A 68,543-nucleotide genomic window follows, 5' to 3' on the forward strand; every position below is an offset into this window, starting at 1 on the left:
ATTTTAAAACTTAATATTAATAAAAGTTTATTTACCTTAGTAATATAATTACTGCTTTAATTAAGTAATATAAATACTGCCCCTTAATAGCTATATTAAGTCCTTTTTTTTATTTTACTTATAAAAATACTATAGCTAGTATATTTATTATACTTAAGTATATTCCTTAACTTAACTTTTTATACTTATTAGTTATAGTTACTAATATTAATTATAATTACTAATATAATACTTACTATTTTTTTAGATTTATAAGTTAGCCTTAAAAGGTATATTTAATTATCTTTAAAGTTTAATATAATTTAAATATTAACAACGATTGCTATAAGCTTTATATAATAGCTTATATCTATATAATTATATTATTTAAGTACTTACCTATAGGTAAGTATTTAGAATAGGTATTTCTAGGTACTTAACTTTATTAAATAGGTACCTATAGATACCTATAGGCTAGGTATTTTAAAGGCTAACTACTACTACTACTACTAACGTGCATAAAGTTTAGTTAAATAACATAAAGAAGTTCCCGTTTAGGCCACCGAGTCAGCCCATACGTATCAAGCATGTCCATTATGCAAGCGACAGTCCAGAGATAGCAACATCGCATCGCCATCGAATAAAGCTTTCTTTCCCACTACCAAGTCCGACAAGTTCTTAGTGCCTTCAAGGTGACCAAACAATGAGAACTGTACTTCCAGAGGCTACTTGGCCAAATAATAACGACGTTTCTATTAATAGCGCCGGCATTCAGCCTGTCACATGATCTCAAGTTAGTAGATCTGGATACTACTATACGCAAGCATTGTCTTTGAACGGCAGACAAAGCACTTTAATCTCGACATGGATAATTTTCCTTAACAAATGATACTCCATCTGCTAGTTAAAGTATGCCCTGGGTGACTTCGCGCTGTGATGGCAGCTCTTTGTGACGGGAATAGCATCAACCCGGTCAGGCAACGTGGCGGAGTGGTTATCGCGACAGCCTCGAATTTACCGTAAGCTGTTTCCTTCGGGAGCGCAGGTTCGAATCCTGCCGTTGTCGATGTCTTTTTTGTCTTTTATCATGTGTTATCTTTGCGTCTCTGACGTTGTAAACAAACGATGCTTTTTGCGAGTGGCCTTGCCTTGACTTGTACGGACTAAAATCGTAGATATGTTAATTACTATATACTTTCTTTAGAAAGGAGGACCTGATATACTGCTAGCGATACGGGTAGAGTTCTATGGATATCCAGGGCAAATGTATTTCAATGTTGAGTGACTAAGTGATTGTAAAACAATTCAGACAACAGCAACCAAGACTACACTCGCCCCGACACGAGTCAACTGATGTTCAGCTCACCAACAAGAGCCACAACAGAAGCAAAGCCGGCATCGGTAGTCGGTCTGATTGAAAGCATACCAGCGCCGAGATCCCACTCAGCAATATGGGCATTCTCCTCAGTGGCCTTATCCGGGCTGCCATCTGGCGTGGCAGGAATACCGAAAACTCTGACAGAGCCGCCAGAAGACTTGGCTTCCTCAAACAAGTTGTCAATCTGTCCCGCAACCTTGTAATCTCGGATGTATACTTTGAAGCCGAGGTTCCTCACGACGACGAGATAGTCTGGGAAGGCAAGGTTACGGGACTCGTCGGAGGCGGTGTCTGATAACTGATAGCGTCGTCCCGGGCTGGGGACATTCCTAGAATAGCATTAGCATGTGCGAATCTTGCTGCATAGGTAGGATTTTACCAATCACCAGCTGGAACACAGATGGTTTGAATTTCATCATACGAGAATTGCACGTCAAGGTTAGTATCGGTGTCCATAGAACCGAAAGACACACCCTTCTCATTGGTACTTCCTTTTCCGGTAGAGAAAGACAGCCACGGTCCATAGGAGAATCCGTCTGTGGATGCATGACCAAAGTCGGATTCGTTGACCTCTCTTCCATCAGCAACGTTGATCTGAGTAGAAGAGTCGCCGTCGCCAACGCCGTTCATCCAGTGTTCAACCTGGGCAGTGTACTGAAGAGACATCCATTCAGGGACATATGTGATGGCGTGCGGTGTTCTGTCTCTCTCCAGGAGTTCACGGGTGATGTCAGCTGAGGCGTGACAAGCAGCCATCGTGATGCTATCAAAGTTAGGAATCGGCGAAACGCTTTTGGAATATGATTTCTCACCCTGAGACTGACTGCCCGCCGATCAGGGCCTTGACGATTCGGTTGAGATCCCTGGCTAGTGAATTGGCAGTTGGTCCACCTATGTTGAGGAGGGTGGCCTGGTAGTCTGCGGCTGCGGCTTCGACCTTTTGCTTGGCTGCCGAGTATGCAGGAGCATGCGATGGCCACCATTGAGAAAAGTCTTGTTCGCCCGTGAGGCCATAGCCTTCTTCTTTTTCAAACGTCTCCAGGGCACGATCTCTCTCGCGCAAGGCCTGGTCAAGCGCACTCGCCAATGTTCGGCCTATCATTGTTACACGGACTTGATCACCCTCGCCCTGTGACTTGTTAGAGAAAGTAATTTATTACACGTGCAATTCACGTACAATCTTGACAGTCATCAGATATCTAGTCTCGGTCAGTTACATGCGTGCGTGCGGCAAGGTGACGATGTGCTTACTCGAGTAAACATTGAGTGTAAGTTTTGTGATGAGCCGGATCGTAGAAGAGGTCATTAGTCTGTAAGAAATTGTTGATGATGTTGTTGATTCCGTAGTTCGTATAGGCCGAGTCGATATCTTGTGACGCGACTGGTGCCTTTTGCGCATGCTTTGTGAAGAACAGAGCAGGCTTATGTCCAGGCAGACCACCGACAGCATTCTGCACAGCCTTGCAGTATGCCAGCCACAGATACTTGTCGAGTTCGTTGATAGCCATTTTTTCGCGCAGTACGTATGTAGATATTCGAAAGGGAAGACACGTGGAGCGCAAAGCAAAATAAGATGGAGAGTCGCAGAGCGAGCGAGCGAGCGAGCGAGCGCGGGATGGAGACGGAGATGGAGACGGAGACGCGGCTTTAAGAGGAATCTGAGCAAGGCTCAAGCCCATGTCTCTCAATCACACATTGGCTTTGACTAACTAGTTCTAGGCCCAAAGTGATCTGAGGTCTGCAGATGCATACGCGCTAGTCTCGTAGCCCCAAACTCTATCAGGCACCATCAAGTTTGTGCCTCGCTTCGTATCAATAGATCTGGTTTCTGGGGACTCGGCTATAGATCCGCTTCAGATAGTCCAATCCGCTTTACTGAGAACTCTCTAGTCGCCTTCCGCGAATATGGTTTTAATTTGCCATCGTCTCTAACCGAACTGTCTCAGAAGGGTCCGAGCCTCGTGGGAGAGGGGATCATGCACAGCTGACAGCCTCCCTTGCCTCGTCGCAAATTAGCACAAGTGATAATGTCTGGGGTCCGATTAACAGATGCTACAGTACGTACTGACTGTACTGTACCCCAAAGGCCAAGAAGCCACCATTCCATAGTTCGGCGTTTTTTTTTGGGGGGTCGTTCCCCGCGTAACCGGCAACATAATTGGTGGCTTGCGATAAGGTAAGTTACTCGGAGACATTGTGAACGCAAAAATTAGGGCTGTGCGACCAGAATAGTTCTTCTGGAATGCTTCGGCTGGTCAGTGGGACATTCAATAATATATACAATCAGCGGGGTTCAGGCTGTTGGTTGGTAACAAGGTTGTTGGTGATGGTGATACACAAAGGATGGTGTTCCCGTTCGTATCGCTACCCCTGCATCGTAGCATCCAATCGACGATCAGTGAATCCTGCAAGAACACGCTTGGACTTGCAGCATAAAATGCACAAAGACACCACCCTAATCGTATGTACCAAATGTGATGGCGGACCCGGCACGCTGGGTCAACTCAAGCGCCACAACACGTTCTCGGCCGGACCATGGATGGCTACACGAGCCAACTGCTCGGATAAGGCCCAACAAGCGGGCGATGGCAGACTAGAATGCGGCTCATTCGTGGTTTTGGACTAGAACTGAAGCGGTGCAAGATGCAAGAATTGTCCGCAGGAAACTGCCCAAGATGCCGCATCTGGAAAGTTCCAGTCAGTGAATGATATTGGGTTTTGGCGCTGTTCTAACGGGATATTGCACGAGAGGACTTTTCTAGAATCCAGATGATTGAAATCTCATAAGCATAAAAAGTCATGTAGAGCCACGTTTACTCTGTCCTGGACCATTCCACGCATGTATGTGGCCCCAGTGAAGTTGAGTGAATTACGTTTGTAGCAGCCCTAGTTATCTGCCATCTTACAATTTTGGGCCATCCTTATGTCGCATTGTTGCGGGGTCAGTAATAGGGGGGAGGATTAACGTAGGAATATGGATCAACAGCACACCTCAGTTCAAAGCTACCCTGAAGGAATCACTTCGCGAGGGGCTCGATAGCTTCAGAGTTCTGAGGCATTGATCACATTGCCTACAACTATTTCGTTTGGGATTGGTATAATATGTTGTGCTTTTGAAAAGCCATTGATCCAATATAAAGCTGCGGGCAGGTGTTTATCAATCCTTTCGCATCCGGGGCTTTCGACCATTTAAGCTTGCTTTTATTTGCGAAGCCACCAAAACTAAGCCGGAAGTCTGGAACACTATGTCCAAAGGAAATTAATGGCTCCTGTGAGATGTCACGGATATGTCTTTGATTATGCTCTTGGCTACCATGGTGAAGTGACGACGGGGCATAGATCCAGAAAAATAAAGCTGTTGAAACCTGTTGCGGTTCTACCGCCATCTACCCATCTGTTTGTAGTACCTACTAATCACGAAACGTGCAGCATCGGTCTAGAAAACCACCAACAACATACGTCAACTCTAGTATAAGCTTGAAAATACTCTTCAAGCTTTTAACCAATGAGAAACCCCAATTTCAAATACGAAACATGCACACGCATTTCCCTACTCTATTTTCAAACGACATCGTGAAGATCTCTCGCGATGTGGGCTCCCACCTCCCGACCAAAACCCCCACAACCCGTGAGTCTCCTTTGACCTGCGCGTTTGTGAGCCAATCGTCGTCACCTCTTTTGCCTGACTCGTTTTACATTCTCCGCTATAGGCTGGCCCTAAGCTAGACCTCGGCAGTGCTTTTTAGGTGCCGTCTATGCTTCATTCTTAGCTTGGCAGCTTTAGTCGGAAAAATTAACCCTTTGGTTGTTTTCCGTAACATTAACGCGTCACAGCGTGTCCATGCGCCTCTCGACAATGCGAATATGCAGCCTCAGTGCCACTCGGTATGTGGGTTGTTGTTGAGGTTGAGAGGCGGTGGAATTGGAGCTTCACGATAGATATAAAGAATGAGTTTCTGCAATTGAATCACAATCTCGATACCCTCATCACTCGCACCAGTCTCTTCCAGATCGTTCTCCAACCAATACCAACTATCCTTGAAATCATCACTATGCCTTCTTTCAAGACCCTTCTCACCACCTTCGCCCTCGCGGCCAGTATCGCCTCGGCCCATCCAGGACATGATATTGCTCACGAAGCCGCCGAACGTCGCGAGTTCCTCAGTTCTGTCAAGCGATCTTCCCTCGCCCACTGCGCCTCAAAGCTTCGAGCTCGTGGTATTGAGGCTCGCAACATCGCCCGCCGTTCGGCCCAGGTCAACAAGGCTCGCCAGAAGCGAAGCTTGAAGAAGCGCGATGCTGATACCGTCTTGAACACTTCTCACAACAAGACTTCTCAAGGCTTCAGCCCATGCACTGCCCCTTCGGTCCTGTTTGCCAGCATCAACTCTTGCGTTTTGACCCCCGAAGTCACTCAGGGTCCTTACTGTAAGTAATGTCCGTTTTTGGATTCAGGGACTTTTGGCTAAAATAATCCAGACGTGGCCGGCGAATACGTTCGTGAGAACATCATTGAAGATCAAGAGGGTCTTAGCATCGTCCTTGACTACCAGGTTATCGACGTCGAAACCTGCGACCCTGTCCCCGATGTCTACCTGGAGATGTGGCACTGTAACTCCACTGGCGTGTACTCTGGTATCGTTGCCAATGGCAATGGCGATAGTTCTGATGATACCAACATTGACAACACTTGGCTTCGAGGCATTCAGAAGACCGACTCTGATGGTGTTGCTCAGTTCGAGTCTATCTTCCCTGGTCACTACACCAGCCGTGCTACTCATATCCACGTCATGGTTCATGCCAACGCGACTCTCCTCGCCAACCAGACCCTGGGACGAGATAACTACGCCAGCCACGTTGGACAAGCCTTCTTCGACCAAGACCTCATCTCCCAAGTCGAAACCCTCGAGCCTTATGCTTCCAACACCCAGGAACTCACCCTCAACGAGGATGATGGCATTATGAGCGAAGAGACAAAGACCGATGGTGTCGACCCCGTCATGGAGTACACTCTTCTCGGCGATAGCATCAATGATGGTCTTTTCGCTTGGCTCGCTTTCGGCATCAACTCCACCCAGTCCAGCTCCGTGTCTCCTGCTGCCTACTACTACAAGGAGGGAGGTGTTGCCAACGAGAACTCCGGCGGCGGTATGGGCGGATCTGCTCCCTCTGGCGCTGCTCCTGGAGGTACACCTCCGGCCAAGATTGACGAGTAAGGCAATCACTCCTACGGTGAATTAAATCCGGGATACGACCGGTTGGATCTACGGGTGTAGATACTGCTAGAATACCGTGTAGCCGATCTACCCGATTTTACCGACGACGCTGGGAAGTCAGGAGATGTTGTGATGAGTCTGAGTAAGCGATATGCGATCTGTTGGAGAAGTACCTGCTTGGTCTGGAACTAAGTTCATTGTCTATATAAAACTTTGTATAACTGTTTATAGCTTCACTATAAAAAGAAAACGTTTTTGTTGATCAAGCTTCACGCCACTTAAACCACAAGAGGGATGGGCAAAGGGAATGGGAATAGTTCTATAATGCAATTTGGCAATGGAAATATCTAAGCATCTAGGTCCAGAAGGCCAAGACAAGACCACCAAGAATACTCAGTATCCACGTAGCTGCCTCTGACTTCTTAAACTGAGCCTTCCTGTATCCAAACCCCAGATCAAACACCAAGTGTCGAATACCATTGATAAAATGATATGTAAACGGAAACCCCAGCAGTCCAAACTTGATCGCGGCCTTGGCAGCGAAAGGCAGCGCGCCAAAAGCCGACACCAAAGCAGCAGAGTCAAATCCCACTCCCAGATAAGGACCGACGGCATGGGCGCATAGAGTTAGGTAAGCTGTACCACCTACAGCAAGACCTGTTATTCGAGTCCATGCTGATGCACTGAACCAGACTTGTTCGACTTTATAGATTGTGAGGTTTGGAGTGACGGGGCGGTTGAGACGTTGTTTAACGAGAATGTCGTGGCCCTCTTGCTGATTCATGTGAACAATCGCCGGGCGTTCTCTGGAGGAAGATCAATAGGGAGTTAGAGAGAAACCACGAGGGTGTTGAAAATGGGAACTCACCTTGCTTGCTGGGACAACAGACGGGCCAAAGCCAACTTCGGGACGCTCTGGTTGAAGAAGACACCCGGTCGTCCGGTGCCTATTGACAAGAATCAGTAAGATTATCGCAATTATATCTGAGTTCGAGTAGTATTTTACCTCTCATGGCACCAAGGCCAAATCGTTGTAAGCTCATCGTAACTAACCAGTGACAATAAGTGACAATCCCTGAGTACTTTAGACAAAGTCAGATAAACAAGATCTGATCTATAAAAGCACGAGTCCCTTGTGTGTTCACACGTGATTCTCGCTTTTCGTCTTCAACTTCTTCCGACATCACTCTGCCGACAACATCGGTGTTCGTTGTGCGACCTGCCGGATGTAAGATGCCGGACACAGGACACCGACTATACCGGACAAACTCAGAACATAGTTAAAGAGGGAACCATTTAGGCTATTGCAGGTAAGCGAATTGAATCTCTCCGCTAATATACTGAGACAAACCTGCAGTATGTAGTGGTGATATGCTCTTGAGGAACCAAAACACTAAAAGAAGCAAAAAACAAAAAGACATCGACAACGGCAGGATTCGAACCTGCGCTCCCGAAGGAAACAGCTTACGGTAATTCGAGGCTGTCGCGATAACCACTCCGCCACGTTGCCAGGCGTAATTCGATGCATCTCACGATCAAACTCCGGTGTAACAGCCCCAGCCCTTCAATTTTGCAAAACTGCAAATGGCAGGCCAGGACTAGTGTCATTCATCTTCAGCAAACAGATGGTTCATCACCACAGTGAATCTCTTCGGAAACGCAAGTCAAGGAGCCCATTGCCTGGTTCGCTGTTGGTGTATAGGCCCAGTCGCCATTGAGCCAACTTACACTCGATATAAGGTTGACGATAAGGTTATTAGTCACGTACCGTGATTCACGATCCAGGAAGGCGCACCTTCTATTTTTTGCACCTCAATTAAACGGCCACGTTTTCCTGACTAATCGCATGTGACGAACTAACTTTAGGAACGATTGGTAAATATTACCCTTCGCAATTAAAACCGAGACGTCCGACTTGTTTCATGGTTTTCAGCTGATCCCTAAATCGTGCTGGTTTGAATGCAATGAACAAGGATGGATCCATGCTCAAGAAGGGCTGACTAGGTCATTTTATGGCTCACGATCCCACAAGAAGCTTAAGTACCTGCTTATCTCCCCAGTCGATAGTAGAAGTGGCTGTTCATTCATTCAAGCTTATTCTTTCTATTGATCCGGCGACGTTGAGATGCGTGCCTTTCCGCCAATATTTATCAGCCTATGCCTCTCAGTCTTGGCAGCTGCCTCCGACGAAGATGTTGTTTCGTTCCCCGCCATCGGCGAAGTCGACATCGTGTTTCCTCGGGAAGATACATACGCTGTCGAAGCACCATTCCCTGTCATCTTCGGCCTTCAAAACGCCCCAGTCTTGACGACCTTCAGCGGCACGCTCAACTGGGAACTTAACTGTGCATATACACTATTCGGCGTCGGTCGACTATACTTAGACTTTCTACCAGACTCAGAACCATATTACTTTCTCAACACGAGCAAAGCAATCACCGATGCTGACGAGGGTGATCAGTTTCAGTACTGGCGTGGCGAAGAAGACTCTTGTATCCTCAAGTGGGATCTGCGCTGGACCACTGTCTGCAAGCCACGTAAAGATGGCAGTCTTCTCTTGAAGAACAATCAGTTTGAAAGAGCTGGGAACGTATCCTTTACTCTTCGCCCTGGCGCAAAGACGGCACGTAAGGCTATCGCCGAGTACGACGGCTGCGCTATTGGTGGCACTGCGGTCAAGGTGGAACGCAATCATACAGTTGGTTGTCCCATTCTTGCCGAAGACGCCTCGCCGAAACCGAAGCCTTGTGGTTTGGATGTTAAAAAGGCCCGCAGTAGTCTTGCTGAGGCTGTTGTGAAACCTACCACGAGTTTGACCTCGATACCCAGCAAAACAACCGATGCAGGTGTGGATGCAACAGGTATGGGACAGATGGTACCTCAGTGCCATCTAGTACTGGAGAGGCCTCTGGTCAAAGCAACGGAAGTGGAAAGGATGATAATGGTGCACAAGCATTGGGTAGTAGCAAAAGCGGGCTCTTGAATTTGTTTACTGCTTTGTTCACTAGTATCCTTCTCGAGCTAGCCATGTAGATTCAGTAGCACAGATACGTAGATAGAGGAGTTAAAGCAGTTGCCCCATCCTGACCTCAGCCTCGAGATGCATGTCAACAAAAAAAGCATGGCTGCATGAGATTTCACCGCCATCATCACAAGTCGTTTTAGCACTTGGCTAGTACACCCTTCTGTTGATAAAAGAACCCAAATTTTCATATATCATTTTACAGCCTATACTTGTGGTGGTAACCAGCTTCATCTTGACCCGAGCTTTGGAGTCTTAAGCACCCCTGGACCGGTTTCAAGCATAGGCTTAGAAAGACACTAAATATAAGCGACCAATTTCTCTCTCAAAATTACCATTTCTGTCGATGGATACTGCTTTTTGGGATGGAGTCGCCGACACGGCATGCACGGTTATCCCAGCCGGCCGAGGGCCGAGACCAATAACAAGTCCTCAATCGTACAATTACCGTGTAATGGCTGTATTAACAGCGTCTTAAATTAATAATTCAAGAGGGCTGTACTCATTTCAACGCTATCTGATCTAGATGTATATAAACTTGTGACGGCCTCGTTTGAACAACTTGTATGCATCACACTGCCTTCTTCTCCCAACACCACTCAAGGCATTCTCAGTTGTCTCAATACAAACTTCCCAATCCCCAACATACCTCTATTCTTATCCTTAGAACATGTCCTCAGTAAAATATACCACTCCTCCCGGTTTCACCCAAACCCTCTCTGATGCCGTTCACTACTCCCAAGCCGTAGATCTCGGCAACGGCCACTTCAAAGTCTCAGGCCAAGGCGGCTGGAATTCCATGGGCGAAATACCCACCAACATCAACAAGGAAACTGAACAGACAATTCAAAACGTTGATGATGTTCTCCAAGCAGCTGGTCTTCGTGGATGGGAAGACGTCTACTACATACGCAGCTATCATACCGATATTGACGCCACACTGTCTCCTCTAGCTGAGGCCCTCAAGAAGCGAATTCCTAATAATAGACCTGGAGGTGTTGTATTGGGCGTTGCGAAGTTGGCTCTACCGGGTATGAGGCTGGAAATCGAGGTTGATGCTAGGAGTTCGAACGCAAGGGGGCCGTCAGCGAAGATCTAACCTCGATCAACCCTGTCGAATGATTTGGACCATTGAATAACTACATCAATATACTTCAAGAGCTCTTCTTTGGAATTAAACAGTCATATTCATATCATTATATCCTTCCATAAGTCGCTAAATTCATCAGAATCATCATTCATAACCCATTATGTCTCCAGACATCCTCGAATCGACACTTCCTGCATTTCACTATACAGCTCGAATTCCCTCTTGACCTGACATCCAAGACTCTTCTCGAAAAACTCCTGATCCGCTTCTGCGACATGACTCAACCCACCATCTTCGCCTAGGTTTGAATGAAAAATCCCAGCTGCACTGACAGGCAAGAAATCCTCATATGTAATCGGCTCAGCCTTAACTGCCCCGGAGCTGACAAGACTGTCGATGCTTACATCAGAGTCTTTTGATAGCTTAGGAGTAGGGCTGTATGTAAAGTATGCGAGGTTCTCTCTCCTAATGGTTTCCAAATCATCAGGGAACTTCTGGAAAACCTCTGCAAGAATCTGCTCCTTCGAACCAGACTTGGCATCAGATGTGAGCTCGACTACAGACCCTCGCCACTCGTTGATAAGATCATCGTATAAGCGTCTTCCTTTGGGCGTCAAAGCCATTCCTCGCTGCTCAATTTCTCCAAATCTCGCCTTGTGGCTGCCTCCAGTTTCTTCTCCTTCTGAAAAAGCAATCGCTTCATCAAGGGCTAAGAAACTTGTTTGGCGAAGGAGGATAGGGCAAAGTCTCGGTGGAGGTCCTTCAATGGCGTCTTTGGCTTGGAGGCCATATCGAAGCATTTCAACTTGTGCTGTTTCGATATCGAGGACCCGGGGCGTGAGATGGTTGATGTGAGGTCCTTTGAAACAGACAACGTCTGCAATCAAGGGATGTGCTTCTCGAAGAGCTTTGTATGTTTTCATGTCAACTGTTGATGTTTTGTGCCATCTAAAAGTTTCGAGGGCTTCTTTTATGAATTCTTTTGAAACCTCTGTTGAGAAAGACTTTTGTGACTCGAACATTTCGATCAGTTCCACACATCGATCTGTAAAGATGTTGCGTTTCCGCAAGATATCGGCAGCCTGTGTCCGAAGTGTCTCGTCCTCGATGAGTTCAAGCCGCAATAAAGATGTAAATACCCGAAAAGGGTTGTAAGCCAGGGCTTCTTGTGTGAGAGGTCGAAAGCACGTTGCGTGGACTGGGAGATTGGCGACAGTGAGGTCGTAGTATCCAACAGGATGCATGCCCATTACAGCGAATAATCGCCGCATCATTGCTAGCTCTTCTGGTGTTCCAAGTCTGATGGCTCCATGGCGTTCAACCTCGATACGGGGTTCGATGGGTTGATGTTTTTGGTGGTTGATGTCGGATACAAGCTTGAGGAGTGTGCCGTATTGGGGAACTTCACGTCTATACATGCTCGAAAGGGCAGAGGCAAACATTGCCCTGATGGCATCTGGACTGACAGGGTCGGTGACGGTCATTGTGACTGTAGCAATGGTATGTTGTTGTTGTTGTTGTTGTAGAAAGGGGACTATTTGCGTGGTAAGGAGCAGTATGTTAAATTCGAATGTGTTATTAGGCTTATCGTATCCAGAGTATATCTCAGATAAGCCTGCATACTATCATTTATATAAATCAATATTTCGGCCAAAGACACACGCATGCCGATGTTATCAGGTATCTTTTGGACGCCCTTTTGCTTGTAGTCATTCTCCACTGACAAGCCTCCAACGAATTAAATTACATGCTTTACTGATAAAGCGGAGATCGCTCATCCGATAAGGTGGTCCGAAATCCGGTCATGGGGCTAGGATGCGATAAAGAGGAAACAGAACCCGAGCGTTGGCTCGTCTGGTCCTGTTCCCACGTAGTATGTGCTGACTCCGATCACGGCACGATAGATACTTTCCGAGTCACTGACTTGCCTGTTTTTTAAATTGGGTGGTTGAGATAAGGATGCTGATAACTTAAGGAGTCCAAGGTCTCACTCTTACAAAAATATGTTGGGGATCCATCGGAAGATAACCGAGCTAGAGAACAAGCACTCACTATGCTGATAGGCAATCTCATGCCCGGCGCTAGATAGGACAGTAGCAACATCATCAAATACTCAGCAAAACCTAGCCATCAGTCACGTAATAAATGGTATCATTGTAGCTATCTCATATCAACGTCTCTGCACAGCTTCACCTACAGCTCAAATCCCAGGTTGACATGAATGGCCTTGGACTGAGTGTAGGCATCCAGCGCATACTGTCCCAATTCGCGACCAATTCCAGACGACTTGTATCCGCCGAAGGGAATACCAAAGTGTGAATCGCCAGACGAGTTGATCCAAACCATGCCAGCCTGAAGTTTGCGAGCGACCTTGTGTGCCCGTGAGATTTTCTCGGTGAATAGAGCAGCTGCAAGACCGTAGGATGTATCGTTAGCTTTGGCGATAGCTTCCTCGTCTGTCGAGAACTTGGCAATGGAGACAACAGGACCAAAAATCTCTTCCTTCATAATCTTCATGTCCTCGGTAGTCTGTTACTCGAGTCAGAATACCTTCTGGTATTGTTGAGGGAGAAACTTACGTCTGCAAAGACTGTTGGCTGGAGATAGTAGCCCTTGTCGCCGTATTTGCTGCCACCATATAGGAGTCTAGCACCAGACTTGCGTCCCTCCTCGATATATGAGATAACTCGATCGAATTGGGTCTTGGAGACTTGAGGACCTTGGACTGTTGCTTCTTCAAAGGGAGCGCCGAGCTTGTCATTCTCCTTTGTGACCGCGACGAACTTCTCAAGGAATTTTTCGTAGATGTCCTCGTGCACGTAGATTCTCGAGGTGGATGTGCAAACCTGATATACGCTGTCAGTATCCATATCGCTGTCCACTGGGCTATGGAGCTCACCTCGCCCTTGTTGTCCATGATTCCAAAGTGACACCACTTAACAGCCTGCTCCAGCTCTGCATCCGCAAAGACAATTGAAGGACTCTTACCACCACATTCAAGCGTGATGTTCTTCAGGTTATTCGCGGCATCCTTCATGATAGCCCTACCAGTATTGGTGCTGCCTGTGAACGCAACCTTATCAATGTCCATGTGCCCGGCAATAGCCTTTCCAGTCTGGGGACCAAGACCAGGCAGGACATTGACAACGCCAGCAGGGAGACCAGCCTCCTTGACAAGGTTACCGAAGTACAAGGCAGACAGAGGTGTCTGCTCGGCGGGCTTGAGGATGACGGTATTACCACAGGCCAGCGCGGGCGCGACCTTCCACGCGAGCATCATGAAAGGGAAGTTCCATGGAATAATCTGTCCGCAGACACCAAGAGGCTCTTGGAGGACATATGCGAGCTTGGCGGGAGATGTCTCAATTGTCTTGCCGCTGATCTTGTCGGCGGCACCAGCGTAGTATCGGAAGACATTGTACGACTCGTCGAGATCGCCAGCGAGACAAGCGCTGAAAGGCTAGCGACAGCGTCAGCGATGCACTTGGACTAAGGAGCATTGACACATACCTTGCCATTGTCAAAGGCGTCAATAGCAGCGATGAGCTCACGGTCGCGATCAATGAGATCAGCAAGCTTGTAGAGGAATGCACCGCGGTCTACAGCAGCGAGCTCTGACCATTCGCCTTCAAAAGCTTTGCGCGCAGCTTGAACGGCTTTGTCGACATCTTCTTCGGAAGCTCCCTTTAGCTTGATGACTTCTTCCTCGGTTCTAGGGCGTGTGAGTTCCCGTTCAATTGGAGAGTTGAGGGCTACTGGGAGCTTACACTGGGTTTGTCACTGTGAACTCGTCGCCTGAAGCAGCGACATACTCGTTGTTGATGAAGAGACCTGTGGGCTGGTCGTACTTCTTGCCGTTGGGCAATGTGATTGACGTAGTAGTTGATGCCATTGTGAGATATGCAAGAGACGCAAGCCGGGGAAGACAGAATGATAGGAGTCTGGATGTAGGATATGCAATGACGAAGGATGGGGTATGATCTTTTATTTATAATAAGTGCGACGCATCAAATGACGGCAGCTGTTCTCGGGCTCGGGGCTCATACGCCCAATAAACTACCAACTAAGACACCATCGCGTCCATCCATGTTTGCGGGGTTCACTCAATCATGACAACTCCGCTGCACATTCAGCTGATAACACTTCAATTGGCCCCAAACCTTTCCTCATACATTCTCTCATCATGTCCCTGTTCAAGCCAGGAAAGTATTCAGGCCAGAATGAGGGAACACTAACGATATCTACAACCCCACGATGCGGGGGGAACGCGGGCTATCCTCCTTTGGGTAACTTTTTGGGCCTCTTGCAATCCACAGGTAGGTCTTATCTCATACTGCATCTGGGATGTTTCTAGGCAATTCTGCGGGGAAAGGGAATTACAGCTCTCAAGAATGAGGGAGTCAAACTGGAATAGGAATGTTAGGTGACCACTCGGTCGTTGTGGCATGACGAGGTGGCCGACGTGAAATCTTCATGATAGGCTCTGTGATCACCATGGCCATGCGCCAAGATCTTGGGTGGTGGCATTGTGTATCATGCTATGTAGTACATAAGGGCAACTGTACCTCTAATACGAGCATCAAACACAGCGACTGTTCGAAGATCTGTATCTCTCAATTACAAATCTCAGCTCTGAGTAAGCCTCCAACTTCCCTATCAGTCTTATCTCGGTGCCTTACACAAATAGGCTCTCATCATGTCTCATCTCACCTACTACAACTACGAAGGTGTCGGAAAGACCAACAACAAAGAATACTCCTACTCACAAGCTGTCCGCATCGACAACACCATCAAATGCTCCGGACAAGGCGGATGGGACAGCGAAGGCAACATCGACAAAGAAGATCTCAAGGGTCAAATTGACCTTGCGTTCAAGAACGTTGAGAAGAACCTCAAAGACGCTGGTGCAAGGGGTTGGGCAGACGTTCACTCCGTCAGAAGCTATCACATCTCCCTCTCGGGCTCTTTCGACCTCATGGTTGAGGAGTTTCGCAAGTGGATGCCTGATCATCAGCCAACCTGGACTTGTGTGGGCGTTACAGAGTTGGGTATTCCTGGTATGATTGTCGAGATTGAGGTGGAGGCCATTATCCAGCAGTAATTGTGTAGCAAATTTATTAAGCATCTTGTCTTCTCTACCACGTCTTATATAGATCTTACTTCTCTCCCACTGATTTTAGAACTCTGTAGCATACACAGGCCGACTGAAAGGTTATCCATGGTCTCTATCTCGCCTCCTGAGTACGACAACAGTACGCGCTCTTTATGAGCGCATTGCCACTGGTCCTTCGTCACTGAGTGATTACGGGCGATGCAAGCTCTCTCGATGGCCATCTCAAGAAGTACAATACTCATACAGCCAGCTTAATCTGGCCAGAACTTGTAGCTAAAGCTGTTTAAGGTCCTGGATCCATCTCATACTTTGAATCATCCCTGATCACCACCCGAACCGTGGACCCTAATCTAGGTCTACACGGATACCGAGTGAGTAGAGCCGACCTAGATCTTCAGTATAAAATCGTAAAAGCTGCTTTGATGGGAGGAGAAATTGCTGCTCGTCAAATCAGTTTGGATATGAAGCGCTATCAACAAAGTCGAAATGCCAAAGAAGCGCTTGAGGATCACGATACATGACTGTTGGATGACAGGAGCACGTTATAGTTGTATATCTCTATAGCTTAGCACATTTTGGCTTTGTGATTTCCCGTTCGAAAGATCTTGGTTGGTCTGTATCCAAGGAGGTGATGGAAACTGCGATTGGGCATGACTTCAGTTTCATGTCCAATGTCAAGATAGGAGCCAAGGGCACCTTCACATTACCTCGTTCTGTGCAAGGTGACTCAAAATCTCTGCAGGGCCGCTTCCCCAACAATCTAGGTGATAGCTAAAGGCTTACGATCAGACGCATTCCTCTATGTTCATGACAAGGCACTTCAATCTCGGCACTTAGGTAGGCCTTTTGTTTGGCTACGAATCTGACAATGAAGCTGAGTAATTCTACGAGACTAGACCGCTAGAGATAGAAATCAGACATATGGTGCCGGCAGTGCCTTCACGGTTGACGCGTATTGAATGATATCGGGCAAGGGCCGTACGTCGCTATGGGGAAACACGTCTGACTTGGAGCAATTTCACGCCGAAGCTGGTCGTTCGCGCAAGTCAAACTATGAACGAGTTGTTATCTGGCCTTCAACTCTACGAGCTTTTCAGTCCCGTTCCTCTGTCCTTTGATAATATACAAGGGAATGGGTGTATAGTGACATCTTTACCATATCATTAACTATCCAAATGGTTAGTAAGACTTTATCAAGCGCAATCAAGTAACAAAGCTTTCATAAACTAAGGGATTTCTTTCTTCTTTCCTCGAGTATCTGTAACTCGTGCGTCGATTTCAAAGTCGTTGCGTTTATAAAAGATCTACTTCTAGATGGGGAGCTCAAGTTATAGTGCCAGATCGATCATAATTCTCGCCTACTATTTTCTCATGAACAGAGCACCTCCTGGGATATAGGAGGCATTCAAGAACAGTAAACACTTTTCTCGATGCATTTGGGATATATTTTTGACTAGCCGAGAAGTTGAGAGGGTTAAGACGGAGCTCGGCCAGCTCGAATTAAGTTTCACTCTCGGAAAGGATTTAGAATCGGCTGTCCAGAAATACACTAATATTTTGATAAGGCCTTACGGTCAATTAGGCTTCCAAGGCATCCTAGCAAGCGTGTGGTGTTGCAGAAGCACGGCATCAAGTCGGGCCAGAAATGACTCACCGCCAACTTTGCTTTAAAAGAAGCGTTGAATCATCTTAAGAGTAGCCAGTCTCCACCGACTACATTGTCTCACAAAATGGCTTCAGCATATAGTCAGGAGCAAGTTTCGCAGTTCTTCGGCCACATCGGTCTTCCTAAAGCGCTGCGAGAAGACCTTCGGCCTTCATTGATGCTCTTGAAAGCCTTGCACACTCACTCGCTCGCTACGTTCCCGTATGAAAACCTATCTCTGCACTATAATTCCACTCATAGTATCGACCTCGATCCTCAACATCTTTTTCGAAAGATGGTGACTGATAGACGTGGCCGCGGTGGTTTCTGTATGGAGATTGCGATCTTGTACAACCACATTCTTCGGGCTATAGGATTCGATGCATATACTGCTGGGGTACGAACTCGAGGGAGACTTGAGGGTGTTCCAAAAGGGGACTATCCAGGCTGGTGAGTAGCTTACTGTATCTCAGTTGTTGGGATTAGACGAACAATCAAGTCTACACGTCAAGACACTAGAAGAAAAGATATTAATGTAGAAACAACATCATATTCATTTTGGAAACTCTTATCATTTCAGTAGCATCAATCAGACACTGACCAGACACTAAGGAACCATATCGTGAATATCATCACTTTCCCCGATGGCAGCAAATATCATTCCGATGTAGCATTCGGAGGTGACGGCGCCACGATGCCAATGCCACTCGTCGACGGTTTCGTACACAAGAACCTTGGAACCCAGCAAATCCGACTCAAGAAAGATTGGATACCTCATCAAGTCCACAAGACAGAAGAGACCAAACTCTGGATCTATCAGTATCGAAACGGTCAAGACATGGAGTGGAACTCTTTCTACTCGTTTCCGGGCATCGAGTTCTTGGCTTTGGACTGGGATGTTGTAAACTGGTGGATTAACACTCACGCGGATAGCCATCAGCCACGCAATGTGTTGACTATCAAGTTTCTGCTTCGGCCTGTGGATACTGAAGCGAGCTTCGAAGGGGAGATGGAGATTTACGGAAAGAGAATGCTTGTGAATGGAGTTGTTAAAGAGAATCTCGGCGGAAAGACATAGATCATCACCACTTGTAACGCGGAAGAGGAACGTATAGAAGCTCTTGAGAAGTATTTCCAGATATCTCTCACTGATGAAGAAAAGGAGGGTATTCGCGGCTATGTGTCAGAGCTCAGAGGCACGATATCATAACTAAGACAAGAATCAAGATCATTCCATCAGATCCAAGAAAAACATCATCAAGTCTTCAGAAAGTCCCATAGAGCACCTTCACCCCTCACTTCAACCAACTCACTCCCATCATCTCCAACAGCCATACTCCACAACTCTTGGCCATGTCTCATCAAGAGCTCATAACCGCCCTGTGGACTCGGTCGAAGTGTAAAGTACTCGTGCGCCTGGTGCTTGTCGACTCGCGCGATGAACTTCTTCCTCTCGTTGTGGCCGATGATAGTCCCAGAAACACAGTTTCGGAAGCCGAGCCATCTGTCTCGTTCGATACACTCCCAGTGAAAGCCGCCTCTCGGGTTGAAGCCTTCACAGAGTCGGAGGTCGCCGTTGACGATGGTGATGACTTTGCCTGAGTCACGATGACGAATGATGAAGATTGCTCCGGGATAGGGAACGGATTCGGTGTAATCTCTGCAGTGTTCGGTTGTCGTTGTGTGTGTAGGCGTACCTTGGCCATCGACGGTGGAAGCCATGGACATGGTATCAATGAGATCCATTTCTTTACTCATTCTGCCGATATTTTATTGTGATTGAGTTGTGGTGTTGAGATGGTGAGTTCGAATGCATGTCCACGTAATGCGCCAGGCAGCTGTGGGAGAGCAGGCAGCCAGCCAACCACTGAGGTTGTTGCATCTTGACGGCCCTTTCAGCCGCTTCAACACCCGACAGAGAAGCGCTGGGGCAAGCAGTCCTATAGAACGACAAACATGGATCAGCAAACTACAGGCAGTAGCAATATATATGTATAAAACATTCCCTAAAACAGGTTTCCAGGAACAAAGAGCTTCCAAGTTTGCCCCTGGTACCTGACAAATGCTGTAGGGTAATTCGGCAGACTTGCCCCAGACGGAGATGATCGGCGCTCGCTCGGCTTGACTTATAAGCCATACAGAGATGAATTATAGATGTGAACAACATCTATTCATGTCGCGCTGCTGTGCTTGACACCGTATCTTACGGAACTGGTCCCTGGAATGGCCTCATAAATGATCATGCATGCCCTTGACTGCCTAACACTCGCAGACAAGACCCAATACCAAACCCAATGCCAGTGACCAACTGCGCCGTTTGACAAACCGAGACACCAAGTCCTAGCAAACTCAAATCGTCAATATCGGAGCAAGAATAGGGTGTGAGACAAAGACCCTGCATGAGTACAGTACAACCAACCCAGCCACGACAGCGTCTCTCGAAACACGTACCCTGGCAAGCCTGGACAGTTCAAGGTCACAAGATTGAGCAATCAGTCATTTCGTTGCAGCCCTTAAACGCCCGAGACACAAAAATTAACTCGCGCCAGGCCTCGCGTGACCTCAATCACAAACACCGTTTTAACCGCCCTCGTCGCATGGCAACTGCCCCCCCTCCCCTGTCATTATCGTGTCATTCTGATCTCTCGGGCTTCACAACAAAACCGTTGTGCTACAGTATAAGGTAAGTTAAGTTACCCTCCCGTCGCATCCGCCAAAAGAGGGCGCCACAGTAGCACTCGTAACACGTTCTAGACCACCGGACCAAAGCCTACGAAGCCAAGAACTGTGGCTCAGGGCACGAGGACACGCAACCCATGGATCCAAAGGGTCTAGAACGTCGCTGTGCTGATCTTGGGTATTCCCGACGAGTTTCCCACGCTCTCGAGAACCAATTCACCCAATAGGACTGCATGACTGTGCGAAGGTTTCCTGTGCCACTGCGCTTCGCTATTGGTGCAACGACGAGGCGCAACGGATAAGGGCGATTGAGAGACCCCGAAGTAGAGAATGGCATAGTGCGCGCTGGGGTATCGTATAGAAGTGACATGTTCTCGAATTAGCCAGGAACGCTCGGAGCCCGGCAGGAGCGGAAAAGGGCTTAATTGAAGCAACGTTGTATGTATCAATGAATGAATGAATGAATGAATGCCGGGAGATCGATAACGGTCTTTTCCGGGGGCGTAGTATTGAGTCTATCGACTGGCCAGAACAACAACACTTTTAGTCAATGGCCAGACAAGAATAGCAGCATGGTTTAGAGACGCCGAGACTACAGTAAAAGCACCAATGCAAATATCTTTGTTGACTTACCCTCTGCGACTCTGCCCTGAAAATCAATAAAGCCAAGCCAAGCCCTGCCTGATCCGCATCGGCATGCCCGAGCTCCATCATGATCTGATAGAAAAGAGTCAAATGGAATAACTGATAAAATAACTGACAAAGTACCTGAGGGCTTATCACGCGGAAACACTCGCTTACTCAAAAACATCGAGGTCTTCCGTGAGTACAGTACCCGGGATGCAATCTGGTCGAAAGCAATCAGCTGCATAGTGCTCAGTTACAATGCATCAAGCACAGGCATCTTTTGCCGCATCAAGGAACCTAGCCCAGACCACGGACGTTTTTCTAGAGTCAGGCCGAAACAGATCAGTCATATTGGCCGAGCTTCTGGCCCAGAACCTGAGCGTGTAAAACAAAAGCCCAGATCTAGAGCCTTCCTCGTGTGGTAAGCAAGACCGGACGGACCCTTTCAAAAGGACCCTTAATTTGTAAGAGAGAAAAAAGGGATTCACCGCTCCATAATTCTTCAGCCCTGGGATCACCGGGGCCGGTGGCTTGAAAGTCCATTTTAAGATCCAAGCTCTGCAAGATGGCGTATTCTGGAATACGGTTCCAACGTCTCACTTGTGCCATGCAATTTCCTGCACGAGACCGCCAAGACGAATTCTAGCCCGCATGGGACTGCAGTCCTGCAATGCAACACTGTCTTGATATTGTCAGCGCTTGCTGGGGTTTGATAGGATAGAACAGAAAAGGCTTCGTCAGGACATCGTGGCTGTGACAGATTTGCATTTACTACTGAGAATGGTTTGGCTTGGTTGGCTTTGTAATTTATTTAGTGACATGCAAAACACACGTTGCTCAGCTTTGGTTGTCCAAGCGGGTCGATCATTCATCAAACTTCAGCTTCAGGGACCCTTTGGGGCCCACCCCCAGTCCAAAACGCCAGTGAGAAAGAGGTGAAGAATAAGGGGACTGCCAAGCCAGTGGTCTAGACTCTGAGTCTAACAGTCTGACTCTGACTCTAAAATGGCGAGCGGCATTATTTCCTCTTTTTTGACGGAAATAGCAATTGAAGCGGAACACCAAGAGAGAAAAAGCCATCAGTCAGCAATAACCTCAAGACCAGTGCTAGAGACAGTTAGTGATTTTAGACATGACACGGCTTGCCAAGCAATTCGTGATGGTCTGACAAAGAAAACACCGATCCGTCGCATCCGTCGGGCTCCATGAGAGATAGAATTGCCGCGGCATCGCAACGCAACGCAAAGCACCACATGCATCGGATGCTATCGCATCAGATAAAACAGACACGCGTAAGGTTCTGTCCTACTGTAGTATAGGCAAAATGATAAAACGGAGCAGAGGGGACAGGGCGTGGGGTGGCAATTAAGAAAAGGGTCATTCATATCCCCGATCTAGAGTATCTCCGTCTCGATCCCCTTGCAGCATTGATGAGGCGAGGCTGGCTACATTTCCATTCCTCCATCTTAAATCTGCGGAATCGAGAATTGTCTTTGAATACGGATATGTCGATGTGGGAAAAAAGCAAGCATCTCGATATCTGTGCAGAGAAAGGCCATTGGTTCCCAGGAGCAGCTCCGAACGGGAGGACTCCCTGACTGTTTATAACCAAAACGGACGCCCATCGAAGGTTTGGTAGAGCATCTCGGCCGGTGGCGTCGCCATCTCGATGTGGCTCCGTCACTTGATGAGGGCGGGATTTTTAGAGCGTGTTCCAGATCGATCTACAGTACATAAGATACAACAAAGGGTCTTGCCTAGCTCCCAGGAACACTTACATTTCCCATCGACACTAACTAAGCAACACGCTGAGAGAGTTTCCATTCGATGATATTACGACCAGAGGGGGTGTTCGTTGTGTGTCGCGCATGGACAATTGGTAATCTAGTCATGGAATTGTGGGTGGCATGGCCATGGGCATTTGCTCAAAACCACCACTGAAGGGTGACCGTTTTGTGTCCGCACGATGTGGATGGCTCTATCAATCTCAAACTCTAGGCTGGCCCCATCAATCCAGTTTAAAACGGTTCCTTCAAAGGGCTGAACGGAGCGACACCACTCGTATTAGTGATCGATCGTGATGAGACAAGACAGGTGCAGTGTGTCTTTATCTACGACTCGACTCGACTCAACCAGTCAGTCAGTCTACTTAAAACACATCTCGATGATTAATTCCTCCGTAACGAAGATCAAACAGATTCTCATCCCACACCTGGGCTGACCTGGCCGATAATCTTTCGATGAATCAATCAAGATCCCCCTACGTTAGTCTAAAACCCCACATATCTATCTTCCTTCTCATCGGGACCATCGAAAGGCAAAAAATAAATAAAAAATGATAGACGATCGCGGGTTCTGATAAGCGTTCCCGCCCAAGCCCAGTCCCGGCAATCCGACGATCAGTCAAACTACGTCTCCAGTTTCACTCGCTGATCCGATGAGTAAGTCTGGTTCTGGGCATCGAGAGGGCTTCGATCGCACGTGGGTGCTGCGTAACTGTCGACGTCAGTTTTGCGATAAGCGCTTCCTTTGTGTCATGTTTCGAGGGATGAATTACGCGCGTGCTATGGCGGTTGCATCATATCATTCAGACGGCTATTGACAGCTCCATCAAATGCCACAAGTTCCTTCTCGATGTTCGGAACCGCTGGCTAGACGACCATAATTTACTGCGATCGAGAATGACTCAAACCCTGTCACAATTTCGCTTTTTAAGGATCATGATGAGATGCAGGGTGTTTCCATCGTCAACGGGGTCATGCAGACAGCCTAGACAAGAACAAGGTCGACGGAGAAGCTCCGGTGCTTGTGAAGGAAGCTCACGATGTCGATTGTACGCTACAGTACGATGCCGATGGCACTCGGGAGCCATGGGGGTGCCTCTGCCTGTCTCGAGTGCCGTGCCGGATGTGACTGGCACGACTCGGCCGGGTGTGATAGCGTGAACGGTGAATGGTGCTTGACACTCTGTTTCAAGGTCTTGGCAAAGCACGTTGCAACTTCGGGGGCCAATCCAATGAAGCCGTAACGGACGACATCGAGATGCTCAGGGCCGTTGCAATGTGTCCATGCAATGCCATGTTGTTCTCTTTCATGCTCGACAAAAAGACATATCAGCAGAGTGACAGCTCCACAGCCAGTCATCTGTCGTTATTCTCGTCCAGAACATTCAGATATCTCGTTAGAATGCTTTGGACTCTACCCACGCCCGTGAACCGAATCGAATAGATATCGCCATTGAAACGGAATCATCTCCGACTAGTGGGATCTGGGTCATGGGACAGAAGAAACAGAACAAGACAGTACAAAACCGAAGCTTCATGTCCTTCGATCCTGTTCTAATGGCCCGACCAAGGTTCTCGTTTCTGTGCCCTGAAGATCGGAAATTGGCTGTGTCATCAAAGGAGTGGGCGATGGCGCTAGAACTGTTTTGAAGGCTGCCTCCAAACGCCGGAACGGAATGCCCTGCCAAGATCTCCGTTCGCTAACTCCGTTTACCGCTTACTGCGATATCTCGTTAGCCATTCTCCTCACCTCGCTCAGTTGCATGTTGACCGACCACGCAGCTTCACAAGGTCCCTTGTGAGTCACGGCAAGGGGCCCTGTAAAGAAACCAAAGGGCGGGAAGATGCACCCGAAATAGCAATTCATCCCAACACGATCCACAGACAAGAGACAGCAAAGAAGAAGCGGTCATAAACACCACGAAACTCAACTCTACAGCATTGTATTTTCTGCGGTGGACTTTTCACTGTCAGGCCCAACACGCCAATTTACATATTTCAACAATGCTCTATTTCTGGGTACACTAAACGCTAGCTCCGAGCCCAATCCAACGGTTCAGGCTCATCATGCATGGACAGGGTTCTCGCTCTCGCTCTCGGTCAGAGTCAGCCCTCGAAAAGCATTAGGGGTCCATCATCTCTTCTGTATGTACGGAGTATCATTCATTCAAGCTCGACCTCAAAACACTGGAGCCCGCCGTAAGACCAGCGTTGCAGCCCTGAAAACTGAACGACCCGAATCCCCGGGTACGCGGTGTGCTGGGCTGTAGCATTCTGCTCATCTTCCTCCCTGTGGATATCAGATCACCCCGGTGCTTAGATCGTGGTGGCCCGTAGTCGCGGGCGGCTCTGTTGTTCTGTTCTGTTCTGTGATGTTGGGCTGGTGGGCTGTCTACGTTGCATCAGGATTGAGGCTTGTAAGTGACAGCTATCCAATAGCGCCTTTCCATACGAGGACAAAACTTTGCAAATTACAATCCTGTCATAATGGAAGCTTGGCGGGCGCCCAATAGCGACTCTTTCAGGTGTTGACAAACGATACCGATTTGTTTCTCTCAAAGTTATTCATGCGTTGACCGCGGATGGAGAAAGAAAAAAAAAACAGACTCTCTCATCGGATCCCACGATGTGCGTAAAACACGCACTAGGATTCAAGACTCCATCAAAAGATCCGCCCTTCATATAATGTTGGTCGCACAACAAGGGTCAATTACCGCATCGCATCTACATACTGTATGTAGTGTATGTAGATGCCGCCCGTCGCGAACACGATTCTTTACATGTGACAGGTGCAATGGACGCTTATTGTATCAATTGTGCGGCCTTTCGGCGCGGTTCAAGCGCCGCTATCCATTATCAATCACCATGACATGCCGTACAAGCCGAAAAGTCTGTCACTTGGACACTCACTCAGTTGAGACAAGAGGCAGCAGGCACCCGCGGAAGACGGGCGCACGCAGTCAGCTCGATATGTCCTGTTGACTACCTAAGTTAATTGATCCCTGTGGCTTCGTGCCCTTGCTGGGCTGAGCTGGCCGATCCGGGGTTATTTTAACGGTGAACTCAATTTCATGAGGCGGACCATGTTGAATTGTCGTACTACCTACCGTACATTTGACTCATCTTGCCAGAGCAACACTGGACAACTCATCTTGGTCCAAGCTGTAGAAGGTGAGAAGCTAGAGTGATACTGTACAGCACAGGCACAGGGTCTTTTTGCACAGACTTTTGGGCCCTGAAGCTAGAAGCTTCATCAACGTGAGACTCTGTAATCTAATTTGCAGGAAGCTCCCATTGTGCAAGGAAGACCCCGTTACGGGAGCCCGGAGCAACGATTGACAACAAGACATCTAATGCGACAAGCAAGCTTTATGTGCATATGTATGCATTTCTGTTTCTTTTTCGTGCCCGGGTTAAATAAACAAGGCGGTAGATACATACATACGTATGTACATAGATTGCGGCCAAAAAGCAACCAATGCATGAATATGCTGCGCTGTATCTTTTTGTCTCTGAAGCTGTGCCCCGTTGTCGTCGTAAGCAGTTTTGAGCTGGTTCCTCCCGTGCCGTGAGAATATTACAGTTCTGTGAGAGGTACAGTACATATGCACGGAGTTACAGGCATATCCGAGACATCAGCCAGCCTCACGACGGGACAAATTGGGCGTGAGCTTAAATCACGGGCGCTGCAGGGAATGACAAGAGGATAAATAAATTCTGGACAGTTCCGTAGAGTCGGTTAATCAATTAGACACAGCGTGATGCCTCACCAACATCCAATGACCCGCCAAAACAAAACAAAAAGTCTCAAGATTTATTTGGTGGTGATCCCGTAAGCCCCGATAGATCGCATAAGCCCAACACAAGAGAAAACGGAGCATCTCAGGTGAATCGACAGGGGTAGAGGTAAACTAAACGGACAAGATGGAGATGGACGGGTTTCGCCTGGTCAGGACGGACCCAAGACCTGACGTTGCATCGGCCAGGCCTGTTCTGGTATTGGGTTCGAGCCAAGCCACGCCCCCCCCTTCACTCCCAGACTCCTCTGCCTCCTCCGTTTTTGACTCTGAGCTTGCTCCGTCGAAGAGTGATTGAGTGAGTGAACGCCAAGTTTCAAGCCAAGACTCAACAGCTCGAGAGTTTACGGTTGCTGCGACAATTATCCCTCACCGAGAGCAGTCTTAGATAACAGCTCAGCTTTGTCTGGAGGTGGCATATGCCGCAGTTGCAACGTAAAGTATGTATGTATCTTTTTCCAGGACTCACCAAATTGAATTGAATTGAATCAAATGCTGGTGCCTTGAAGAGGGGCGTGTGCTTGGGCTTGGGCTTAGACTTGGACGCTCCGTTTTGCTCGTTCTTTGGGCTTGGCACAATGTCTTGCTGCTGTTTCTCTTCGACCCGCTGCCGATCTTTACTCCGCGACACGCCGTCTTGCAAGGCCCCTCCGTGGATGAGCAGAGAAATCGTCGATCCGCAGCAGCAGCAATCGCACAGCTAAAGAAGACCGACCAAGGGGAAGAAACTTACGTAGCCCCCAAAAACCACATAGTGAGTGAGACTGCCCTGTTTCTCTCTGGGTGCGCGTATGTGTCCGTTCAGGAGGAAGAATAAAGCCATTTTGATAAAAAGGCCTGCTCACCCCCCAGAACAACGCCTTGAATCCAGACCCTACATCCCTTCTATAAACGAATTTCACGATACGACTCGACTTGACTCGACTCGACTCTATACGATACCATAGCCTAGTACATTCTAGGCTCTCATCAGTGATAGCGATTGATTGATTGTGCACCCAAATAAACACACAAGGGCCCCCTTCTGCTCGTCCGTCCCAGCTGCAATCGACCGGACTAAGCCTCAGCCACCTGTACTACAGTTCCAAACTGTACCGTCCGCCCGTACCGTACCGTATCTGTCTGTCTACGTATACGACATACCGTGCGTAGCGTAGCCCTCCCTAGGTGGTCCCAGTGCCCAGTCCCGTTCAGACTCAGACAGGTCAAGACAAAACACAAGACACACCCCCCTCCCCCCGGACGGGCTTGTTTTCAAGGCTCCAGAGTTCAAGAGACTAGGCCCCTGGTCACTCTTCAATCCTTCTTAACCAGCACAGTCCCCCTTGAGGGCGAAGCATTCAAGCAAGAGCAAGCACAAAGCAGCAAAGCAATTACATTATTACCAAGGCGCCAGCACATCCCCATCCACTTGAAACGAACAAAAAAGGGCTTTAGCTTCTTTCTCTTCTTCTTATTCCTTGCCCTACCCCTTGCGGTACATCACTTCAGAAATTATCTATATTATACCTGCCCTATCTGCCCTCTCCAACCTCGTCTCCATCATCATGTCTGCCAGACCCTCAAGTCACCACTTTGGATCAACAAGCTCAACATCATCATCAACTTCTTCAGGCTCCGACTCAGACTCTTCCAGCTCAGGACACAGATACAGCATGGACTCAATCGCCCTCCCCATCGCCTCCGTCGAGATTCTTCGCTGCATGCGATGCGCTCGCTCAGTCGAGGCTACTTCCACCGACGACGTCAGCACCATGGGCATGGTTCGCATCGCACACAACCTCTACTACTGCGAACGCTGCGCAAAGATGGTCGGCTACAAATAAATGAATCAACCAACACACAACAACCAAAGGCCTGAACACGAGTAACACACGGAACTACTTTCAGCTTTTTTCCCCAGCTTTCTCGGTGGAGGGAAACAAATCACATTGCGACATGGACGGTTAATCCCCAACATCCAATGATTCGTCCAATCAACCAGCCAGCCAACACACAAAAACCACCTTTTCGGCGCAAAGGAAACATGATATTCGGCTCTTAACCCTCAGCGTGCCGCATGAATACATCCCCCTCCTGCCATCAGGGTCAGCCAGCCGTTTATTGCATTTGGCACACCCAATCAACACCACCAAGAGCAAAGCCATATATCGCCACAGAGCATAGTTGACCATCAACATCAACATGCGAGGACGACCTAAATTGGCACCCTCTTAACAACAACCGAAGCAAAAACCCACCTTCTCAGCACCTGCAAATCTCAGGAAACAATTCCGTCTTTTTGAGGTTCAGGGCATTCGAGTGATTGGATGCGGCATGTCCGGCGTCAATGTATGGGTACCCCGTCAGCTTCCGGATCAGCACTTGTCAGGCTCGGCTCAGCTCAGCCCAGCCCAGCCTGCAAGTGATCAACCCCTCCAAAAGAGAAAGACTGCATTCACTGCCTCAAGTGATGTCTTCTCAATTTCATGACCACCATTTTTTGTGTATTTGACGACCTTCATGTATGGAGTTTTCTTTGGGATGGGATATATATAACATTGTCACACTATAGGATTTTTCTTCTTCTTGTATACCCTCGGATACCCTGTTTCTTGCCGCCGGGCGCTTCGGATATTTTTGGGGTTATTTTGGATGCTTTACTTGTTCGCTTCTATTTAATCGTGGTAGATACACGCAAGACCACGGCCTGGTGCCTGGCATGGCTTTAGCTTCGTGGACAGGCTATTTTATCTATATACTTGTTTCAACAATCTATCAAAAATTACCATGTCTATCATACCATTGTGCCTCGTGCATTGTGCATTGTGCATTGTGTTCTCGCACCAATTTTATCTCTGTCTTGCATGTTGGTCATGTAGTTAGCTGGCAGTCATTGACGCCTGACCTCTCACAGCGTTTACAGGCTACAGCAATGGAACAGCCCTCGGCGCTACGTGCCTTCTCTCGCATTGCTAGCACGTATGTATTTACATCCGACCAGGGTCGGGAATACTGCCATTGGCTATTTCGTTCTCAAACCCTCTCCCCTCTCAGAACCAATTAGAGACTGTCCAAGAGGAATTTCAACTGCAGGCTCGATGTTGGCTGCCGAAGGGTCACATACCAGCCGCTGACGTCTTGGCTCCCCAACTTCTCCGTAATCATTTTCTTTTCAAGCGGGGGCTTTAATTGTGTATGTATGCAGCGTAGAGAGAGTGCTGCGTTCTCATGATCTGAGCCTGAGCCTGGCTTCGTCGATAGGAATGAGAGCGGGAGTTGGGAATGGAGACATGGCGGTCTCGCTTTGACTCATTTCACTTTGACTTTCACTTTAATCCGAGACTCTGAGACTCTGAGACTCTGAGACCTGTCCTTTTCCCTTTTCGCCTCCCCCTTTCTGCTCTTCTCCGCCTGTCACTCCAGGTTTTATCCCGGCTTTGGAAATTCTTCTCGGTTAGGGGTTTTCACTGAGCCCACTATTTCGGGTTACCTGCTTATTTCTGCAGATTCGGTGGAGTCAGCTGCAGCTGCATCTGCATTCTCTCCCTCTACTCCGTACTTCCCGCCTTGTTCTCTTTTGAGGCTATTCCCACTGTCCCACTCGTGGTGGTCTAGAGCCGTCTCGGAGATGCGTCGAGATTACGACGACGTGACATGGCATGGGTATGAGTGCCCCGAGAACAAGGCCAAGACTAATCGATCCAATGGTCTAGTGGTGCCGCACTCACATGCAGATTGGCTTGCGATCATTGCATAAACTCTATGTGATATCTACCTATGCCCGTGTGACGATGACACTTGAAACTCAATCAGTTCAGTCACGCTTGCACTTGCACTTGTGCTCGCCCAGGCAAATCGTAGCTGGAGATTTCAGCTGTCGACTGCACAGCTTAGGTTTTGGCCAGCCAACCATCAAAAGTCAATGTCAGTTCGCGTGCGGCACCTCAGATGCAAACAGTGGAGTCTTGAGTATGAGTGCCGTGGGCTATCCGTAAAAGGTACCAAGATAGCTCATAGCCTAACTGCAAGTTGCCCAGCACCGTTGTCACGCTTCTACAAGCCTTGCAAGCCAAGAGCGTAACTGTTATAGGCATTTCAGAACATCCCAGCCACACGATGCATGTGTGTGATCTAAAAAAGCACATAACCATGGAGGAGCTAATGTATGTACTGTACGACTCGTCGTCCTGCCGCACAACGCGCTTGTAGCAGATTGAGAGGAGCATCGACAGACGGAGTTTTTGACTTTGGAGCGGCAGTTGAGGGAGGGGATGCGTGCGTCTGCATATGTACAAAAGTGCTACGGTAGTCGACTGGAGTGGATTGGAATGTAACATTGGCTTGTGTATCCGTAGCTGCATCTGCCGTTATTCTTCAAATAGAGGAGATGCAGGTCTAGACTCCTCAAGACTCTGTTTAAGAACAGCCCGACTCCCCGCTCGCTCGCCATCCTCGGCTCCGTCAAAGGCAGCAGCGAAAAATAAAGGAAATAAGATGGCGGCGGTGGCTTGACGGGTCAAATGCCGCAAGGTTAACAGTCCGAGACTACGAATTGCTCGAAATGGCCATTTCTTGATTCCTCTGCGATTCAGGACCTCGCAGGTTCAAGATAGTGTCAGCTTTTCAAAGTCCCCGTGCCAAGCTTTATTTCCTGCTCGTGTGCCTTGCGTTTCCTTGCTCAACTTGCAGTCCAGGGTTTCAGTAACCCTTCTTGACCAAGCTCGAAATAGCACCTCATCGGCCCGCAGGGGTTGCAGTGAAGCCAGGGTAAGTTAGGTAGGCAGGTATTTTATGACATAGGTAGTTACAGAAATGGATGTGGAAGTGAGAAAAACATGTCCCAGCCCGCTGGTCTGTCACTCTATCTATCGTATCGCCCGCTTCAAAAGCTGACATGCAGCAATGATGAGGCTGTCATGTTGCTGGCTTCATTCTTTTTTCTTGGCATGAGACGTGAGACAGAAAATGAACCCCTTGTCTTGCCTTGCTAGCTTGCACTGGATCTCAAGTGGTGGAGGGAGCCGGGGAGTAGAATGCACTGAGTGTCACTTTGTCTTAGAAGACAGGCAATACGCAGAGACAGAATTGATCATTCCGACAAGGCTACAAGACAATCAACGTCGGAGTTGTTGTCATCCGTGATAGATAGTGAGACTTCACTCACCGGTCTAGATCCGACCCCCCGAACCTCATTCAAGGCGTTCGCTCGGCATGTCGTCCTTTTATAAAGCAGAAGCGGCATCGACGGATCTCAAGGTTATGGCAACAAACATCCCGAGGCCGATCCGTCCGAGGGAAATAACACTTTTGGTGAGGTGATCCCGTAGACTCTGAGCAGTTCCGTCTTAATGCCGATTAACCGTCTAATTATCGAACCCCCCATGCACAACAACGTCGTCGTGATGTTATCACCGTCCTCAATTCTCAGTCTTCTCGTGCAGCAAATGAGCGCTTTTTCTTTATTTAACCTGTCTTACACACCCCCGACAGCCTAGGTCCATACCGTACATACACATTCACCCGTCTAACCAGAAAACGGTTGCGCCCGTGAGCTATGCAGCCAGATGTCATAGGGTCCCCGCGCGCCAACTCCAACGTGAGTTAGCTTCACCTCGAGTGCCGCAAGGGATGACGTTTTCTCATGCGTCAAGGGTTTTCTTTGCTCCCTTTATCAACAAGCTCAGAGCGGTGACAGTGACAGGAGCCACACTGAAATGAAGAAGAAGAACCCCGAGAAAAGTGCTTAAGAAGGGGTAGAAGAGAAAAAAAAAACAGAAATGGGTCTCATGTACATTATTCTGGTGGAGAACTAAACGCACGGGAGATCATCACAAAAGATCAGATATTCTCCATTTGAGGCTCAAGAACCCCGAGATCCCAAACTCAAAAATAGTAAAAGCAAACACGTATTTAGAAACAGAACAGCAAGAACATGAATCAAAGGGGTTCTTTCTCCCTTCCGTGCAATTCCCTTGCACAAACGCGTACACACCATCAAAACATGCAACTTCCCGCAAAGACCCTTGCGAATGCCCTCACTCCAAAATGACCCACCCCCCCTTTCGTCATCCCGCCCTCTGACCTCATCGTGCAGGCCACCACGACACCGACGTTACGTTATCGAGCAGACTCAAAAACAGGGCGGTCTATAAAAAACAACACCGACATGGGTGCGTGACGTCGCCTGTGAGGGAAAAAACTGCTAAACGGTTTGCTTTTGCGGTATTTGACATGGGTTCTTTGGGCGAAACGGTCACCAAGCGGGAAAAGACTGAAGTGTGTGAGGATGATGTACATCAAGATCAGAAAACCCTTACGATGAGCGAAACGGTGAGCATGTGGTGTATGCGTAACACGACTTATTTTGAGCATTATAGGGCTGTCTCGTGCACCCAGCGGTCAACGGGCGAGCTTCTATGCTGCTTCTAAGAATATTCCATTTCTGATTACCGAGATCGTCTTCTCGATTACATACCCAGGTGCTTTCATGCATGCTCACACCAAGGCTATTCCAACGCCTTACTCCTGGTTCCTCCAGCCCATAATTACAAAGTTAGACATGCAAACCTCTTATATCCGAACATCATGTTTCCGTAACCTCACGACCGTAAAGCAATCAGCCCTCCATTCTAACATCCGTCTCCCTTCCGAGATTCTTCAGCAGAAAACTGCGCTTGAAGTACTCGTTGGGGTGGACAATGGTCTCGAGCTGTTGTTGTGTCATGACACCCTCATCCCTAGCCTTCTTGATCTCTTGCTTGTGCAGATGCTCAAATACACTGCGATCGCAATTAGGATATAGGTCATTCGAGGAATGGGCATAGACTTACCGATTGCACGCCATGTGGAACTTTTGCTTATCCTTATCCTCTTTAACGCCCTGAAGAACAGAGCGATCACTAACACCCATAGCTTGGACAAGTGCTGAGAGGTTCTCCATGTTGAAGTGTCGGTATGGGCATCCGTGGGCCTCACCGGGACCAGGGGGATGCTCCGTAAGGATCTTCTGACAACTGAATGGACTGTAACCACCTCCTCTTCGGTTGGAATCACCACCGACATCACCATAAACGTGACGAATATTATATCTGTATTCCTTGTTGAACTTGTCATCTGTGATCTTGTGGAAGCTCTTTCTCCAGAATACAAGGCACTCCTCCAAGTTGAGGCCAATACCCTTGAGAAAGAGCGAGTACTGTAGTCGACCATAGTGCTTGAGATGAGCGTCTCGACGGAGTGAACGGTGCAAGTGAGACATGCAGGCTGGGAAGTGTTGGGATAGGTTGTCGATGTTAGCAGCGCTGATCTCGGCACCAGGCACAGCGACTGTACTAGATATGTAGGATGCGTCGGGGGTGATGAAGTTCTTGGAAAGATGGTTGAGGATGGGTGTGAGTCGGTCATCCTCGTCAAGTCGAGGAAGGGCACGGGCAGTCAACTATACACTGTCAGTTCGGGCTTTCACATTATGCAACTAGTTGCTTTACCTCGAGTTGTCGCTCCAGTCGCGAGCTAAACTCCGAAACGACCATGCCGGCCTGTTCTCGGCCAGGCACAAACGCCTTTCCAGCCTTCAAGAAGACTCTTCGGCTCTCAATCAGCTCGGGAACTCGTTCCCAGTCTACCTTGAACCATGTATCGTCGTCATTCTCACTCTTTCGGTTACTGGCAAAGGCAGCCAGCTCTGCAGCATACTCCCTCCTATCCTCATCTGTTACGTCTTCGCACCAATCTAGGCCAAGAGTCTTGACAAAGGCAGACCGCTCGGCGAGATCGTCATCATTGAGTCGCAGGCGGAAAAGCATCGTCTCGACACGTGTAAATCGACGACGCAGATCTTCAGTAGACGAGAACGCAAGTCGGAGGATGAAATGGCTGTAGTGGTCTTTTTGGCGTTGCTCGAAGATCTTTTTGGAGCCTGAGCTGTTGGCCTCAAGGTGGAGGTGCTTCTTGAGGATGGGCTTCATGTGTGTTGCAGTCTCGGCAGGCGTCTTGTTGCGGAACGAGCATGCTTCGAGTTCAGCGAGAACTACCGAGTATTAGATACACCCATTACCACATTGTTCTGCGGCCTACCTCGAAGTCGGTCGATGGCCCATTGCTCAAACTGCTCGAGGGTGATATCCGCAGTGGGAGGATCTGTGTAAAAGTTGAGACGATGAGGATAGTCGAGATCTTTGTACGTAGGCGCAGCGAATTGCTTCTTGCGATGGTCGACAACATTTCGCCTCTTGGGGTCAATTCGGTTGAAGTCTTGCCGCAACATGGTTTCGTTGTCTGTTGAATATCTGTATCGATGGAGTAATTGGACAAGGAGTGGAATTGGTTAGGAAAAGGTGTAGAGAGGGAGACGCGACTTTACGCGTCTTGAGTCGCGGGGTGGAACGGGCAATTAAGGGCCTGCAGACCAATCAGAAGCGCGCGATGTGTTCCCCAGGTGATTTTGCGGCGCACGCCCACGATTTACTTGGCTCCATCCGTATCAGACAATGCAATACAGAAGGCTTTGTTCTTAAGTCCGAGAGTATTCAAATATTCAATCAATACTGGGTACAATAATTAGGACATTCAACGTCGTATTTAACGCGACAACAGAAGCGGTTTTGCACCCGAATTTTCTGTCACTGTGCACTTCAAGAGGTAACCCAATGACCTGAGTTGGAGTATGAAGTTATTCCAATTCCCCATCTTTCACAAGTGAAGTACTCATGCCTATCAACTACACGCATCATATCAATAAACCCTACACCCAGCCTGAGCCATGCCAGTCCAGCTCAGAAGCAGGCTTGGGGCATCAGCCCCCAAGACCTGTTGCTCTACAACTCCTTTCAGAGTTCCTTCAACAGTGTGTATGAGCCTCAACCAACCATTGTGTACTAGCGACTCATTCTTTCAGATCGCTATTGAGAACAATTCAGGCTCAGCTCTCCTATTCAAGCTGCCTCCTGAGGTTCTCACCATGATCTTCGACCAAGCGCCACAGGTTGACAAGGTCATGTTAGCCATGAGCTGCAAAAGTTTACTCGCCACTTCGCGGCTGTGCAGCCTTTCTGTACCTCTCCGTGAATCGCACATAGCCTCCTGGAATAGACCAGACTCTTCACCCACTGTAGCCTCATGCTCATGTTTGAACATGGGCGATTTACTCCGAAGGTTTCGGCCAAGGGACGCTCGTGGTCGACCAAGTCGGGCGTGGAGTTGGTGCCTGGACTGCTGTAGGTATCTCCCAACAAGACGAGGATGGTGGCAACGTCGAATGAGAAAAGAGCCTGCTGTAATATCTCAAGATGGGCTGTCAAATCGTGAGCCCAGTATTGATTGGTTCAGTCGTGGACTCAAACAGCAGTGCCCTATTTGTTACCTGAAAGACGTCCAATAGTTTCAACGATCCAGTTCAAAGACGGAGATGACACGGACAAGAATATACTCTTGGCGGCCATTTCTTATGATCCTTTAACTTTCATTTTTGAGAAAATAAACGAAATTAAAGACCTCCGAAATAGAAGTTACGTTCAAAGTTCCCACGCTTATGCATTGCTAATATAAACACTACAGCTGAAGCAGCCCAATTATCCATTGCAAGATACAACACCACAAGTATCTATATATCTCGAGATTATAGATAGATGCGCAAGAGTATAGATGGTCCTTTTTGTTTTGCTGCTGGTTGATGAGCTTGGGACGTTGGTACTGCAATAAGCCTGTATTGTTGTGCCGTATAATTCTAGGTACAATTTTATAACATGCACCTCTCTGCAGTGACATCTATCGCCATAGCGAGGCTCAGATAAGCTCTAATTGTCAACTATCCTTGTTAACCAAGATTGAGCTTTGTTAGAACTGTCTAGTAGATGCTTGTTGACGTAGGTATCTTAGCTTGATGCAAAACATGCTGCTCTTCAGGCCTCCACTGACAAAGAACCCTTTTTCTATCAATCTGTCTCCGTAATCAGTTAGATGGAGGCAGTGATTGCCAGATCTAGACCACTCGACCGAGGGCTGAGGTGGATGTCGGTCCCTGATGAATCATGAATGTGACGGGAGGGAGCAACGGCCGCTAGAGCGCCTCTCGCTCCCGAACAAGTGGAGATAGCCGGGCGCTTATGGGGCACGTACGTCTAACTTACAGGGTGGCTTTTCATTTCTGTAGGGCTGAAGAAGAGACGAAACCAACAAATGTAACATGAATGTCCAAAGACTTTCATGGTCAACGATAGTGATAATAAATGCGCATAGTTTATGTGAAATGGGGAATTGGACATGCCAAAAATGAGCCGATGGATCAGCATAAGACACCGGGGCCAAGATTCTCGCAAGGCATACTCACATCATCCATCCATTCATCCATGACTTGTGACTCTGGGTTCCCTGCGACATGGATGACTCGAGGAAACGGCCCCCACCCTAGGAACGGCATTTGACATGGATAACACATTAGCATACATGTAAGGTGAGATATCGCTAATAAATAAGTTTTAGGAGGGGCAAGCTAGGGGATGAAAGAAAACTCAGGACCTTGGTCCTAAGTAATGTAAAGATTTAGGTAATTTAGGATAAGTTTAAGATATTCTTTACTGAGTTTATTCTTAATACTCTATATCCAGGTCTCAGTTTTCTTACCGCGTTGAAGCCGCCGTCTTACCTTATGCCGTAGGTAGGGAGGGTACTGTCACACTCTCACTGGCCCTACGGGGCTGGGCTGAATGCAACGGACTGGAGTGATCCCTCAAGGCTGCCTCATTCAGCCTGTGCCGTGCCGCGCCGCGCTGCTGATGAGAGGGGATTAACAGGCAGGGTTCCGGCCTAAACATGTCAAACCTCGAACATTAATTAATTGCCTTGCTTTATTAATCCATTTCTACTCGCTCTGCTTCATCTTCGTCTTCATCTTTATCTTTAATGTGACGTCTTTCCTCATCACCTCTCTCATAAAACTCCATATGGGACCTCGCTCCGTTAACAATTACTCATTCACAACTGCCGCGTCAGCACCAAACCCGTTCCTCGGTCAGCCTTACCGCCGCAGAACGTAACCCGCCAGAAATGCTATGATGGCTACCTCGAGCGTCTTCTCGGCTCGGCGTCGCACGTCACCCGGTGACTCTGACGACACCGACATGAGCTTCCCTCGCTACGCACCCGGAAGACGTATTCCCAGCTCGGAGTGGGAGAAGATACGTCCAGTAATCACGAAGCTCTACCAGGAAGAGAAGCGCCCACTCAAAGAGGTCATGGAAGTCCTCGAGCGCGAACATGGCTTCACTGCAACGTGTGTAAAGCCCTTTGCCTCATACTTAAAGTCTTAGGTGTTGACTCTGTTTGCAGTGTCAAGATGTACAAGTCGAGGGTTTGGAAGTGGGGTCTTGATAAGAAGCTCAAGAGTGATGAGGTCCTCGCCATTCTTGTCTTGAGGACTGAACGTGAGGCGCAGGGAAAGATATCAGAGTTCACTATTCGTGGCCAGCCAGTCGATCTGGATAACATAAACAGATACATCCGACGGAATCCGGGCCTTGTTGCGCGCTTCAGAGCGGGTGTTGTGCCCAGCATCCAGACGACTCTCGAGGTCCAATGCCGAACACCGTCACCAACACCAAGTCATCACTCGTTACCAACACCGAAAGAGATTTCCAACGTTGAACAAGTTCTCAATCTATTCAGGGACTACTTCGATACCTCTTTCACCAACGGAGTATGGAACCATGAATATAACGGTGACTGTGTCAGCCTAAGGCCTGGCGACCGAAGCGTTGAACTGTTTGAACGTGTGGTCGCCAGCTTTGGTCTTGTCAACAGGTCCATGATGAGGAAAGACGAGATCTCAATAAGCACTCTCCTCACTCCAGCATTCGAGTCGCTCAAAGAGATAATCGCCTCTGAGAGCCCAGTTTTCGCTGTACGCACAGCTTTCCTCTTGTGGTATCTCCATCGCTTTCACAAGGAAGACCTTCTTCATATTGTCATGAACTACCTCGCAGGCTTAGTACCTATTGTACTGGGTCATGATCACCCGATGACACGAATCTGGAAGATTATTGGGTCTCAGGACTTCTCGGATCATTACGAGCTCTCCACACGACTCTACTCTTCTCTCGTACCGCTCTTTGAGGAGCGAATTGGATTCGCCAACTCCCTGACCACAATTTTATATTGCGACCACATCGACTGTCTTGTCCATCATGGTCAAACAGCAGAGTCGCTCAGTGTCGCTACACAATACAGAACACGGGCAGAAGCCACGCAATTACGACATCCTTGGCTCCGCGAACTTGCAATCTTACAAACAGGCATCATGTGTAATGCGAAAACAGCCGAGGGGAAAATCGAGGAGGCAATGCAGTGTCTTCAAACACTAAAAGATTGGGACCTGAACGAAGAGCAACAAGCCGGCATGAACACTCAACTAGGCAACTACGGCTATCAAATGGGCGACTTCTCCTTGGCAATTGACTGCTTCCGCGAAGCATCTCGCCTCATAACCGCCAGCCAGGGCGACGAGAGGATCCACCTCACATGTCTCGCAAACCTCGAGTCCGCACTGCGCAAAAGCGGAGAGGCTGACGAGGCAGCCCAGGTGCATGAGCTACGACTCACACGCTTATCAGACTTTGCCAAGGAGACTGGCACCTTTGCAAATCTGCCTGAATCCTGCGCTGCGGCCGCGAGTCCGGGGGATAGTTACAACTTGGGCGCTCAGCAAGTGTCTGATTGGCACTGGAGTGAGGATGGGCACGGTAGTGTGATGCCTACCTTGGGATTGACATGATGCCTGCAGCATCTGCTTACTGCATTGTGTTTCATGATACAGGGGGTTCTACATGATATGAGATGCGACTTTGTGTATATATATTGAGCGAGGATTTTGGGGGTTTAACGCATTTACGACTAAACACTTTATTACGGCCAGGACACTATTAGGTATGAATTCAAGAGACACAGAGTAAAATCTCTGCTCGCACTGAAATACAGATGATTGAAACAAGGATCGGCCTAGAAGACTGGCTGGTGGGCAACTTGGACGAAAGCGGTATCATTTTTCGAGGCCATGACTGGCGACCTCCCGGGGCTGTGTACGTTGAAGCGGGACCTTATCATGGATCTGCAAAGACTTTATCCATCTTATAAAAGCTTACTTTATTGTTTTTAACTTTGTCTCTTATGATGTTAACTAATCAAGTACAACGCGGCGTCGTGACGTTTGCATGGGGGATCAAGTCTCGCATTGCAACGAGGTAACAGCTTCAATTATATGGCCATTGATGACAGCCTGTCTTGGATAACAGACCCCTGCATTAGCGGCCGTTGAATATGTCTCTTGGGTGTGTTGTCGAGTTCGTTATGGCATATGCTTGTGAGTGTTGTGTTGCATACTCGCGGTCTTCTTGGGGATGCTTGACTAACGATGCAGGCAGGCAACTGCGCAATGGATTCAGAACTGGGATACCATGACGTTTTATCTGGTAACATACGGGTGTAACAAACAGCGATCTTTTTCCAGGCCATTGGCTCAGTGGCACCTAGACAGTAACGAGTCGAGGTGAAGTCCAGGCCCAATCAACAGTTCAACCACCATCCGGTGTGCTGCGACAATCATATTGACCAATGAAAACCTTATTTCTAAGCAACATCCGGTATGGTGTAGTGGCTAACATTTCGCGCTCTCACAACCTGAGAGATTCGTACCGCGGAGCCCAGGGTTCGATTCCCTGTACCGGAGTTCCTCTTTTGTACCTCCTAAAGTATGATACTATTCATTATTCTTTTTGCACCAGGCGAAAGTTAGATATTTATACGTGCAGTACAACATTGTCTAAGAAGGTATGTAGTGAGTATTAGTTTATGAAATACCGCCTAGCAAAAACAGTTCTGGGACACGGTATTCCGTCACTAGGATCTCACGATGAATACTGACGTGCCGTACGGGGCAACAAGTTCAATAAACTGATATGTAAGTAACAGCGTTCTCTGCCGACTGGACAAAGACCTATCCAAGAACGCCTTGAGCCTTCTCGGAAGGATGCCACGGTGTTTCATCGCCTGGTATAATTTGTCATTGGGATAGTGTGTACGGAGTAGAATTAGAGTGTCGCTGCAAGTAAGCCAATAATGTCAGCGGATGAACCATGTGGTCGAGGCAGAGGATCAGATCCAAGAGCAACGAATTTCGGAGGTGTGAAAGAAACTCAACCCGAAAAATGATGGATGTGTGCTCGGTGACACTAGTGGTCCGAAAGGATCTACGGCACGGCGCGGCATTCAAGTATGTTCGTTCATGATGCAATCAAAGGTCTCACTCGTTTGAGACGCGCTCCCTTGGGTGACATCCAAGGCGTTGTTGGCCGGAGTGCACCAAAGACTTGGCAAAGCAAACATTGCGTGGAGCTTACTCACGGTGAGTAAGGTGAGGGTAGTATTTCATGGACGCCGAAGGACCCTGAGGGTTTCGGCAGTCGAGAGACCGGAGGCCCGGAGCGGAGGGATCGGGCGATGACATAGAAGAGCGGTACGTGTGACGACTCATGAAGTTACAGTTATCGACGTCATGACAGAGCAAGAAGTGACAAGGGGGTGAGGGGACCAGTTTGCAATGGAATCAAGGGACGATCGCAGAAATGCGCAGGAATGGAGCGGGTGGACGATTATAGGGCTCTTAGTGGCCGCCTTGGTGGGCTCTCTGCAGCGGCAGTGGGATAGGGCGGCGTGGCAGCGGGGATTGAGAGTGGAGATAGTTGTAGAGCTTCAAGATAGAGAGTGACAGAGACCAGAGATAGGTAGGTAGTGTTGGTGAGAGTTTAATGCTTGTTTGATACCAGCGTCAATACAAGAGCAAAAGGATCCAATGCAAGTAATGCATAACCGACAGGTGGGTGATACACATAATATTGAAGCCGGGGTTTTTTGTCACCATCGTTACTGCGCGACCATCTGTGTTTCGCTTAAGTATATTGAATCCTGGCTCCCTCTCTCGGGATGCCACAAAGAGACTGCAAAAGTCGAAGAAATATGGGGGCAATGCATGCAGGTCTAACGAAGCAACTCAGCGCCAAACGTTACTTTGCAGATAAGCCCCTGTAAGTTAAGTGCAAAGTACTGAAGTGTACTGTATCAGCATCAAAAATGTTCTGTAATTTGCGGCTGCCCTCTCTGTGTCAGTGTGTCTCAACTGAGTCAATCAGTTCCCTATCAGATCTGACCTTGCTTCTTAGAAAAGTTAGATTTGTTTGGTAAACTTAATTGCCCAACTCTCCTGAATTACCGTAATTCATCACCTCGTATAGTCTTTGTTAATTAGTGGAAACAATCACAGAGTAAAAAGGATACGGGATAATTAATATTGAGGCTCGTGTTGTAGATGATATACTCGTGTAGTCTGTCAGCTGTCAACTCTTCCATGTGCTTGGGCATTCATTCGGCTTATTTGTTGGGTGGTGGTATCTAGGATATCGTAACGTTAATATCATCAACCTCCACACCAATTTCATGAATCATCCATTCATTCCCCATTCCAACACGGGCTGCAGTGTCCTTTTTGACCTTCTGTTTCCACCGGATCTTTTGTTTCTTATCTGCAATCAATCTGCATCTTTAATTGAGGGAAATCTTTGACCTTAGGACAAATCTTCTCCCCAGGAAATTACAAGTCCATGCACTCCCGGCTCGGCTCAGTGTGACCTCTAATTTCACCACGCCACCCAACAACATACCATATCCGTAAAAGTGACCGTATTGTAATATTTGACGTTCCTGCACGAGACCAATTGTCCTCGTTCCCCAGCTCTCAATTCCGTCTTGGCCACTGCTAATGCTACCGCTACAGTTACCGCTGCCACATACCTTATTAGTACTTTAGTTGGTAGCTGTAGCTCCCTGCACCTCATTGAAGGCGCGGTCACCTCAATTGACACCATCGCCTGCACAACATCAACGAGCGTCGACAACTCAGAAAACAAAGTTTACCTGGCCCCGATTTCAACGCAAACCTAACTTAATCCCGATCTCGAGCCCCTCCTCTCCCCTCGTCTCCGAGCAGAGCACATACATCCTACCTACCATCTAGCGATAAGGACTCCATCGCGTGCAGGTAACTTGAAGCGCTCAACGCTGCAGGGGTACCTAAAGCTACTATCGACTTATCACTGTGACGGCCCCAGTTTTCCTCACCCGCTGCCAAAGCTTTGAGCAGAACTCCCGCGGTGATAAACAAGGACAGTCAGTTCCTCTCAATGTGGTAGAACTCCTATCCATTCGTGAAGAAAGATCCAAGGAGAAGAGAAGCGGATTGCATTGGTCTAAGAGCGAGTCCAAACACAAACGGTCGAGAGAAGAGCAGAAAGACGACACAGCGAGACAAATTCAGACGGAAGGAGTCACAGAGACGGGACAAACGAGAGACAGGAAGGACCCGCTCCGATCCCCGGTCCCCAACTCTGGTGCTAACCTCGCACATCGCAACTGCACTTGTGCTAAGGTAGTGGAGGCTAGCTAGTCCTTGAAGCTAGTGGCAGTCACGCCCTCCAAGTGCGGTCCATGCCCCTCGGAGCGCAAAAAGACCCAAGACCTCGGATTAGTGGGCTAAAATAATCAGGTAAGGCAGCCATTAACATCTCCTAGCTCATCACAGGCATTGCCCGAATATTTCTGTCACCTATGATCAGCTCTTGTGTTTTCTGACATCCTTCCCTCCCTTAGGGAGCCTGTCTTTGCTTCTCACAGTTCAAAGGTCAAAAGTCAAAGGCCTGGCCTTTCATGCTACTGCTGCTGTATGTACTGTACTGTGCTGGACCCACGAACGATCAACCACCCAAATCTTGGCTGTTCACGTCGATCTTGACTCCTTTGACTTCTCCTCTTCTTTCTTTTCTGTTCTTCTCATTCCCTTGTTCTTGTTCTTGCTCTTGCTCTCGCTCTCGTTCTCGCTCTGTTTGAGCGACACTGTCGGCACATTCACCCTCACTCCTCTGAACGACGTTTCGAATCGCCTCTCATGTTCGCGTTATAGAAGAGCCTTTGGCCAATTTCTCCTCTTCCTTCCGCCGTTCTCCTCGTCCTTATAAACGAACCCTTTGGACTCCTTCGACTCGATCAACGCTCCCTCAACCAGCATCGCCAAGCCTATTCCTTAGCACCGTGCTCCCTTGACGCATTCGCATTCCCCCAGTGTTTCCCTTGCGCCAAGGTACGTTCCTAAGGCCTTCAAGATCTCATAATTGCATTGTCTCTGAATATCAACACTCGTCACCCCACCTGGATTTCGGAATACAGCGACTTAGCCAATTCCATTTTCGTACTCATATCATTCGCAGCAGGCTGACAGCCAATTCAACAGTCTTGCGATCTAAACAAACGACGATTACTCGACTTCCCCCATCCTTTTAATTCGCTAGACCTTAATCTGGTTCTAAGCGACTCCGACGACCCGACAGCGCGGAGCCATGAACAAGCCCCACGCCCCCCGAACTGCGACGGCCCTGCCCCTCGACGACCACCCTCAAGACACAGGAAACAACTCTTTCAGAGGTCGTGATACCTCCCTTCGCTCAACTTCTCGTCCCATACCAGTTCCTGCACATACACCCTCTCGTGCTGGGACCTCCCTTACACCAACTTCCCGTCGGCACGACCACGCCTACGCTACATTGTCCACCAGTCCCTTGTCGTCCTTCACGCTTCCTGATGTCTCTGTTACAACGCCGCCGCTTGCTCATTTCCGTGCGGATACAATAGCACCGACTTCCATACAAGAGGGCGAACTCCCGCAATCACAATCCAATACACTGTCCATTGGATCACCGGCTATTCCAAGACGCTCTGTCAGTCCTGTGGGTTCCTTGCGTATCTCAACTGACTTTGCTGCACGTCCCGTAACTCCAGACCGCCGTGAATCATTTAACAACAGCAACGGGAATGGCAGTGGTTCATCCCGTGGCTCGTTGACGCTGAACCACAGGGCTTCGTCCAACAGCCTTCATCCCATCTCCCGGACACCGAGTCTGAAAGCTGCCTTGACTAACAGTCTTGGTTCTGCTAGCGGCACAAGCAGTTTGGTACCTAGTCCTATTATTTCTGCTATGGGGGATATGACGCCTCTTCCAAGCCCGCTCATGTCGGGTGATTCCCCAGGGCCCTGGAAGAGGCTGAGCGCAGGATCTGCATCACCTCCCCAACAACGCCTCAAAAGCGTAGGAGAGGGCTCTGTTCTGGTTACGAGTACAGGTGAATCGATTGATGCAGCACTTTGCAATGGTGCCAAACGTAAAATCTATTCTACCCTCGAGCCTGGCGACCATGTTCATACAAAATCGCCTTCTAACCAACAGCCACGACAGCATACGCGAAACCGAAGCGTGAGCGAATACGTTCCTGATCCTATGGGTATCCCTAAGAGACAAATATCCGTATCAGCACGACCCAACGCTGAAGCTTCAGCACGGCCCCATGAACCACAGCTCCGAAGAGAGCTTAACCTTGCAGAATCGCGAGGACTTACCCCTTCGGTGGTCCAGCCACCAACTCCTCCACCAAGCGAGTCTTCGCGAGACTCTGCTGATGGTGCCGGCAAGCCCAAAGGACCCCAATTCGAATATTTCGAAGCAAACGGACGCAATGATAAGAAGCGTCGCCGATGGAGGGCAGTGCGAATGCTTGGCCAGGGAACCTTCAGTAGGGTCATGCTGGCTACAAGCCAGATTGAACCCGACGAAGACTCTCCCGAAGTTGACCATGGAAGGCTGACACCGAAACCGGAACAGAGTCTTGACCGTAAGACTTTGGTTGCCGTGAAGGTCTGCGAGCATGGTCCAAAAGGCGGCGCCAGTGAGGAACGTGTTGAGATGAGTCTAAAACGTGAACTCGAAATCATGCTTTCCATCCACCACCCCTCGCTTGTCGACCTAAAAGCTTGGAGCATTGAGCCTACTCGGGCCATCCTTGTCTTGAGCTATTGCCCTGGAGGTGATATGTTTGATATCGCGACCAGTCATCGTGGTGTGCTCAAGGAGCCTCTGCTAAGAAGAATATTTGCCGAAATGATTGGTGCGGTGAGCTATCTCCACGAAAGGAGAATTGTTCACCGAGATATCAAACTTGAGAATGTCCTCGTCAACCTCACCCCTTCTGAGCTTGCAGACCCATCCATCGACTGGGTTACCTACCCTTACTCAGTGGTAATTCTGAGTGACCTGGGCCTTTCAAGACGCATCGCCGATGACGAGAAACTGGAAACTCGATGTGGATCAGAAGACTACGCAGCTCCCGAGGTCATCATGGGACAACCTTACGATGGACGAGCTACCGATGCTTGGTCACTCGGTGTCCTTCTGTATGCTCTTCTTGAGGCTCGACTTCCCTTTGATCCTCATCCAGGTATGAGTGAAGCGCATCGCATGCGCAGTCGCACTAGCCACCGCATCGCGAGAGTCGAATGGAAATGGGTCGAATACTACGGCGATGACACCGATCACGATGGCGACGAAGCCAAGTTCAAACAAAAGGGTCTCCTCGGTGCTATGGAGATCACAGAAGGGTTGCTAAGGCGAGCCAGGGGTCGCTGGACCGTCGACAAGGTGGCCAAGACCCCCTGGGTTCAGGGCGCCATAAATGTCGAAGGCGGAATACGTTTCCGCGAAGAGAAGGACGGCGAGGAAGTTTCCTGACATTCACTTGTGCGACTCTAAAGTCACTGAAAGTATCTTGACTTCTTTCAACTTGGACCAGAGGTCTGTTCTCGAATATTGCCCATAACTAACTCGATGTTTTTGAACCATCGGGTGCGCTGCTGCCAACACTCCGGTAGCTCCCTTACAACTACATTACAATCTATTGCGCGCCCCTTCTACGAATCTTTATACGATTACATGACGGGACAAAGGGGCACATGGGTAACGGATTGATCAAATCAGGAAGAATGACGGAAGGTGTTGTTTCATGGGTATTAGTATGATGCGGTTCGGTTGTGTATTTATAGCATTTGTTTGTGTTTTGGCATTTGTGCTTTGGCTGTCTTGGGTTCGGTTCGGTTCGTTCTATCTTGACATCCTTTCTTGTCTTCTTATTCTTTGATTACCCCCCCGCTTTGTTTCTTCGTTTTTACATTAAACCATACCACTCGTAGGCTCTCAGGAGTAGAAAAAGGTTATACCAAAATGAATAGAAAGGTGTTTTTACTCTATTATGTTCTTGTGCCTAATGTGAAAAGCAACCACCTCAATTGTGAGAAACTCTGCAACGAGATAGTCTCTACTTGTTCCTACAGGGATTCAACTACTCAAACTGTGTCTAGAATGACATACACTTTGGTAACAGTGGCTTTGCTTTCATGAGGCATTGAGTATGGTGGTGCTTTCCAACGTACGACTTGTGGCAGTTGCTGCGTGAATCCCCCTCTCGTTGAATGTTGTGTGCTTGCTCTGTTGCGCCGTAATAACGGTTGTCACATTGAAAAGTCATTTGTCGTATTCTTATCAGCATCGCCTGATTCCACCGACTTCATTCTGTGCAAGAATGCCTTTATAAGGTATACGAACAATAGCATTCTATTATCTTCCCCATTATGGAAAAAGAACAAGAGCTTCTGAAAACGGCCGGTTGACTTGTCTTCCCCATACTCAAAAATGCTGTATCGATCCCCTCATCTAGGTCTATCATGTTCGTTTATTTTGTTCACCTGCTACTCTTCATCCAAGGGGGCTGGATCTGACAACTGTCGACGTTGATAGAGTTACCGGCCCGTTTATTGTTTCTTGCAGAGGTTAATTAATCTGACTCAAGGCTTGACTGCATTGCACATCACATCTCAGGTCGTAATGCCACTAATGGCTTTGAGTTAACGCCTTGGATTCCAGCAACAAAATATGCTTATATTGACGTCCAACTCAGGTTCGGGTGGTTGTTTCCCCTCGTTGATGACTGACCAGTCGCTTAACACGAGGTCACATTTGTCTTATCAGCTAAGAGATCTGCAAGGCCTGGCCTGGCCATTGATCTGGCAGTCTGGCTATTTTTATCTGCTGGGGACAACCAACAACGAACCATGAAGTCATGAGTCGACTCAATCTGCTAGGAGTCGTCCAATGAACGCACAGTTCAATATCAGCACAAGAACTCAGCTCCCCCTTGCTACCTTGAATTTCCCCCTTATCATCGTCCTTTGGAAGGAAGGAAGAAAAGAAGGACGGATGGAACACGTAGGGGGGCACATCAAGCAGTCTAGCTGTAGAGGTTGTCAGACGTGATGCCGCATCCAGAGATATGCACCGACTGAGCCGTAGACTATGTCTCGGAGCATTTAGCTAGAGACTCGGCGGATGCGGACCAGATTGCCGTGTACAATGTGGCTTGACCCTCTGATGCCTTGGCAGCGGCTTGCTCTTCATCAATCTGCTACAATTGGACCCCTGAGAAAGACACCGTAAATCTCGTAATGGCATCACGGCATCTGGAGCGATATTATGGAGTAAACTCCAGTGACTGCTTTCAGGGACCCGATGACGAGCTGACTGGATCGTGCGAGATGGAGTTGCGGCATGATCTCCGTCGTTCAATGGGAGCAGGGGACAGGGGGTGCCGGCATCGAGCAGAGTGAAGCACATGCAAGGCGAGGCAAGGCAAGGCAAGCATGGGGTTGACTATGCTGTCTTGGGTCATATCCCCAGGACACTCGGGCACAAAACAGACGCTATCATAGCAACCTGAATTAGAGACAAAGACTTGTTCTTCTAATAAGTTGCATTGACGGTCATATCCGTGTGATATTCTCAAGAGCATTGCACAGAATAACAAGCGACTCGCTATCTTCGAACGACACACATCAGTTCTTCGAGATAACTCGGCCGCTCTCTCGGCCGAGTACATTTCGTCTTATGGGAGCCGTTGCCGGACCAGGGGCTGTGTGGCATGTCATGGCTCCAGCCAACATGGAACGTTCCATTTTCAGCCCATTCCGACACCCTCTCGTAAAAGCGTACAATCAATCACAACTGACCAAATGACTTCTCTCTCTCTCTCTGAACTTTGCAGTTGTCGAATCATTCACGAAGGAAGACTTTCAAGGTTGATCTTGCGTTATATCCAGTAAGGCGTTGTTAGTCTTTCTAAGAAAAACATTCGGAATTTCCTTCTCGTCGGAACAAAGACTTCAAGACAACGGCGCCATGTGGACGGACGACAGGAAAGGCTTCAGGGCTCAGTTGTAGGCTATCGGCGGGGGCCGGCTTGGCTACAGAGCCAGTAAGAAGCATGGCTCTCGCCCCCCCACAACATTGTGTATTCATTCAATTTGCAAGATAACCACTGTCCTAGGGCAGTCTCCTCATTTGATTGGAGCAGACTGGCTGAAGATCGATAGAGCTCCTTCGCGTCGAGATACTGAGCTTCGCAGCAGAGCCTGTGTCTCGGTACCCTGATTCGCGCTCGAGCAGCAATCCTTCCAGGGTGACAACGCCTGTCAATCTTCGTCACTAGCCACTCAGACCAACTCACGGTGTGGCCTCAGAAACAGCAGGTCGAACAGACAGTGGCGTGCGCCACGGCCGAAGCGATCGGACGGCCAGTAAAGTTTCCAAGTTCAAGTCCAAGTCCCAGGCTTGTCCGAAACCATTCCCATTTCCTCTTGTCCACCGAATGTGCCGTGCCGATCGTGTTGTCACTCTTGCAGCACCTGAAAAACTCAGGGGGACAGAGCTGCGTCTTGTCTCTCGTGGTGCCTTTGATTCAGCCGAGCTGAGAGAGAATACCAAGATAACGAGACCTTCTGGAATATCTTAGAACTCAATGTTCTCAGAGCACAAACACAGGATAACACACTGGAATGCTCATGCCCTCGGCAGATTTCCCTGTCGGTACGAGCCCCCAGAGCCGTATCGAGTCAATGTGATTGGTGCTTCTAAGTTATGGTGGTGTCTCCGTCTTGTCCACCTTCTGCTTTTGGTCGTTTGGTCGCATGCTCTCACAAGCGCACCCCTGAAAGCTTTCATCTCACTGGTTGAGTATCATGGACCCCGGCGATGGCGTTGTCTTTCTAAGTTTCTAGTCTGCTAGTGTAGCCTTATCGGCCCTTCTTTCTCTGTGCTGCTGAATCTCACAATTCATAATTCGTCCTCTCGAGGTCGTCCTCTCTATTATCGCCTCTGCACTGCCTTGTTCCTCGAGTCGTTGGTTTTGAGAGTCATTGCTGCTGCGTTTTAGCTGTGCCTGAACGATTTTTGACCGCGTTTGGTTTTAACCATAAACCCTCGGAACTGCTGAACCGAGGACATGTCTGTTGCTCTCTTATCTCCCTCAAAGAGCCCACTCCAGCCTCCTCTAGAGTCTAGACAACATATTGGGTTGCCTTTCTGGGAAATTTTGGCGAAGGAACTTTTGCTGGCGCTCTCTCACGCGCATTACTTGGCGTTCTGGCCGTGGACGCTCCCCGTCTTTTTTCTGGCTCCCATTGCATTGATGGTCCTATCACAGCACCGCCCATATCTTGTCTAGCTGCTGCGTCAAGTCTGGGGAACGATAACGTTAGCAAGCTCTGGCCATTGCTTTGGTGCGACTCACTGCACTGTTCTACAGGCGGCAGACACCCCAGTCCTGGTAGTGTCCGCTGGGTTGTCGTTCTTGGTTTGGTTCTGTTCGCTCTTGCCTGTACCGTCCGTTCGAGCGCTCTTCCTTATTATTATACGTACCGATAGTCATGGGCGTTTCTGCCCGCCTATTCATCCTCCCGTTCTTGAACCTCCATCTGAGCTCTCCCGCTCGCCACATTAACGAGTGATGAATTCTCGCATTGGCGACTGAGGACACAGCCGAGGCCTTCGACTCGCCTCAGTCCGTCATTGACTGCCTTTCAGCCAGCAGACCGGGCCTCTCACGTCCGGCCTGGGCATCACCGGCGACATGTTTAACCATTCAGCAGGCGGGCCTCGCCCTTCCGATAACAATGAGGATCCGTCGTATGGTTTCGCCGACCAAGGCTGGCACAGGTTCACCATGAACAATAACAACACAAATAGTTTCTCGACGGGAAACTCGCAATCATATCACGATGGCGGCGCATCCTATGGCGACTCGTCCGGCATGGATTGGGCGCCAACTCCATCAGCAGAATATGACATGCGATTCGATCAACACGACCCCATGTCTCAAGATGTCGAACTCGATAACATGAGCTCTTCCCATGGTGGAGGAGGTGGCGTCGGACGTCTGGTTGCACATTTCGAGAACAAATCCTTTGCGCCCCCTCTACCTCCAAGACCATCGAACGTCGTAACAAGCCCAGTACATCAAGAGCCTCCCGTTTCCTCGCCGTTCGGAAACTTCAGTGTCACCTCGCCTATCGTTACAAGTCCTCTCGCCAGTCCTGCAGAGCCCAACTATGGACTCTTGAGTGGTCATTCAAGAGTCACCAGTCCGATCGTTAGCCCGCCGCCCGCCCTCGCTTTTGGCGGATTTCATGATATTCCAGTCCACAGTCCAGGTGTGGGTTCGCCGTCCGGTCCTTTCGGAAGTATGAACAGTTTCATGATGAACAACAATAGAGTGACGACCCCAATGGAGACAGTATCCATGGCTGGGCCTTCAATGATGCCAAATTCTAGCATGAACGCCAAAATCACCTCACCCGGTCCAGTTACCCCAGGTGTGCCGGGTACACCTGGATTCGCCATATGGCGACCACCAGTACCAATGACTTCTAAACCCTCCTTGGATCAACCACAAGGCAGCAGTGCTTCCTCAAATTCCGGCTATTTCGCAAAACCCCCGATCCCCTCTACACCTAAACCCGTGATGAACGCCGGAAGCCAGCTGGTCTTGGATTTCAATACCAATTCCACCTTTAACGCTAAAGGCAAGGCGCCTGCGAAGCCGCCTGTCAAACCACCCAGGCCTGTTCGACAACCCTCCCGATCATCAATGTCCACACCTGGACCTTTTAGCCCTCCTATTAAGCAGGAACCCTCTACACCACAACTTTCACAAGCCTCTACCTCCTCCATGCTGCCTCCGGTATGTTTCGTGAAATTTAGAGCGAGGGTGCCCATTGCTAACTTTTCTCAGAATGAACGAAGAACTTCTGTATCTCAACGATCTCAAGCAGGAACCCGTCCTTCAAGAGAGCAGGTTCCGGCTGAGGCATGGGAATCCTTCAAGCACACAATTCGTAAACTGTATCTCGAGGAAAGGAAACCACTTAAAGAGGTCATGTCTGTCATGGCCGACCAGTATGGCTTCCAGGCAACGTAAGTTCCTTTTCGTCTCCCACTGAGTGCCATAACTCACCCTTTGCAGACCAAAAATGTACAAGACTCGATTCTCGCAATGGGGCTTTGTGAAGAATAATACCGAAGAGGAAGTAAAGCGCCTGCTGTCCATGAAATTCCAGCGTGACGCCGAGGGCAAGGTGTCCGAATTCGTTCGTAACGGCAAGGTTGTCAACCTGGGCACCTACTTGAAGAGAAAGGGTGTTACCGAGTACGACTTGGTCGATTTCGAACTGCCTGCCGATTTGCCGGCTCACATTAGATGCAGAACTCCAACTCCGCCTCCAACACCAGGGTATCTTCAATCTCCAGATCTCCTTCGGGCCCAAGAAATCATTATCAGCAACATGAGAAAGGCGTTCTTGCAATGTCGACAATTCGAAGTCGAGACTGACGCCCAAGTCGGATGGCAAACTATCATGGTGTGGGGAGCGGGCTCAAGTGATCTTCTTCTCGAGGCTAACCACTATTTCGAGATGAAGGACCACGATCAGGGTGGTCATTTTCTGATGAAGGCTTTCCAACAGCTCGAATCAGATCTCAAGAAGCTGTCTCCTCAGGGAATCAAGGAGTTGCTCCTGGGTATGGTTCATCGCGATCCAGGAATGATGACGGCGCTCTGCAAGTATTTGGCGGCTTACTCGACGACCAACTTCGAGAGGTCACATCCCCTGCGGCAGATCTTCTCTTGTTTATATGAGGTGCAACAGAAGCATGGACCAGGCACGCTATCGGAACTGCTGTGGGGAAGCATTCCAACCATTGCTGAGGAGCTGGAGGCCATTTATGGTCGCAAACATCCCTATGTGGCTCGAACATGGGTTGACCTCGCCATGTTTTATAACCATGTGAATCAAGAGCGACTGGAGAAGTTGGTGGGAGAACTGCGACTGCTGCAGCGACAAATGGAGCAACGACTAGGCCCTGAAAGCGTTGATGTCCTCGTTCTGCGATATACAATTGTCCAGTTAATGTTCGCGGCGCACCCTCAATCTAATGCGACTAAGCAAGCAACGATCGACCTCTGGCATCATATGAGAGGCATGGGACTTCTATTCCCTATTCGTAGCCAGCAACCAAACATGTTCTGCTATCATAGTCCCGTCAAGGTTGATCCTTGGACGAAGCGCTGTCGGCGTCGATACGATTCTGGTGTTCAATTCCTCGAGGAACATGTCGGTGTTCGCGTTGTCGTGTACTTCGAGGAGGACTTCCATACCACGGAGCACGCACCAGAACATATTCCTCATCAGCACCAGCAACGCCAGCAGCAGCAGAGCCACCAATATCAGCATCGGCAGTCACAGCAGCAGCAACGCCCACAACAGCTCCAAGCACAGGACTCGTGGGCGGCCGCGATGGGGCAGCAAATGTCGAGCTCAAAATATTCGTTCATCTGAGCAGGATCTCAGATGGTTTATTGTTCTTGGTCCTGATGTACAGTGTCAGGATCCGGCGTATGTAATTCGACAAAGCCGGTGTTTTCAACAAGTATCTATTGGTGACGGAGGCGGCTTCAACGACTGCACGATATACTACTTACCACAAGTGTTGCCAGTATACGTACATATCTTGGCACCGATAACTTTGGATTCGATCATGATCCCATTGATGAGTACACAGCCTGGAGTCTGGTACCGAGCAAGCATATCTTTTCTTTGTGGGTTTTAACGTCTCATGGACCGGCGTTTATTCTTTGGGGTTTGCGTTAGCCAGCACAGCGCAGCAGGAATTGGGGGGAACGTGCTTGAACATTTTGGTTTTGGTCGATTATGATATGACATCCCCCATTGTATAATAGTAACTGACGCGCCGGGTATTGATGAGACGAGACGAGACGGGGTTGGGAGATGCTGGAGTTTGGGGGTCTTCAAAATGATGGCGCTCTAAAGAGAAATGAAGAGGGTTACATTGAGAAGGTGCAAGGCAGGCGCGAAGGTTTGGAACTTTCCCTTAAGGTTAGAAGGAAGGAAGGAAGGAAGGAAGGAAGGAAGGAAGGAAGGAAGTAAGGATATGAACAACCCCTCCACAACGAGGGAAGGCGATACCCTGGGCCAAAATTACAAGTCGATACCTTGGTAGTGAAATCAGGTAATACAAATAGACATTCATCTACAAAACATATATAAATTTTATTGGTTTCCAACAACTCCTTCCGACAACATCAACTAAGGTCCTTGGTATTTACGCCTTCCTACATCACCTCTGAGGTTCAGATGGACGCCGTAGCCATGCTCCCTGCAAATTATTTCCGAGCTATGCCCGGCGCAAAACGAAAACCTCTACAGATCCTCATCATGACAACCTCTCCACCGCTCAAGCCCCCATCATGCGCCGTTTCCACCCTTCAGCCCTCGCGGGCATCTGTTCTACCCCCCCAAAACGATTCTGTTCTTCATCGCGCACCATCCAAAGTAAGTCAATTCCCGCCTTTGCCCTCCCAGAGTCTCATCATGGATGCTAACCCCAAGGTCCTCCAGAAAATGACGTTCTCTTCCTGCGCCAACAGGGTATCAAAGCTCCCAAATGGCATCTTACGTCCCCTCTCCGCGCCGATACGAAAATAAGACTTGGTTATGGTGCTTCTATCAATTCATCCGAACTTCTTGGTCGTCGAGTGCTTGATGTTCTAAATGATAGCTCAGGACGCCCTGTTACTCTTCACGAGCCGACCTTGGCTTCATACATCATTAACAGCCCGCGACAGGCCACACCGGTACGATACAATGCCAATGGAACTCAACCACTGTTACTGATATGGGATCGACCCTTAGATCTATCCCCACCATGCGAATACCATCGTGTCGCTCCTCGATTTAAACCTTTCCCGGCCTGGCGAAGAAGAATACGACACAGATCCCAATCATCCAACGGAGCCGTTTGAGATATTTGAGGCTGGTACGGGAATGGGGAGCTTGACGCTACACCTCGCTCGTGCTCTTCATGCAGCAAATCCAGCTGTACCTCCAAGCCTGCGTAACACCCTCTGCACGGCACGGTACAGGACCGATGGGTTTGGTCTTGATCTTGCCGATGAGGACCAGGCTGCCCTCGACTCTTACCGGTCCAGCCGTCGCGCCGTGTTGCATACCCTTGACCGTAACGTTAAACACTCGCGCGCAGCACATAAACTAATTCGCCACTTCCGCCGCTCTTTGTACTTCCCTACTATAGACTTCCATGTGGGCTCCATAGACGAGTATATCTCGTCCCGTCTGGCAGAGACGGACAACCGGCCTTTCTTGTCTCATGCAATCCTCGACCTCCCTTCCGCTCACGACCACGCTTCCCAGGTTATTCAAGCCCTCCACCCTAACGGCCTTCTTGTCATCTTCACACCCTCCATTAGTCAAATCGCTGAGTTCCAAACTTGGGTTGCTCGCACAGGACAGCCCATGCGTCCCGAGAGGGTCATTGAACTTGAGGTTTCGACGACGGCCGACGGTGTTCTCGATTCTGGTGGTGGCAAGGAGTGGGATGTTAAAACCGTGATTCCTAGAGAAAACCCTGAAGGCGCTGCAGTACAGGTGATGCGACCCAAGGTGGGTGAGCGAGTCACTGGTGGTGGGTTTGTAGCTGTTCTCCGGCGATGGCCTGTTGATCGGATACGCTCGCAAATTGAGTCCTCCACACAGGAGAGTCCTTCTGAAGTTGAGCCCGAATTTGAGGATGGGGTAGTTTGTGAAGCTGAGGGCACCGTGGAGGCTGAGCCAGCGAAGACTGAATGATGTTCATGAATCTTTTAACAATCTATAAATCTTGCACAACACAATCTGCATAGTAGACTTTGAAGCCGACTTTTAAACTTGTAGTCTAGACACATACAAGGCAAACAATAGACGAAGCAACGAATGTAATAAGAGTGGAAGAACAGTAATGCCGCTTGCTATCTCGTTCTGGCTCCCCAAAGCATGAATGGGTATCTCTATGCAACATGCTCAAATATCAAGTCGTATCTCCTCCTCACATTCAATCATCAAGACTTCATAATCATCCCTATCCCGTCTTTCTTTTTTAACCCCAATCCTTTGCACTCCATTTCCAAATTTTGCGGAGTGCCATGTCCAGCATTTCCCCCATATTAAGAACCCAAAAAATAACCCCGTAGCTTGAAATACCAGTGCATCCAGTGCGTGGTCTAACCCGACCTGCGGCACCGAAGATTAATCAAACAAGTAAAAGAGAACTGATGCCTCTGCTGCAGAGGAACGAAATGAAATAGAGATTGCTTTCCGTGGTTCAATCTTGTGGTATGGCCTCTTTTCCTGAGGAATGGGCTTGCGCCGCATGGAATCTTCCCACCTGTAATGCTTTCCAATTAAACTTGCGTATCTTGCGCAATGTTGTGACCGATAAGGAAAAGTAGAGGAAGAAAATAATGTGTTGTGTTAAGTGCTTAGACACTGGTGATGCGCTCAAGAGGAGCTCGAGCGCAGCAGACCATGAGCTTCAGGCTTGTACCGAGCTCTTCGGACTCAGAGAGTAGAGCCTTATCGCTCCAGATGCTCTTTCCAGAGGGGTTCTCAGCTGCATTTTCGTAGCATCGTGTGTACCACCATCGGCCAACGCGACTGACCATCTTGGTGATGCCCTCGTCTGCCAAGGGGCTGTTGTCGCTCATCATCTCGGATAGGCTTGGCGGATCCTTCTTCTTCTCAGCAGTAGCTTTGCCCTTGTCGGCCTTGCTGTCTGAGCGAGTGACGGAACTTGCGACAGGCACACCCACTCGTGCTGCCTTGATAGTAGTGAAACCAACCTTGCCGAGAAGCCGAACAATGAGATCCGCGGTTGATCCAAGACTAGTATCAGGCGTCTTCTCGTTGATCCTCTCTTTGAGGCGGCGGACTGTACGTCGGCCCTTGTTGCCCATGTTGTTCAAGTCAACATCAAGAATGGATAGCTCGATGAAACCTCCTGGCTTCAGTACACGGCGAGCTTCAGTGAGAATGCTGCGGTAGTATGCTTCAGGAGCTGCGACAGGAAAGCGGTACACAACAGCCGTAAAGCTCTGAGGGGCGAATGGAAACTTGTCGAGGTGAGAGACATATTGGATCTGATGGTGGTTTGGAGGGCTGAGAGGGAAGCTCGAAGATGAACTCTTGAGTTCTTCAGGAAGAGGAGCGCGTGGAGACAGATTGAAAAAGGTAGCAGCCGGATATGTTTCCGCAGCGTAGAATGACCAGTCATCGTTACCAAGACCATCAATTACAAGAATCGAGTGCCTCTTCAGTGATCCCTCAACAGGAACCAGTTCATGGCGAACATCACTGAAGAGAACATGCCCGAAGGTAAGCCACTTGCTCACCGTCATTGAACCAACTCTGAGGTTGACCTGTGCGAGTGGTGAACCGTCCTCCGAAGAAGAGCTAGCATCAGATAGTCTCGTCTTGCGGGAAGATCGACTGCTTCGTCGAGATACTTCACCAGCCGCAGGAACATCAGTGTCGGTGTTGCGGTCCTCATATCCCGAAACAAACTTGGAGACTGAGAAGGGAGTGCTGGGGCTTGGGTGAGGTTGAAAGGCTGCGCGAAGGCGTTCAGTCATATCAGCGCTGCAAGTGCTGGAGATGGTTGTTGCTTTGGATTGTCGGCTTGCCTTTTTATCGAAGACAATTGTCGGCGACTCCAAGGGCTTCTCCTTGCTAGCTAGCTTGGACTCATAAGTCTCAAGATGGAACGGTGTACCTCGCGAAGAAGTTGCCGAAGGAAGTGCTTTGCCAGCATCTTCTCCAAGGAGATCATCATACTCATCCCACACCTCATCTTCTGCGGGGGGGTCATAAGGCTGTGGGATCACGGCAGTAGAGCCAGAGAAAGCAAGAATGCCAGAACAGCTTGAGCTAGATGTACCAATGGTTCCTTCGGAGTCCTTGCGAGGCGAGAAGGCCAAGAACTCTTTTTCAACCCGGCTCAGAGCAGGAGGGTTAGAGTCTCTTGATGAGAGGTTATTGGTGCTTCCTGCTGTTGAACCATCTGTAGTCAGATCGGGAACAGGAGTCGAAGGCCTAGAAGGTGAAGGGCCTTTGGCAATCGATTCAGGATCATAGACCTCAAGGTTCTCGGGTGCCAATTGCATACTAGCTCTGAAAGGCCTGGAAAAGCTCATGGGTGACACATGTTCAGTACGGTTACTCACAACCTTGGGGATTCTTCCCACTTGAGGAAGTCGGCTTCGTCTACCAGCAGTAGTGCTTGTTGACGGAGGCTGTAGAGTAGGCTTCTTGGACATCAAAGTCTGGTGGGGTACAGGCAGCCGAGGCTTGGTATTCATCTCGACACTCTCCCGCCTGGGGGTTTGAGCTGGCTCTGCAGGTCGCACCGGAGAATTGGTTGACGACCGCATCTCTGGTGTGCCTTGCGAAAGCTCGGAAGTACCACCTACACTAGGTGACTTTCCGTAAACCTCGGCAAACCTCAAGACATCTTGAATGTCCATGGGCTCGCTGTCCTCTTGCTCTGACGAATCCATCATGGCGTAAAAGGCAACGGGCTTCTTCTCCACTGGTTTGACAGTAGCCGAGACTTTCTCGCTCTGCTTAGGCTGCTGCGTCTGGGTTGATCTTCCAAACAAGTTCCACTTTCGAGGAGACCGTGGCCTCTTGACAAGCTTCTTGGGTGCAGGGTGGGAAGACTTGGCTTCGTGAGAAATCTCCCGTTGCAGTTCGAAGTGGGACTCGTCAGACATGACACTGGTATCGAAGCTTGTCATAGGCGACGATGCATAGCCTGACGTGTTGATGGGGTGAGGCAACTTCAGGGGGTCATCCGGCGAAGATCGGAGTCGATGCACAGATCTTCGGAAAGCCAAAGTTGACTTCATCGTAGGGCCTTCAGAATCACTGCCCTCAGAGGGACGGCGAGCACCAAAAGCTGGGTGTGGGGAGCGTGACATAGGTGATGGCCACAAAGTGTTTCGAGGCTGATCTTGAGATGTTGCCAATGACTGCGTGCTTCCAAATCTCGACTCCTCGGTTGCCAAACTCTGGGAGCTAACACTCCGAGAGAGTTCAGAGCTTGCATTTCGATTCTCGATAACCGCACCTCCAGCGATAACCACTGGGTTGACCCGGTCTGCAAAGAAGGAATCATTGCTAGAACGGGGTTCTTGAGTTGTCTGACTACCAGGAGAGTTGCGTGTCATGTTGCTGATACTGCCACTGCGTCTCTTGGAAGCACCAATGCGTCCATAACCTTCATGGCCTGTGCCAGCTACAGGACCCTTGCGAATGGTCTTCTTTTCCTTCTCATTCTTCTCAGCTTGTGTTGCGTTGGCGTGCTTCTTGCGACTAAAGAACGGGAAGCGCGAGAAAGAGGAGATCGCCACATTAGGGCTCGGTGTGCGTGTCGTTCGAGGTGGCTCGAGGCCCTTACCCTTCTTCGATTCGGTTGTTGCCTTGGGTGCCGATTGAGCGTACAATTCGCCTCTGATGGGGAGCTGTGAAGTTGATGCTGTTCGGCCTCCATGAGAGTATTGTGGCTTTGGGGGCGACAAAGCTGCTGTAGCCGCAGATTCACTTCCACGTCTTTCGGTTGATGGGAGGGACTGAGTGGAAAGATTGCTATGGATGACTGGCATGGGGTTGAACAGTTGAGATTGCATGTCGGGGGTGCCATCCCTGCTGGGTCGTGAAGGGGGCACGGCTCTTGGGGAGGCGGAGGATTGGGCACTTCTCTCAGGGGAAGGGGATCGCAAAACAGGTCTTGATACCTTGCGCACCGACTTGGGCGACGATGTCTCCTCACGAAAGTATTGGGATGACTTCCGTGGTGGAGGACTGGGTGGAGGAGGAGGTAGGTTCTTGGTCTTCTTCTTGATAGTGGCTTCTCGAACAGTAGAGTTCGACGAGGATGAAGTCAGAGACTCTCTGACAGCTGCGAGGCCATGAGGATCAACAGTGATGGCATCAACCTCATTAGGGAAACTTCCACCAGCTCTTCGTGTCACAGGAGGTCTGTTGAGGATAGGGCTTTGTAGTCGGTTCTTGTTCTGAGTGCGAAGAGGCGCAACAAGGCCAGGAGACTGAGACGCAATTGAGGTTGGCGTGGTGTCACGACTATAGGACCCTGGTCCAGGTGACTCGGAGAACCTAGTAGATGGGCTTCCACTGGTTCCAGAAAACAGTAGGCTGGCTGGAGTTGGAGGTGGGAGATCGTGTGTCGCTAACCGGAAGGGAACCTCAATGCGGTTGTCCGAGCTGTCAGACGGACGTCGAATGTTGCGATAACGGTCCAGTTCGGGGTAGATGACTGGTGATTTGGAAGGTTTCTTTACCTCTACAACCTCAGCAATTTGAATCTCGGCAGGACTGCTGGTAAGTTCTCTATCCAGATGGAAGCCAAAAGCAGGGTCGAGCGAGCCTTGGCGCTTATGCTGGGACGAAGAAGAAGAAGAGTCTGTCCGAGATGAGCCAGTCCGCGTCGTCTTGACATCACCAGATAACGATGACTTCTTCCTACGCAGAACGTTTGGGTTAGACCTTGGATTGTCCATGGACTGGGCTGATGATGATGATCCGGAACCTCCACGATGGTTGGTAGTTGATCGTGTGGATGCTGAAGTAGAAGAAGACCCCCATGATTGGGCTTGATGATTAAGGCTAGGTCGTGACACAGGCTGAGGAATTGAAGGTCGTCGAGTAGTAGAAGGTTGAGGAGCCCTTGCTGATGGACGTGAGATGGAAGAGGGCTTCGGTAATGGCCGTGGAATTTCTTCCCTCCTTCCTGATCTGTGGAGTGGCTTTGGAGCATTCGAGACAACTCCAGGCTCAGATCCCATTGTCGTTCCCGGACCAGGCCGTCTTATGCGAGACGGCTCCGAGGGCCTGGTCGGGATACCAGACCCTAATCTGTAAGATTCCATCTTCCAACCTTCTTCAGGATCGATTTCGTGTACTTAATCCCATGTTTCGCCGGGAAGGATCCTTAATAGGTGCACGGTATATATGAAAGTCCAAAACAAAATAGAAAAGTAACCGAGACCGTGAATCGGGAGAGCGAGGTAGAGTCGTCGTTATTAGTGTGGAGGGGAATCGTTACTCTAAGAATTGGTGTGGGTAAATTTATCAGCTCGAAGAGGCCTAGTTCGTTGGGTGATGGTGTGGGCTGTGGGATGAACCCGCGTCTAAAAGTTTGGTTGACGGACGGACGGTAGAGCTGGCGCTTCGGTTGATGTGATGAGTGTTTGAGGTGCGGGCTTTAGTACAGTAGTGTCGTTCAAGGTTGGAGTGTAAGTGGAGGAAGTGAGACAGGACAAGGAAGAGGGAAGGGTAATTAGATGAGCTGAAGAAGTTTAAGAGATGAAGAGACAATGCAATGGTACATAGTCAGACAAGAAGACAGGAAAGACAAGACAAGACAAGACAAGACAAGACAGTGGCAAAACTAGAGAGCGAATAGGTATAGATATGATAAGGTATGAAAAGAGATGGTAGCAGCGGGGAGGGCCGAGACGGAAACGGGAGCATATAACTAGGAGGAATAGGTAGTATTTAGGCAATGGACGACCTTTCTGGGGCCATCATCATGAGTGGACGACGACATCTGGTACATGAATACATGGACGGATGGGCAGAGGTACATGACATGCATGTTTGGAGGACGGACTCTGACTGTGGCGTTTCTCCTAATCCTGGTCTGGTCTGGCCTAGGAGGTTGCAGGCATTGCCTTGCCAGGCAGGCATCGCATCCCGGGCGTGGAGTCCGCCCATGCAATGCGATGCGATGCGATGCGATAAAACCCTCCCCCAAGTTTGACTCATCCGTTTGGTCAACTGCAGCAGCTGGTAGTATCCGTCGCTGCGGAGCACATCAACTCAAGCGTGCTACTGCGCCGCGTTCCCTCCTTCGGGGTGCATGTCCATATTATCCTATGAGAAAGCCCTCATGCCATCTTGACGCAGTGATTGGCCATCACACCCTTGTAGCGATTTGCACTCCCCAATCCTGGTCGCCTTCAAAGACCCTTGGTGTGGGCTATCCATAGTGGGGCTTCACAATGAGAGAGACAGAGACGGAAATGTGAGAGAAGGATATCTTTAAACGACTGGTTAACCTTGAACTGGGCTGGGCTGGACCGTTGACATCAGTTAGCTACATACCCAGGTAGTTAGTTAGGTACTTAGCTAGTAGAGTGGACCAGAAAGGGATGGGCCGATGGCCGCTCATCATGGACCAATCTTGGATCTCTATAACCCAAGATGATGGAGGAGAGACAAAAGAAAAGGGTGGGTAAACAATACTATAAGAGGGAGTGCACAGATATGGAGAGATAGAATGTTATCAGCAAAAAGATAACATCGAATCATCGTCTAATACCTCTCTCTGGTGAAAAAAGCCTGACCAAGAACTGATGCGGGTGCAGGGTATATAGTCCTGACATTTGGTGGTTGCGTCCCGTTTTGGAGATGATGAAGCTGTGTGAGGGGGGGGGGCAGGAATGGTATTCCCAGTGACTGATAATCTTTTCTCTCGACGTCTCGATTTTCAATAGTCAGGGGTCATGAATCGATGCCCGGAGCCGAAGGACAGAGCCGTGGGTGTGAAGACAATGAGAGTTCGGAGCAGGGTATCGTCATCTCGATGGGAGTGGGAAACTGTCCGTGACTCCGAGGTAGAAACATGACGGCGCTTGTTCCTGTTCTTCAGCACAAATATGCGACGTCGTTGGAGGCATATGCATGTCTTAGACATGCATATCAAATGTCTCACTTTGTTCCTCTCCCACAGGTTAATCTGGTCTGCATGTCTCTAAAATGTCTTGCCCATAGCCAGCCAGCCAGCCTCACCTTCCAAATCCATCCGTTAATTAGTATGATGAGCGTAAGCAAACACCGGGCACCTATCGTCGAGTAGAGTAATCACGATTGCGAATAACAACAAAGACTTTGAATAGGTAGTGTCCAACGATGTGATGAGTGGACCGGGCGTTCACATTTTTAGAATTCAGGGTAAGCTTTTACCGTCCCAACGGGCGAGTCCCGTTTTAAAATGGCCCCGCCTTGGGGGAAAGCCTATCATTATCGGATCCTTCGTGGGATGATCTGACAGTATTTTCATCTCGAATTGTATATCTCTTTTGCCATTTTCGCAATATGACATGAAGTCCAGGACCTCGAATCAACTCCTTCAGTGACAGGACTTGGTCGTCGTTGGTCGCTGACCGGGGGTGAGAGATGCTGGGGCGAAATAAGTTACACCCTGTCGGTCAAACACCAAGCCCCAGACCAGCTGCATGAGTTGCATCTGCAGCCAAGGTAGCGGCCAAGTTGGTACAAGAATAGCATCATGAGAGGAGTCCTTCTTAACGGGGACATCCTTTGCAGCGTTTATGCTAGGCGCGATAATGTTGGGGATAGCAGCAGCAGCAGCAGCAGCAGCAGTTTGCACGCCTCTCACGATGCTAGACCAAGATGCTCAACAGACGGGGCAGGACTCACAACTTCAGCGTTCAACGTCCCGCCTAATCCCGTTCTACGAATTTGCTTTGTCCCGTGAACACGAACGTCTCTCGCTCTCCCTCCCATTCGTTGAAAATCCCAACGCAAAGCGCCCAGGAGTGTCAATCGCCAAAAGACTCATGGATGCCATTGGTTGCTGTTCAAAGATTTTCTACCAATGAATCACACGCACTCGCACTCTCTCGTTTCACTCTACGACCCGTCAGAATGGACCCCAGGATAATGATAACCCTCTCTCCTGCATGTCTTCTTTTCCTTGTAAAAAGTCTACATATGGTGAGTGAACGACTAATCCACAATGCGTTGCATCGCTCGCCAATCCTCGCTGCAAAAAACTATGTCTTGCTCAGACCCCTGCACTAAACTATTGACATGGGGTACTATAATTTGGTAGAGGCGATGGCGAAGAGGGAGCTCAAAGCCGGTATCCATCAAGAGCAAAAACTTGTTGGTCGAACGGATCGCGCAGTTGTGAGACGAAGCAAAGAGCGATTGCGCGATATAGGTCTACGTGTTGGCCAACGTCAAAGTTCACCGCCATGCATTCTTAGTCTCGTGATGGGCACTTTGGACAAGATAAGACACCACGAGACCAAAAAAAGCAAGCCCAGGCAAAACGGTCGGCAGTCGAAAAGAAACGCACGCACGATCCTGGTGCTTCCGACGTCATTCCAAGACACAAGGCATTCTCTGGAATCTCATACGTGCTGGCAGCCTTATCACGAGGTCAGGTCCCAAACGTTCGGTGAGAGTTTGAGCCTCCAAATAACTAGGACTCAGATCGGTGTGTGCGGCTAACTAGCCCAGACCCTCGGGCCCTGTCTCTAGAGCAAGCTTGGCTAGCTGAAAGACTACATTGTGTGTAGTGCAAGCCAGTCCAGCTTGGATAGTGGCAAGGCGAGAATCGTTAATGCGCTGGCAAGGCGGCAAACGCGTCTTGACGTCGACATCTCACCGATTGTCCATGAATTCCGTGTCGTACCTGGATCAGTCTTAGATCTTGCTGCAGGACCCGGCGTGATTTGGGGAACATGTTTCCAAAAGTGGCTACAGTCCGCAGGGGTATCAAATGTGCATTTCCGCGATTATTCAGGTATTTTTTGCCACAACGGAATTAAGAACACCAATAAGATATTATATACCCAGTATATCTATGGAGATAATACTGGACTGATCTACAAGTAGATCAGTCAAGATTGGCTGCTGAAATCCTTAGTCAGAAGTACCGATTTTACATTTGAACCCCCTGGGGGCTGTACAAGAGAGGCATCCCATATGCAGCATGCAGCTCCGCCACAGCAAACATAAAAAAATTCCCCATATCCGCCACAGGTTCTCCGATCCTTGAGGCTGGTGACCCTGGTTTTCTGGGAGTTGAGATGCCTTCACTGACGTGGCAGATCGCGCGTGGCTGGCCACTCCGGCAGACGTGAAGCCTCAAGCCTCCCGTCAACCAGGCCAGGCCAGGCCCCCCTGTTCATGTGGCTTGTCAGTCGGCCGAGCGAGTAAGTGCCATCTGGGATGCTTGTCTTGTCCCTTGCAAAGTCACTCGAATTCGAGATCAAAGTACTCTCTACTTTGGGCAGCGGTGAATGCATGCAAATGGTCCCGATGTGCAGCTTTGCCTCATTGACAACTCATCAAACTGCAATATTCGCCAGCCGGTGATGCGAAGCGATGCGCAAGCCCAGCACCCTCGGTTGTGAAGCCATTTCTTCGCTTGCGATGATCAAGCGGGCCTGGATACACACTCGAGCACAACCACGGGCTCTAAGCGTCCAACGGCAACTGGAGTCGCTGGAGTCACAGTGGTCCATTTGATTAGACGCCTCTACCAACCATAGCCGCCAGACGGCTCGGCGACCAGGGCTACTCTATCGCCAGAGCAGGGGTTTTGCCCTCATGATTGGCTTGTTGTCTGAGACCTGGCTCGAGCCTAGCGTTTGGGAACGTTGACAACCACACGATCAAAGCTGTTGGTGATGGTGGATGGTCCTATCTCGCTTCCTTCTTCTTTATAGTGTCTTTTATTCTGCTCATTATCTCGCCAATATTGGCCATTGAGGCATGGAAGCCACTGCACGTTTTGTCCGGGACCGTTCGGAGACTGCAAGTATCGTCCGAGAACGGAGATCGTGGCTTGCGTCGTTGAAGAAACCATGAGCCCTTTTGGGATTGCGGGATTAGCGCAGCCGCGAGTATTTGTTTCTCGTTGGTCTCGGATCATCCTTGAATGTTGGCAGGGCTGATAAATAGAGTCTCGTGCTTTGCTGCAGATATGATGCTCATGTTGGTCTGTCCAATATGAAGCATCAACGCTGAACTTCGATAGCGTCGTCTCCCACTTGGCCGGCTTTCGCTCACCAACTGTAAACTTCTCAGCTGTTACCAGAGACGCACCCTTTCCTGAAAGAGGACTGAAAATTCTTCTGTTGTTTTCCACCCCCCCCATGAAGGTCTCCTAATTTAGCCATCCATAAGGAGAAAAGTAAGTTGCACTACAAGTGGCACTCCATGAATAGGGGCATCGCAAGACCAGGACCGCGGCACCGGCAGTCGTGCAACAGCGCACAAGTCTCACGGGAACTAGAGTCAAAGGAAGGCCTCCCCGTGATGGAAGCTCAATTCCGCCGTATATGTAGTGGGACCCAGGCAAGGTCATGGTGTTGAGTGTTAGTGGATATGCATGTCAAGCTTCAAGTCAGCTTGGCCCCATCTACGGCTCGTATCCGAACAGTCCAGTCGTCTCTTTGTCGTTCCGGCGGCCAGATTAACAGAAGATAGTTGAAGTTAATCGAGCCCCTTCATGTTTGACAAGATGCAAAACCTTGAAGATCCGCTTCTCCTTGGTTGAAGCGTAACCATTCGGATCTCGTGTGGATTCGTCCGACTCTGAAAGGTGATCCCAGTATAATCTTGCTCTACACAAGGCCACCGTGTTCGCACAACATCAAGATAGGCGTAAGATGTCCATGGACGAAGTATGATCGGACGATCCTTTGTGCTTTTCCTCACGCCCCGGAGCCCTCACATCGGAGCTTTATGTCATCTCACAGCTGGATACTTGGATTCTTGGGTCGATATTGACCAGCTCAAGCTATATGCAAAGACTAGCCGTTTGAAACCGCAGATTGATGATTTTTATTGCTCTTCCATTCGGCCGCCTTGCACCACGTTATCTTCTCCAGGACTGTTACCAAGGCCGCTCATAACAACTGGTTAGATCTGGAAACAGAGAACTTACCATGGACCTCAAGATTCTGATTGATAGTGGGTATTGGTCGAACCGAAGACGCCGATTTCCTCTTTATTCATTTATCCTTGATAGTCTGCGCCTGAATATGAAAATTAAAATGTTGTACAAGTAGAAATGGTCCATTCACGTAAGTCTGCCTGCTCCGCCCAATTTCAGCCTATCCTCAATTTGAGACCTTTTTACTTGCCAAAATTCGTGTCGTATTGGTTATGATGAGAACTACTAGTTCCCAGCGAACCTAGCAGCACGCTTCTCTGCCTTGGCCTTCTCTGTTGGGTCATCGAGAATACCACTTCTGGTAGACGTCTTCTCCTTTCGAGCGCCACCATCGCGACCGCCATCTCGACCACCACGGCCTCGTCGTCGACCGCCACCACCGTTTCTTCTGTCCATGCTTTGTCGCTTTCCAGGGCGGTTGCCTTCACCTTCAGTGGTGCGATCCCGGCCTCGTTTTCGCGAGCGCTCAGGGAGTGCTGAGTCAAGAGTAGTGGCAAGCTCCTTTTCGTCGAGGCCAAATCGCTTCGCACGGTCGGCGCGCTTCATCGCGTCCTCGTCCTCCTCAATACCGAACCGCTTGGCACGTTCGGCACGCTTCTTGGCTTCGTCGTCAGCAGCGGTGGATTGTAAACCGATGGCATAAGACTTCTCAGGCTCAGCGGGGGCCTCCGCTGTCTCGGCGGGCTTCTCTGTTGTCGTCTCTTCGGCCTTGGTGGCCTCGGCGGGTGCAGCCTCGGTAGCAGGAACCTCAGCAACAGGCTCGGAGGCGGTTACAGGAGCGGGTGCAGCGGGTGCAGCAGGAGCCTCGTCATCACTGTAGCTGATTTCATCCTCCTTGTGTTCAGCTGTGAAGGATCCAATTAGCCGATGTTGTCGATGCGATGTGACGCGTGAGAGGTTGGATCGCAGGTCTGATGGAATCACGTACCGGGCTTCTCAGCGGTTTCGGACGTTCGATCATTCTCTTGGAGCCTTGCAATAAGATCCGCCTTGTTGCCCGTCTGAGGCAGACCCTTCTCGGCCAGCAGCTTCTTCAGCTCAGGCACCTTGAGTGACGAATATTCGGCCATGCTGCGCAAGTCGATTGAAGCGCGTTAAGTAATAATTAGGAGACTTTTCAGGATCGGAGAAGAAGTGTGGCTAGTTATGCGATTGTTGCGACTTGGACTGCGATGCTTTGATGAAAGAAGAGAAAAGGCTTGAGTTGCTTCGATGGAGCGGACGAGGGCGAAGCAAGGTACGCGCCTCAAACAAAGAATGGATAGGAGCGACCCACAGTGAAACAAGCCTCATCCCCTACCTAGAATTAGCCAAGGGCAAACTCTTTACCTATCTTAAATCCAACCAAACAAAGAAATACCTAGGTAAATGGTAGCTTGGTATCGAGGACTGCCAAGTACTATAAATTGCAAAGCCTACTTGCCTATTATTTTGTTTGACTCGCCAAAACAGGCTTCGATTATCACACTGAACGTGTTCTACCTATATCCAATGACGCCTTTGTTGTGAAACCAATCTTGCTTTCTATTGGCTTGAGGGTGTTTGTCTCTGTTCACAGGGAGATGTGCACGGGCCATGAAGCTCTGAGAGAAGCTCGACAAAGCTCTTGTTGCCCGCTTTTAGAGCTCTACTCTCTCTACCTTAGTACCTAGACTACCTTAGGTATGCATTCGTTGGCATCATCAGGTCTCATTGCATTGCAGGATGCACCAGAGACAATAACACCCTCACTTATGCAAGTCGACTCATGGAGCAACGGCACTTCAAGCAGTGTACGGTTGTCTCGTCATACCATATCGCACATTCAGCGGCATCATAGACTGGCCTGCACAGACAAACACATACATACATGCTAACTAAGTACCTAGCCACAGAAAGGGCTGCTTAGGATGCCACATGATCCCAGTATTGGATGGTAATCGAGGGCCTCATCTCACGTGGCCATATCGAGAGTGCATCTATTGATGTAACCCCAGAATGGCCTGTACAGCTGAGCACGCCTGGTTTCTTTTCTTTAGGTGTGTTCGCAGGAGAGTTATGCAAGAAGAGGCATTCAAAAGATGAAATGTCGTCTCAATACACTCATGTTAATGAATCATCAATATACCTACTACAGAAATATCAACAAAACAATACCTAGCCAGATTGAAGTAGAAGATTATGTAGACATTAAAGAGCCACAAACTTAGATACTCCCCTGTAACCCGAGATCCGGACCCTTAACCGGGCGCTCCACACTTGATGGACTAAAATTATGCTCCAAAAGTCCGTGAACAGATAC

The 68,543-nt window shown here is 49.1% G+C and overlaps 16 protein-coding genes across 16 annotated transcripts; 9 read left to right on the forward strand and 7 right to left on the reverse strand.

Moving 5' to 3' along the window:
* Nucleotides 1–1,325: 1,325 nt before the first annotated feature.
* FSUBG_11863 (uncharacterized protein) lies at nucleotides 1,326–2,865 on the reverse strand (the record flags this gene model as incomplete). The annotated part of the gene is made up of 5 exons (XM_036676591.1): nucleotides 1,326–1,686; nucleotides 1,737–2,120; nucleotides 2,170–2,486; nucleotides 2,535–2,556; nucleotides 2,609–2,865. 5 exons carry the CDS (start codon nucleotides 2,863–2,865, stop codon nucleotides 1,326–1,328), a joined length of 1,341 nt encoding a protein of 446 aa, XP_036532644.1.
* Nucleotides 2,866–4,946: 2,081 nt separating this feature from the next.
* Nucleotides 4,947–6,573, forward strand: FSUBG_11864 (protocatechuate 3 4-dioxygenase beta subunit; the record flags this gene model as incomplete). The annotated part of the gene is made up of 4 exons (XM_036676592.1): nucleotides 4,947–4,985; nucleotides 5,192–5,242; nucleotides 5,305–5,785; nucleotides 5,837–6,573. 4 exons carry the CDS (start codon nucleotides 4,947–4,949, stop codon nucleotides 6,571–6,573), a joined length of 1,308 nt encoding a protein of 435 aa, XP_036532645.1.
* Nucleotides 6,574–6,928: 355 nt separating this feature from the next.
* On the reverse strand, nucleotides 6,929–7,616 carry FSUBG_11865 (cytochrome b-large subunit; the record flags this gene model as incomplete). Its single annotated transcript, XM_036676593.1, has 3 exons — nucleotides 6,929–7,379; nucleotides 7,442–7,520; nucleotides 7,580–7,616. The coding sequence occupies 3 exons, from the start codon at nucleotides 7,614–7,616 to the stop codon at nucleotides 6,929–6,931; spliced, it is 567 nt and encodes a 188-aa protein (XP_036532646.1).
* A 1,082-nt stretch (nucleotides 7,617–8,698) lies between these two features.
* FSUBG_11866 (uncharacterized protein) lies at nucleotides 8,699–10,694 on the forward strand (the record flags this gene model as incomplete). The annotated part of the gene is made up of 2 exons (XM_036676594.1): nucleotides 8,699–9,434; nucleotides 10,276–10,694. 2 exons carry the CDS (start codon nucleotides 8,699–8,701, stop codon nucleotides 10,692–10,694), a joined length of 1,155 nt encoding a protein of 384 aa, XP_036532647.1.
* A 149-nt stretch (nucleotides 10,695–10,843) lies between these two features.
* On the reverse strand, nucleotides 10,844–14,577 carry FSUBG_11867 (aldehyde dehydrogenase; the record flags this gene model as incomplete). Its single annotated transcript, XM_036676595.1, has 7 exons — nucleotides 10,844–12,219; nucleotides 12,738–12,766; nucleotides 12,883–13,214; nucleotides 13,265–13,531; nucleotides 13,585–14,145; nucleotides 14,196–14,397; nucleotides 14,453–14,577. 7 exons carry the CDS (start codon nucleotides 14,575–14,577, stop codon nucleotides 10,844–10,846), a joined length of 2,892 nt encoding a protein of 963 aa, XP_036532648.1.
* An 804-nt stretch (nucleotides 14,578–15,381) lies between these two features.
* FSUBG_11868 (L-PSP endoribonuclease family) lies at nucleotides 15,382–15,786 on the forward strand (the record flags this gene model as incomplete). Its single annotated transcript, XM_036676596.1, has 1 exon — nucleotides 15,382–15,786. One exon carries the CDS (start codon nucleotides 15,382–15,384, stop codon nucleotides 15,784–15,786), a length of 405 nt encoding a protein of 134 aa, XP_036532649.1.
* Nucleotides 15,787–17,528: 1,742 nt separating this feature from the next.
* On the forward strand, nucleotides 17,529–18,521 carry FSUBG_11869 (arylamine n-acetyltransferase; the record flags this gene model as incomplete). Its single annotated transcript, XM_036676597.1, has 3 exons — nucleotides 17,529–17,665; nucleotides 17,705–17,893; nucleotides 18,056–18,521. 3 exons carry the CDS (start codon nucleotides 17,529–17,531, stop codon nucleotides 18,519–18,521), a joined length of 792 nt encoding a protein of 263 aa, XP_036532650.1.
* A 179-nt stretch (nucleotides 18,522–18,700) lies between these two features.
* On the reverse strand, nucleotides 18,701–19,171 carry FSUBG_11870 (dynamin family; the record flags this gene model as incomplete). The annotated part of the gene is made up of 1 exon (XM_036676599.1): nucleotides 18,701–19,171. The coding sequence occupies one exon, from the start codon at nucleotides 19,169–19,171 to the stop codon at nucleotides 18,701–18,703; it is 471 nt and encodes a 156-aa protein (XP_036532651.1).
* An 8,706-nt stretch (nucleotides 19,172–27,877) lies between these two features.
* On the forward strand, nucleotides 27,878–28,156 carry FSUBG_11871 (uncharacterized protein; the record flags this gene model as incomplete). Its single annotated transcript, XM_036676600.1, has 1 exon — nucleotides 27,878–28,156. The coding sequence occupies one exon, from the start codon at nucleotides 27,878–27,880 to the stop codon at nucleotides 28,154–28,156; it is 279 nt and encodes a 92-aa protein (XP_036532652.1).
* A 4,772-nt stretch (nucleotides 28,157–32,928) lies between these two features.
* On the reverse strand, nucleotides 32,929–34,578 carry FSUBG_11872 (DNA primase large subunit; the record flags this gene model as incomplete). Its single annotated transcript, XM_036676601.1, has 4 exons — nucleotides 32,929–33,091; nucleotides 33,143–33,750; nucleotides 33,800–34,341; nucleotides 34,389–34,578. 4 exons carry the CDS (start codon nucleotides 34,576–34,578, stop codon nucleotides 32,929–32,931), a joined length of 1,503 nt encoding a protein of 500 aa, XP_036532653.1.
* Nucleotides 34,579–37,363: 2,785 nt separating this feature from the next.
* Nucleotides 37,364–39,078, forward strand: FSUBG_11873 (uncharacterized protein; the record flags this gene model as incomplete). The annotated part of the gene is made up of 2 exons (XM_036676602.1): nucleotides 37,364–37,581; nucleotides 37,638–39,078. The coding sequence occupies 2 exons, from the start codon at nucleotides 37,364–37,366 to the stop codon at nucleotides 39,076–39,078; spliced, it is 1,659 nt and encodes a 552-aa protein (XP_036532654.1).
* A 4,666-nt stretch (nucleotides 39,079–43,744) lies between these two features.
* On the forward strand, nucleotides 43,745–45,964 carry FSUBG_11874 (CAMK kinase; the record flags this gene model as incomplete). Its single annotated transcript, XM_036676603.1, has 1 exon — nucleotides 43,745–45,964. The coding sequence occupies one exon, from the start codon at nucleotides 43,745–43,747 to the stop codon at nucleotides 45,962–45,964; it is 2,220 nt and encodes a 739-aa protein (XP_036532655.1).
* Nucleotides 45,965–50,282: 4,318 nt separating this feature from the next.
* Nucleotides 50,283–52,953, forward strand: FSUBG_11875 (clr5 domain protein; the record flags this gene model as incomplete). Its single annotated transcript, XM_036676604.1, has 3 exons — nucleotides 50,283–51,299; nucleotides 51,351–51,532; nucleotides 51,582–52,953. The coding sequence occupies 3 exons, from the start codon at nucleotides 50,283–50,285 to the stop codon at nucleotides 52,951–52,953; spliced, it is 2,571 nt and encodes an 856-aa protein (XP_036532656.1).
* Nucleotides 52,954–53,784: 831 nt separating this feature from the next.
* On the forward strand, nucleotides 53,785–55,281 carry FSUBG_11876 (tRNA (adenine-N(1)-)-methyltransferase; the record flags this gene model as incomplete). The annotated part of the gene is made up of 3 exons (XM_036676605.1): nucleotides 53,785–53,967; nucleotides 54,063–54,269; nucleotides 54,328–55,281. The coding sequence occupies 3 exons, from the start codon at nucleotides 53,785–53,787 to the stop codon at nucleotides 55,279–55,281; spliced, it is 1,344 nt and encodes a 447-aa protein (XP_036532657.1).
* A 668-nt stretch (nucleotides 55,282–55,949) lies between these two features.
* FSUBG_11877 (uncharacterized protein) lies at nucleotides 55,950–60,329 on the reverse strand (the record flags this gene model as incomplete). The annotated part of the gene is made up of 1 exon (XM_036676606.1): nucleotides 55,950–60,329. One exon carries the CDS (start codon nucleotides 60,327–60,329, stop codon nucleotides 55,950–55,952), a length of 4,380 nt encoding a protein of 1,459 aa, XP_036532658.1.
* A 6,158-nt stretch (nucleotides 60,330–66,487) lies between these two features.
* Nucleotides 66,488–67,332, reverse strand: FSUBG_11878 (DNA-binding SAP; the record flags this gene model as incomplete). The annotated part of the gene is made up of 2 exons (XM_036676607.1): nucleotides 66,488–67,107; nucleotides 67,191–67,332. The coding sequence occupies 2 exons, from the start codon at nucleotides 67,330–67,332 to the stop codon at nucleotides 66,488–66,490; spliced, it is 762 nt and encodes a 253-aa protein (XP_036532659.1).
* Between the last annotated feature and the right edge of the window lie 1,211 nt (nucleotides 67,333–68,543).

This window comes from Fusarium subglutinans, assembly GCF_013396075.1.
Source record: "Fusarium subglutinans strain NRRL 66333 chromosome Unknown NRRL66333_c0000238, whole genome shotgun sequence".
NCBI lineage: Eukaryota > Fungi > Ascomycota > Sordariomycetes > Hypocreales > Nectriaceae > Fusarium > Fusarium subglutinans.